General features: G+C 34.8%; 2 protein-coding genes and 1 pseudogene across 2 annotated transcripts; all 3 read right to left on the reverse strand.

Annotated features, from left to right (window-relative positions):
• Positions 1-17,312: 17,312 nt before the first annotated feature.
• Positions 17,313-23,374, reverse strand: LOC131599563 (uncharacterized; annotated as a pseudogene).
• Positions 23,375-25,647: 2,273 nt separating this feature from the next.
• On the reverse strand, positions 25,648-26,940 carry LOC131599564 (uncharacterized). Its single transcript, XM_058871873.1, has 4 exons — positions 26,766-26,940; positions 26,544-26,664; positions 26,262-26,432; positions 25,648-26,155 (listed from the first exon to the last, which is right to left on the reverse strand). The coding sequence occupies exons 1-4, from the start codon at positions 26,915-26,917 to the stop codon at positions 25,895-25,897; spliced, it is 705 nt and encodes a 234-aa protein (XP_058727856.1). The 5' UTR covers positions 26,918-26,940; the 3' UTR covers positions 25,648-25,894.
• A 129-nt stretch (positions 26,941-27,069) lies between these two features.
• On the reverse strand, positions 27,070-28,385 carry LOC131597751 (uncharacterized). The gene is made up of 5 exons (XM_058870427.1): positions 28,263-28,385; positions 28,028-28,122; positions 27,584-27,848; positions 27,378-27,474; positions 27,070-27,280 (listed from the first exon to the last, which is right to left on the reverse strand). The coding sequence occupies exons 2-5, from the start codon at positions 28,028-28,030 to the stop codon at positions 27,070-27,072; spliced, it is 576 nt and encodes a 191-aa protein (XP_058726410.1). The 5' UTR covers positions 28,031-28,122; positions 28,263-28,385.
• Positions 28,386-72,089: the final 43,704 nt, after the last annotated feature.

The following is a 72,089-nucleotide window of genomic DNA, read 5'->3' on the forward strand; positions in this document are numbered from 1 at the left end:
TTTGAATGTTCCTTTGCTTACTAGAGGGAGGGCATGGCATAGAACATACTGATGCTTCATTATGATCCTGAAAGTGTTCATAGCATCTAGAAAAATGGTTTGAAAATGGCGTACCACGTGCTCGATAAATTGCTTGCGCATGCCCAGGGATTTGGCCTCTGCCTTGGCCAAAATATGTCTTGGTGAGGTCACGACTTTGAGTCATTCCAACTCATTCATTACACATCCAATGGCTATGGTTTTGATGCCAATTGAAAGAAATCATGGAGGAGAGTATGTAGACACTGAGATTGAGTTGAATGAGTATCTTTAGCTCCTTATAATCAAGTTCCAATAAGGCACGCCACGTGTTTGTGAAAATGCTGCCCGTGACCTGGAAATTCTGCCCAGCAATATGACTTGCACAAATGAATTTCTTCAATCTTCAAACCTTTATAACTCTTGATCTAAACTTCAAATGAAAAAACTTCCAACTACAAATTTGTAGCGGGCCATGATTTGAACATTTTTTATGTTGGGCTTGTCTTGATTTGAAGCTTGAATCCACGTGTAAATTAGGCTCAAAGTCAGCTGCTTGACTATTTCCAAACTCTCAATTTTTCTAAGTGTTGAACATAGTTTCAGTGTGTTTCTCCCAACTTCCCATCTTTTTATCTCTTTAACCAGGCCTCAAATGAGAAAACTTACAACTAGAGAGTTGTAGAGAACCATGATTTGAGCAACTTTCATGTTGAGACTTTCTTGAAAAAATGTCTTGAGATGCGTGCAATATCTGCATGAAGTGAGCTAGTCAACCAAATCTTCAACCTTTCAAGAATTTTTCTAAGTTTAGAAACTTCCACTTTTGGAAATTTCATTTTTCAACTAATTTCCATATTTGGTAACCTTTTGCATTTTCTTGATTTTATTCTTTTCCATTGACTTTCTTTGACCGATTTTCCACCAAAAGTCAATATTTGACATTTGACCCTGATTTTTGACCAAAAAGTCAACTTTTCCGATTCTTTCCAATTTCAGGTGCATTTTCTGATTAATCCTCTTCTGATCCAATTCTCAATCAATTTTCAACCAAAGAACTCCAGTATATGATGTTTCTCTCAGACATCCGTATTTTTGCAACCGCAACCATTTTTCTGATTAAGCATTGCTCAGAAAGTCAACAGGGTTGACTTTGGGCGAAAACCCTAATTTGACGATCTTGATGAATCTGAAGCTCGTATCATTTAATCAGAGCCTTGCTTTGGCGAGAATGAAATCTCGATCTTTAGGAGAACTTCTATGGGAATGGTATTGTGCAGTCAGACTCTCAATCTCTCTCCTTTGATCCCAGATGTCTCATACATAGAAACTCTTTTTCATCAGTTTTCTTGGATAGTAACAATGGTATGAATAAATGTATTGGATGAATGGACTATATGAAGTATGCATATGAATGTGATGTGAAAGCCAATCAGGAATAAATAAATGGGCAAATTTTGGGGTGCAACAAGTGGCAAATGAAATTAATAGACGAATAGATTCTAACCTGGCCACTGGTGCAAAGGTTTCTGTATAGTCAATCCCTTCTTGCTGACTATAACCCTGAGCCACCAGTCTGACTTTGTTCCTTACCACTTCACCTTTCTCACTGAGCTTGTTTCTGAAGACCCATTTTGTACCGATTATATTGAATCCATCTGGTCTAGGAACAAGATCCCAAACATCATTCCTTGTAAACTGATTCAGTTCTTCTTGCATAGCAATTATCCAATCTGGATCTTCTAGAGCATGATCAACAGAAGTTGGCTCGATCAAAGATACAAGACCTAATTGATAGTCTGCATTGTTCTTAAGGAATGCTCTTGTTCTGATTGGATCATCCTTCTTTCCAAGAATGACATCTTCTGAATGACCAGAGATGAGTCTGGATGATCTTCTGACAGATGGTTCTTCAGAAATGCTTAGATTCTCCAGAGAAGCTGATACTTGATCTTCAGATTCTTTGCTTCTGAGAAGCTCTGCTTCTGATGCGTTGCTTCTTGGCTCAACAACTTCTGATACATCAATATCACAATCTGCAAAATTATCAAACTGCTTTGGTTTTTCAGAACCAAGCTTATCATCAAACCTGATATTGATTGATTCTTCTACAATCAATGTTTCAGTATTGTATACTCTGTAGCCTTTTGAGCGTTCAGAATATCCAAGAAGGAAACATTTTTGTGCGTTGGAATCAAACTTACCAAGATGATCTTTAGTGTTCAAAATAAAGCATACACATCCAAAAGGATGGAAATATGAAATGTTGGGCTTTATATTCTTCCATAATTCATAAGGAGTCTTATTTAGAATAGGTCTGATAGAGATTCTATTCTGAATATAGCATGCAGTGTTTATTGCTTCTGCCCAGAAATGCTTAGCCATATTGGTTTCATTGATCATGGTTCTGGCCATTTCTTGCAGAGTCCTATTCTTTCGTTCTACAACTCCATTTTGCTGTGGAGTTCTAGGACAAGAGAAATCATGGGCAATACCATTTTCTTTGAAGAACTCTTCAAAGAATCTGTTCTCAAATTCACCACCATGATCACTTCTAACCTTTATGATTTTACACTCTTTTTCAGATTGAATCTGAGTGCAGAAATCAAAGAACACTGAATGAGACTCATCCTTGTGTTTCAAGAATTTTACCCATGTCCAGCGGCTATAATCATCTACGATGACTAATCCATATTTCTTCCCTCTGACAGATGCTGTTTTGACTGGGCCAAACAGATCAATGTGCAAGAGTTCTAATGGCCTTGAGGTAGAAACAACATTCTTGGACTTGAATGCAGGTTTAGAGAACTTGCCCTTCTGACATGCTTCACAAAGAGCATCTGATTTGAATTTCAGATTAGGGAGTCCTCTGACAAGATCCAGTTTGTTAATCTGAGAAATCTTTCTCAAACTAGCATGACCTAATCTTCTGTGCCAGACCCACTGCTCTTCAGAAACAGACATAAGACAAGTCACCTTCTGACTCATAAGATCTTGCAGATCTGTCTTATAAATGTTGTTCTTCCTCTTGCCTGTAAATAGGATTGAGCCATCCTTCTGATTTACAGCCTTGCAAGACTTTTGATTAAAAATTATATCATAACCATTGTCACTCAATTGACTGATAGATAAGAGGTTATGTGTTAATCCTTCTACAAGAAGTACATTAGAAATGGAAGGAGAGTTACCAGACTTTATAGTTCCAGAGCCAATTATCTTGCCCTTCTGATCTCCTCCAAACTTGACTTCTCCTCCAGACTTAAGCACCAGGTCTTGGAACATAGACCTTCTTCCTGTCATGTGTCGTGAGCATCCAGAGTCCAGGTACCACGACATGTTGTGCTTTGTCCTTTTTGCAGCCAAGGATATCTCTTCAGAATCTGATTCTGATGTAGATTCTGATCCGTCATCTTCTGTCGCCATCAGCGCACAGTTAGCCTGCTCATCTTCAGAGTCTGAATCATCTTCTGACTCATCCCAGGTTGCCATAAGACCTTTCTTCTTATGAAACTTCTTCTTGGGATTTTCCTTCTGAAGTTTTGGACATTCATTCTTGAAGTGTCCAGGCTCATTGCATTCATAGCACATGACCTTCTTCTTGTCAAATCTTCTGTCATCAGAAGATTCTCCACGTTCAAATTTCTTTGAACTTCTGACGCCTCTGAACTTCCTTTGCTTGTTCTTCCAGAGTTGATTTAGCCTTCTGGAGATCAAGGACAGTTCATCTTCTTCTTCAGATTCTGATTCTTCAGGATCTTCTTCTCTAGCCTGAAAAGCGTTAGTGCATTTCTTGATATTGGATTTTAATGCAATAGACTTACCTTTCTTTTGAGGCTCGTTTGCATCCAGTTCAATTTCATGACTCCTCAGGGCACTGATCAGATCTTCCAAAGAGACTTCATTTAGATTCTTCGCAATCTTAAATGCAGTCACCATAGGACCCCATCTTCTGGGTAAGCTTCTGATGATCTTCTTTACGTGACCAGCCTTGGTGTATCCCTTGTCAAGAACTCTCAATCCAGCAGTAAGAGTTTGAAATCTTGAAAACATCTTTTCAATGTCTTCATCATCCTCCATCTTGAAGGCTTCATATTTCTGGATTAGAGCAAGAGCTTTAGTCTCCTTGACTTGAGCATTTCCTTCATGAGTCATTTTCAAGGACTCATATATGTCATAGGCCGTTTCCCTGTTAGATATCTTCTGATCATCGCTCATTTCTTGCCTTGTCAGCTTTACGCCACTGGCATTTACCGGATGTTTGTAACCATCCATCAGAAGATCCCATAGATCACCATCTAGACCAAGAAAGTAACTATCCAGTTTATCTTTCCAGTATTCAAAGTTTTCACCATCAAATACCGGCGGTCTAGTATAACCATTGTTATCGTTGTGTTGCTCAGCAGAGCCAGATGTAGATGTAGACTTTGCAGTTTCATCAGCCATCTTTTACTGAAGCGTTTTTCTCTTCCTGAATCTTTTCTAAACACGGTTAAGTGCTTGCACCTTAGAACCGGCGCTCTGATGCCAATTGAAGGATAGAAAAACACTTAGAAAGGGGGGGTTTGAATAAGTGTAGCTTTAAAAACTTGACTGATAAAAATAAATTGCACAGTTATTTTTGTCCTGGTTCGTTGTTAACTAAACTACTCCAGTCCACCCCCGCAGAGATGATTTACCTCAACTGAGGATTTAATCCACTAATCGCACGGATTACAATGGTTTTCCACTTAGTCAGCAACTAAGTCTTCCAGAGTCTTCTGATCACACACTGATCACTCCAGGAACAACTGCTTAGATACCCTCTAAGACTTTCTAGAGTATTCTGATCCACACGATCACTCTAGTTACAACCTGCTTAGATAACCTCTAAGACTTCCTAGAGTATTCTGATCCACACGATCACTCTAGTTCCTTACAACTTAATGTAATCAATTCTAAGAGTATTACAATTGCTTCTTAAAAGCTATAATCACAAACTGTGATATTTCTCTTAACGTTTAAGCTTATTCTCACTAATATATTACAACAGCAATGTAGTGAGCTTTGATGAAGATGAAGATTCTGAGCTTTGAATAGAACAGAGTTTCAGCAAGTTAATATGAGTTGTTTTGTTCAGAATCGTTAACCTTGCTTCTCATCAGAACTTCATATTTATAGGCGTTGGAGAAGATGACCGTTGAGTGCATTTAATGCTTTGCGTGTTCCGTACAGCATCGCATTTAATGTTATACGCTTTTGTCAACTACCTCGAGCCTTGTTCACGCTGTGTCTACTGACGTTGCCTTTAATAGCTTCTAACGTTCCTTTTGTCAGTCAGCGTAGCCTGCCACATGTACTTCCTTCTGATCTGATGTTTGTGAATACAACGTTTGAATATCATCAGAGTCAAACAGCTTGGTGCAAAGCATCTTCTGATCTTCTGACCTTGAAGTGCTTCTGAGCGTGATACCATCAGAACTTCAGTGCTTCTGATCTCATGTTCTTCTGATGCTTCCATAGACCCATGTTCTGATTCTGCTTCGACCATCTTCTGATGTCTTGCCAGACCATGTTCTGATGTTGCATGCTGAACCCTTTGAGACAAAGCTTCTGAGCGCTGAATTATGCATACTCTTTATATATTTCCTGAAAAGGAAATTGCATTGGATTAGAGTACCATATTATCTTAAGCAAAATTCATATTATTGTTATCATCAAAACTAAGATAATTGATCAGAACAAATCTTGTTCTAACAAGTTGTTCCTTGTTGCCCATATGCTCCAGAGTAAAAACTTTCCCTTCAACATAATTCTTGATTAGTTCACTATAACTATCAAGATTCTTGTTCCAGCCTTTTGAATGAGATATTTGATAACATTCAGACTAGCACAGTGTAATGTTAAGATATCATATTTTGACATTATAATCCTTTAACGTCTATTTTATCCTTATTAGCTTATAGAAACTTGCTCTTGTTTCCCTAAGTTCAACTTTAGTAGTACACTAAGAGGCACATACTTGCTTCTTATTGATCCAAAAAAGCAATTATCTGGATTGTTCTATCTGTTCTTTATAGAGAGACCTTTGTTGGATGAGAACTTGCTACTTCAGTTCTTGTGAATTCACGAATTTCCTCCTTTAATGTTTCATCAGTCTTCACATTAGATTTTCCAACATTGTCTTTGACATCCATCTTCTCTTCAGTAGCTGAATCATCAATTACTACACTTATGAATTCCATTATAACTCTCTTTCTAGAGTAAAATACTCTACAAGCTCTGTCGTGTGTAGATTAACCCAGAAATATAACTTCATCTTTTATGGAATATTTGTTAGTCAATATATAGCATCTACTTCTAAAGATATGAAAATATTTGACTGAGGGATTTATTCCTTTCCATAACTCATAGAGAGTGGCTGAAGTACCTTCTTTCAAAGTCACCCTGTTATGAATATAACATACACAGTTCATGGCTTTAGCCCAAAACTTTAGTGGAAATTTCTTAGCATGAAGTATGATTCAGTTGATTCTTGTATTGCTCTAGTCTTTTGCTCAATAATTCCCTCTTATTGAGAAGAGAATTCATAATTAATACTTTTAGAATCACAAAATTCAGAGAAATTTTCATCATTAAACTCTTTGTCATGGTAAATTTTAACTTTGATAATCACATCATTCTTCTCCTCTTGAATACTTTGACATAAATCTTCAAAGAATTCAAAGGTGTATGACTTTTCTTAAAGAAATCTCATCCATGTTGTTATACCCCAAAATTTGCCCGCATCTTTTTCAGAAAGAAGGCAACAGACTTCTGTCTAAAAATTGGGAGTTTCATATAATCTTGGATTTTATTTCATAAATATCCTGATTTTATGAATACTCGGTTTTTAGAATATTTCTTATACGGTATTTTGGTTCGCTGTTGAATTTATTCTTACACAAACGCCAAGTATTGTTTATCACTTCACACACGCTATTTATTTGAGATTTATTTGTAGATAAATAGTACTGACGCAATTGGTACCGAAGTAAATTTTTGCAGCCGCAGAGTCCGGGGATTTAGACTGTACTGGTATTAATTACTTTATTATTGGTTTTGTTTCCCACTAATTTTTGTACTATATTATTATTTTCAAAATCTCTTCCTTTATTTTCAAATCTTTTCCTTTCTTTTCAAATCTCTTTCTTTCAAATCAAATCCTAACTTTATTCCATACATCTCTCTTTTCAAACCCTACCATACACTTTCTTTCAAATCCTACTACCACTCAAATTTTCCTTTTTTGTACGGTATCACTTCATTCCCCAACGTCTCTATCCTTCTTTTCACTCTATAAATACCTCTCATTTTTTCCATAAATTCTCACATCAAATTTCATTCATTTCTCAAACTTCTATCTCATAATTATTTTCTCTTCTTCCCCGGCAAAAATGGCAAAGTGGATGGATACGTTTTTTCTTATGGTCATCACTGTTTTGGTGGTGATCATGTCCTTTTTCTGTCTGCATAATCCTGAAAAATGCGGACCTGGGTTGCTTACACTACCGTGCATCTATATGTTGTTATTTATAGCATGGGTTTTTAATCGTCATTTTTAAAGTTTGTCGTATCTTTCACTTTCAAATAATGTACCGTTCATTATATTTGTCGTACTGTTCATTATATTGTGTAATATTTGTACTGTCAGTATTAAATGTTGTACTATCTGTCGTACTGTCGTTTAATTATCAAGATAATATTATGTGTGTTTTCTGCTAGTTAAATATTGTTTTTTCTGTGCATTAAATATTTTTCAAGATTATTATCAGTAATTTCGTTCGCGTACGGTATATTTTATTTATTTATTATGTTTGTGTTTTTCTAACAACTCATGTAAATAAATTTTCACCATTAACACAACAAAAAAACAAAAAGAAAAAATTAACTTTAACTGTTAAGTTTTCACTTTAACTGTTACGTTAATGCCCGGACAGCCAGTTAACAGTCAAACCCGCTGACAGCAAAATTCTCCGTGTTTGTACCATCATTCAAATCAATCTTTTGCATTTCAAAATTTCAAGATTTTTGTTCTAGAAGTCTTCTGATAATCACATGATCAACAGAGACTCAACACTGCACAAAAATCAGGTACGCTTAACTATCTCCTACACAAACAGTCCCTAACTAGGGTTTTTGTTTTTTTTCAGGAGAAAAAGTTTTTTGAGACCTCAAATGGATTTCCTGGATCTCCATATGTCTCAAAGTACCCCCAGACAAATTTTCAAACTTCGATTCGCTCAGACGCACAGTCAGCAGCTCAAATAGTCAACAGACGACCAGTTTGACCGAAAAGTCAACAGACAGTCAAAAATGATTTTTTTTTGTTAACATCCATATTTTGTCAAAAGATTCATCATTTGATCAATGGTTGATCTTAATTCATCAAGAAAAGATCAGAAATCAACAAAACCCTAAGTTTCAAAATTAGGGTTTTCTCCTAAAAAGTCAACTGAACTTTGACCGGCCATAACTCTCTCCTCGTTCATTCAAAAAATTCCAACCAAAGCTTGTTTTGAAGGAAATTCAATTATCTTTCAAATTAAATTTATCCCATGGTCATTGGATTTACCATTTGAAAAATACGAGCTCAGACATTACAGGTCATTTTCAAAGTCAACAAAAAGTGGTTTTTTGTCAAAGTCCATAACATCAAGATAACTTCTCCAAATGCAAAAAAGTTTCCAAAGTAGCTTGTAGAGGACATCTTGAGGTTTCTAAAAAGTACAAGAACTCCTTCATATGATCAAAATTGAGGGAGATATGCCTTGTTGAAGTTGGCTATTTTTTGGGAAAATGCATGAAACCAACATTGATCAAAAATGTTTTTTTTTTCAAAAGAGGCCAAGTATTCATGATCCAAACATGTTTCTAATGATATTAAAGGGCACCCACAACCAACTTGAGGTCCATGGCATTTTTATTTCTTTTTTAATTTAATTTTATTCCATTTAAAGTTAAATTAAAAGAGAAATGGTGCAAGATAATGATTCAAGGCATTTGTCCTTAGCATGAGCAATCAAAATTGATCCAAACTCTGCAGCATAGAGGTGTGTAGCAGGCCTATAGCAATAGGGATGAAGAAAATGAAGCCATGGTCAAGAAATTCAAACTTTTTAATATTAAAAAAACCAAATGTTCAAAAGTAATCAAAGCTTCTTAGCTTAAGTTTGCAGCACTCTATTGCTTATATATTACTTAGGACACTTCAGTAGTAAGACACACACAAAGATCCATCAAAGGAATAGCCAAGAAATTCACAAAATTCTCAAAAAAATCTCAAAACTTTGTAATTTTTGTTTTCTAGTTTCCAACCATTATCAATACAAACTAATCATTCTAATCATCTCCTGGGACCTAATATAGTAAGTTGGGATCATTACTCATGGCTATATGCTCATAGAACTCATGTTTCAAAAGTAACATATTCATGCATATTATCAACTTTTAATATCTTCATTATAAGCGTGTTTAAATGAAAGCTAATGCCTTTGTTATCTTTTTGAGATCATATGGAGTAGATTTAACGTATCACATGTGAGCTTAAAGCCTTGAGTCATGGTGTGCCATGTTTGAAGCTCAAAGCTTCAACCTTTTCGTTTTCATACTTAACGTGGCCAAATGAAAAAACTAACATCACTATTGGATTCAGGAGGTCTTGTTTAGTAAATCCGGGCCCTTGTTGTTTTTGTTTCATGCATTTTTTGTAGGTTTCAAAAATCCAGAAATTCGAAGGTGGAAATCCGCAGGTAAAACTGCAGGAAAATGCGTAACAAAATCCGCAGGTACCATTAAAGAAGATGATGAATAGTAAAGAGGACTTGTTGACCGCTCGCGTGGTATTTCCTCTTCTTTTCATTCGCTGGTCAGCTCGCGTGGGTCCCACCTGGAACTTTTGAATGCTGACTCATCCATTGATGCACTCCTATCCATGCATACCATGTACCTCTCCAATCTGAGCCACAAGATCAATCTATATCATCATCTAACGCTCATAAACACCTGAACACCATACTCCCTCATAGATCAAACACACAGGATCAAAGATTTAATATATTTTCTAATTTATTTAGTTTTCTTTGCAAAATTATTTAAAAATAGTTTTAAAAATCAAAAAAATATAATAAAAATATTTTTAGGTTGATAAAATAATATATTATTTTTTGATACAAAAATATTTTATTTTTCTTCATAATTGAAATATTTTGTTTAATTAATTAGATAATATGGTTATATTTATCTTTTAATTATTTCTAACCTATCAAAAAATCAGAAAAAAAATATTTTCTTTTTATTAAATTAAGTTTATATATTATAAACTAATTTTTGCCCTAGGACTAGAATTCCATTGCCCTAAAGTTTTGCTTTCTATTCTATAGACACTGCCCCACGCATGTATAAACCTTCGTCGATGTCTGTGGAAATCATCCTCGTAATCAAACACAATGCCACAGATAATCATGTCGTGAGGACCGTTTCTTCGTGCATATTCGAATTGGCGTAAAGCTAAAGAGGGATTGTAAGTGATGCCTCCCTTGATGCCAAGGAGCGGCACATTAGGGTACTCTTCACAATGGTCGATGATAGTAATGTCTCTCTGAAAGAAGTTGTTCCACCGGATATCTGAATGAGACAAAGACATAATCCTGCGAGACCATTGCATCCTTTGTTCATTTCTCAACACTGATCGGGGAAGGTGTAATGTAAACCATCTACCCAGTAGTGGTACACAGCACATAAGAGTTCCTCGTTTCTTCATGGTACGAGTGTGTAGAGAATGCAAAATGTCTCCCAGCAATGTAGGTACCGGGTTACGGGTTAAGAAAATGTTGATAATGTGCACACTTATGAACTGGTCGGGATTAGGGAATAAAACCAACCCATAGATCAAAAGAGCCACAACCTCCTCAAAAGCTGGGTAACTTTTGTTTTTTAGTAGTAATCGAGCCTTTTCCATTAAGAACTTAGCAAGCAAACCCTTAACTCCACTCTTTGTTTCCCAATTGGACTCGATTTCTGACTTCCGTAAATGTAAGGCAGCAGCAATGATTTCAGGTTTTGGAATCCTTTCTAAACCAGTGAAAGGTAATTGATCTCGAACAGGTAATCCAATTAGTTCAGAGAACTCTTCCAAAGTGGGTACTAATTGGTAATCCGGAAAGGTAAAGCAATGATGTTCGGGATCAAAGAACTGGAACAGGACCCGTATCATGTCTTCTTCAAATTTTGAGGTAACCAAATGGAGTAGGTAACTGTGCTTTTCGGTGAATTGAGCATACCTGGGAAATTCTGATATTAAGTCCCTTAGTTTAGATGGTACTGTTGAGATGTTGATTCGGATGTAATCTCTGGTAGCGGGAGCCATTACCTGCAATAACAGAACAAAGGTAAACTCTTCGATCCTTGAAATGATTAGTGAGAAAATGATATGCTTATGATGCTTATGATGTCATGATGTCAAACATGTGGCAAACACAAACAAATCAAACAATAGCCTTAGGTTTAAAGGCTTGCATGAAGTTCATAGGTGATACCCTCCACACTGAAGTTGAGTTGGTTAAAACCTGTCCTAGAATAGTATTCGGGTTCTATGATCCTTGGAGACAACATCTCAATACGGCGCTCGGACGGCCGATCAAAATATTCCTCGAGGATAACTAACTTCGATCAATTTCAAAGCTAGCCACTTAATAGGCCACAAGTCAAGTTCAACTAAAGGTTCTAAGACAAATTAGTGTTTAATGACATTTCGGAAGCCTAACAATGACTACCAGATTAACCGTATCGGTACATGCCGTACAGTTTCCTTGGTCTATTGTCACATAATTAAGGTATCTCGAGATTCGGGTTAGAACCTTTCACACAAGCAAAATACCCAAACAACCCTTTGAAAAAAATAGAGCAATCAAGTCAAGCAATTGAAAACATCGAAGTGATCTAAACTCTAAAGGTAACCCCTTTTGAAAACATTTTGTTTTTAGAAAGTCATCTCCCCAGCAGAGTCGCCAGTTCTGTCGCCCTCGGTTTTTTACCGTACCTCTCGTGGAGAGATACACGAACTGACTCTTCTCTTTCTACTTTTTGTGTTTTTTTGAAAATCAGAGAGTCGCCACCGACTTTTATTTTATCCAATTAAGGAAAGGTTTATAAAAGAAACAGAAAAAAGACCTTTAAGAAATTCTGGGTAAGGGGGTAGGTTATACAAAGGGAAGGTGTTAGCACCCTTTGTATCCATGGTTATCCATGGGCTCTTAATTTGTTTAGCTCACTTGTTTTGAATCACTTTTCTCTTGCCTTGAAATGCTTGTATGTGGTTTCAAATACCTTTGTAAATTGACTTCGTAATGATCCTTGTGCGGATGTATACAAAGTGTTTTATCTTTCAAAAGATGTTTTAAAAAAAAAGAACGTTAACTTCGTAATGATCCTTGTTTGGATATATACCAAGTATTGTCTTTTTTGAAAGTTTTATTTTGAAAAACAATGATATATGAGAGATTTGTTTGTTTTGATTTGAGCAAGCAATTAGGAAGTCTACCTTAAGTTATAAGGTCTTTTCCTATTTCCTTTAGAAAATTCTCCTTTTACCGGATGTAAACGAAAGTTCGATTTTGCATTTGAAACAGTAGAATTTGATTTTTGATTTTGAAAAGAGTAAAAGAGGGATTACCCTAAGAGGTACAAGTGTGATTGTGTTTTGATTCAGATATTTTATCTTTGAAGTTAGTGATCTAACGCTTCAATTTTTATCTTTGACATACACGCAGTTTTATATATACAGAAATTAAAATGCGGAAAATAAATCTACGCTATTACATCGATTGTGCGGGAAATGTAAACTACGCTATTTACATGAATTTGACAACCTATACACTTGATCTAGGAATTTAAATTGCAAGAAAATAAAAGAAATATTTTTGGATTTTTTGATGATTGATTTTAATTAGAATTAATGCATGATTAATTTAATTAAAATGAGAAAAAAGGTAGAAATAAAATTTAAACCTAAAAATTAAGTTTAAAATATGTCCAAAATGCTTGTCAATTAATTTTAAAGCAAAACTATTTTTTTTGAATTTTTTGAAGTTGATTTTGAAATTATTAAGTTAAATAATCATATAATTATACAAATAATTACACAAATAATTAAAAATTAAAGAGAAAATTATCCTAAATATGTACAAAATTAGCTTATAATATATAAACTATATTTAATATAAAGAACAATTTTTTTTATGATTTTTTGATTAGTTAAAATAATTAAAAAGTAAATATATAAATATATACTAATTAATTATACAAAATATTTTAATATTTAAGAAAAAATAAAATATTTTATGTCAAAAAATAATAGATTATTTTAGAAGCCTAAAACTATTTTTATTAATTTTTTTGTGATTTTTGAAACTATTTTAAATTAATTTTATAAAGAAAATAAAATAAAATAGAAAATATATAAAATAATCCTGTGTGGTAATTAAATGAGGTCCATGATACAGTGGCGCGTTTTGATGCGTAGCTGGCATGATCTAATGGTGGTTGGAACGAGGGCATATGGCGTGTAACAGACCTGCAAAGCACTGGATTAGATGAATGATTAACCTCTGTATCTTAAGCTTCTTTCATTGTATCAGTGTTATTTTTCATTTTTCAAAGAGTTTGTCAAGTTGTCAAGCTTGGAATTTAATGAAAGTAACCTCACTTTGAAGATGAGAAACAATACATTAGAGCTTCTTCTTTTTATTCTCCAATTCAACTATGATCTTTCTCTGTTCTTATGTCTTAAGATTTTCTTCACACATGTCACAAGTATCCTTGTAGGACACCTTCAGATCTTTATAGAGATCATACTCATCACAATAATCTTCATAGTCCCATATGCCAAAAAGAGCCATCACCAGTTTGGCAGTCTCGATTTTTGACTCATCATCATCCGACCAAAATACAGTAAAGCCCTTTTGCTTTTTCTTGAGGAAGGTGGTACATTTTGCTATAATATGACCAAATCCTTCACATTCATAGCATTGAACACCTTTACTTTGGTTGGACTTCTCTTCAGATCTGGTATTTTTCTGAGGATCATTATCATTCTCGATGTCAGATGAGGTATTATTGACATCTGGTCTCCCTCTTCTATCCATTATTTTCAGAATTCTATTGAATTGCTTCCCAAGTAACAAAATGGTATTGAACAGTCCTTCCTCAGTATCCATACCAGCTTAATTTATTTCATCTACAACATTTAATATAAAACCAGCAGTATTGTCAAGATGTTTTGGTGTAACATGTCACAACATCTGGCAGAACATATATCAACACTCATGACAGCAGATCATGTCATGACAGTTGGTCAAGATGTTACAACATCTTGCTCAACATCAGATGATAACCATATTTTAGTAAAACTAATGCCAACCATAAAACCATGGATCTAACATTTATAATTTATTATAACATTACCCTTTTGAAATGTCTATCACTATGCTTCATTGAAGTATTGTTGAGGAGATTCTTATGGGAACATATGTTGCCTCGTTAAAAACCTTATTAGAAAAAACCTATTGGGATAAAAACCTTAATAAGGGGGAAAAAGTACAATATTGTACCCCCTACCAAACACATTTAGTTTTTTTCGAAGATTTCAAAGGTGACATATTCCAATGCTTTGTACACGCTTCTTGAAAACTGATGTAGGGAGTGCCTTTGTGAAGAGATTTACTACATTATCACTGGAACGAATAAATTGAACATAAATCTATTTGTTTCTTTAAAGTTCTTATGTGAATGAGACAAACTTTGGATGAATATGTTTGACTCTATCACTTTTTATGTAACATTATTTCATTTGGGAAACATATGCAACACTCTCTTCATACAAAATTGTTGGATTATTATTAGTTAATAAACCAAACGCTCATTGGATATGTCAAGTTACCGATTGTAACCATCTACACTCCTTGGTTGCTTCATGAAGGATAATTATATCAGCATGATTTGAAGAAGTTGCTACAAGTATTTATTTTTGAGATCACCGTGATATTGCAGTATCACCATATGTAAATACATATCCAGTATGTGATTTAGAGTTATGTGGATCTGACAAATATCATGCATCTGCATAACCAAGCAAAATTGATTTTGTATTGTTAGAATAAAACAAACCAATATCAGATATACCTCAGAGATATCAAAATATATGTGTTATTCCTTTCTGATGTCTTTTTTGCAGGACATAAATTGAATCTTGTTAGTAAATTCAACACAAAAGCTATATGAAGTCTTGTACAATTAGTAAGGTACGTGAGTGTCAAATGGCATTAAGGTATGGTACTTTAGAGCCAATATCTTATTCATTATTTTTCTTAGGTCTAAATGGATCATTTTCAATATTAAGTGTTCTACTCGTCATTGGAGTATTTAAAGAAGTTGCATTGTCCATGTTAAACCTTTTCAATGTCCTATATACATAATTTGATTGATGTACCAATATACCATTTTTAGTATACTCAATTTGTATACCAAGGCAAAATTTGATTTTTTCCAAATCTTTCATTTCAAATTATTTCCTTAAGTAATCTCTTGCTCCCATAATTTATTTATTATTAGTTCAAATGATATTTAAATCATCAACATAGACAACAGATATTACAAAACCAAAAATTGTTTTCTTATAAAAACACAAGGGTAAATAGGATTACTCTCATATCATTCTTTAAGCAAGAATTCACTTAATCTATTATACCACATGCGTCCAAATTATTTTAACTTATACAATGATCTTTGCTACTTATTTGCATACATTTCTTTAGGTTTTGATGTCTCATACATCTTAAGTCCTTTGGGGATTTTCATGTATATATCATTATCAAGTGATCCATACAAATAAGCGGTAACAACATTGTCGCCCTCGGTTTTTTACCGTACCTCTCGTGGAGAGATACACGGACTGACTCTTATCTTTCTGCTTTTTGTGTTTTTTTGAAAATCAGAGAGTCGCCACCGACTTTTATTTTATCCAATTAAGGAAAGGTTTATAAAAGAAACAGAAAAAAGACCTTTAAGAAATTCTGGGTAAGGGGGTAGGTTATACAAAGGGAAGGTGTTAGCACCCTTTATATCCATGGTTATCCATGGGCTCTTAATTTGCTTAGCTCACTTGTTTTGAATCACTTTTCTCTTGCCTTGAAATGCTTGTATGTGGTTTCAAATACCTTTGTAAATTGACTTCGTAATGATCCTTGTGCGGATGTATACAAAGTGTTTTATCTTTCAAAAGATGTTTTAAAAAAAAAGAACGTTAACTTCGTAATGATCCTTGTTTGGATATATACCAAGTATTGTCTTTTTTGAAAGTTTTATTTTGAAAAACAATGATATATGAGAGATTTGTTTGTTTTGATTTGAGCAAGCAATTAGGAGGTCTACCCTAAGTTATAAGGTCTTTTCCTATTTCCTTTAGAAAATTCTCCTTTTACCGGATGTAAACGAAAGTTCGATTTTGCATTTGAAACAGTAGAATTTGATTTTTGATTTTGAAAAGAGTAAAAGAGGGATTACCCTAAGAGGTGCAAGTGTGATTGTGTTTTGATTCAGATATTTTATCTTTGAAGTTAGTGACGTAACGCTTCAATTTTTATCTTTGACATACACACAGTTTTATATATACAGAAATTAAAATGCGGAAATGTAAAATGCGGAAAATAAATCTATGCTATTACATCGATTGTGCGGGAAATGTAAACTACGCTATTTACAAGAACTAGTGTCTATACCCGTGCGAGGCACGGGTAAAAATTTCGTATATTAAAAAAAATATTTTATTGCTGTTTCAATTTGATTGGAAAAAAATATTAGTTATAATCTTTGAATTAGAAATTATTTTGTTTTATGCTGTTTCAATTTGATTGGAAAAAATAATAGTGATTTTGATACATTAATTTTATACATAGTATGTAATCAATTAATTCTTTAACCATAATATTTGTATTTAATAAAAAGAGATTACTGTGTGAAAATTGGAAGTAATAAACAGCAACAAAATTGAACAGTTTGTGATAAAGAGAATTGAAAAGTGTCATCAAAAGAAAGACCATGAATAACATGAGAATTGAAAAGTGTCATCAAAAGAAAGATCATGAATAACATCCAAATTTCATTCAACAATAATAGGATATGCCATTAACTTTCACATCAGTAATAGCATACATCTTGAACTATCCTAAATGCAGGTTTTAACAATCAAGATAGAAAAGAAATTTAACATACTCGCCTTATCCTTACAAATTGTCGAAAATCTCGCCATAAACAACATTTGTAGTGTCCGCACACCGATTTCCTTCATCATTTAAAATAAGAATCTTCAATCCTTTTCTAGACTTCACCCTTGAAATAGCCACATAGAATTGACCATGAGTGAATACAGGGCGTTGTAAATACAAACTGACCTGAGAAAGAGACTGACCTTGGCTTTTATTTATGGTCATTGCAAAACACAACGCAATTGGAAATTGTCTCCTTTGAAACTTAAATGGAAAACTTGGATCAGAGGGAATCAAATTCATCCTCGGAATGTAAATCTTATCACCAATATTTTTTCCTGTAATGACAGTGGCACCAATAATATTTGGGCAAAGTTCATTTATGAGCAACCTTGTCCCATTGCAGAGGCCATTGGATTGGTCTATGTTTCTTAGAAGCATAACCGGGACACCAATCTTCAGCCTTAACCGGTGGTTTGGCATTCCTGAACATTTCATTTCATTCAAGAATTCGGGTGTGAACCATTCTGCACGAACTGCACAATTTTCATCTGAAAGAACCGTCGAGTCAGCACTCAAATATTCCTTTTCATCACCTGGAATTAAGGATAAAACAAATTCATTAACAATATCTACGGAATCATGAGTCGGAGATAGTAATGCCCTTTCTTCATAGTATTTCAAATTGTTCATGTTCTGCAAAAGAAGTGGATACGTTAATTCAACCAGACACAAAAGAGGATTATGAGAATCAGTGACCAATAAATCTTTAGGAATATGAAGTGTGCTCTCTCCGGACTCATTTGAGGACTGTCTACCATTTCCAATATCAAGCATCCAATCTGAAAATTCTTTAACTTCTTTAGAAACTTCATTGGAGCTGGGAGTTGACAGCCGCATGTTCTTTGACAGAGTCAATACCTTGCAGAAGTTCCATAAATCAGAAGAGTTTATCGAAGCTGACACGATGTCATGCCTACAACCCTTTCTAACAACAGGTAAGATTTGCCTGAAATCTCCACCAAAAACAACCACTTTACCACCAAATGGCTTATATTGGTTAGAGTCGTCTATAGTCCTCATTATGTCTCTCAAAGAACGATCGACAGCTTCAGCACAAAATCTATTTAACATTGGAGCTTCATCCCATATAATAAGCTTGGAATTCAAGATAAGATCACATCTATCAGTGCGCTTTTTGATGTTGCAAGCAGATGTTTCATTTGTAACTAACGAAATTCCAAACATAGAATGAGCTGTCTTTCCTCCCGGTAACAGTAAAGATGCAATCCCACTCGATGCAACATTTAAGACAATTAATCCTTGTGATCTAAGAGCAGCTGAGACAGATTTCCAAATAAATGTCTTACCGGTGCCTCCATACCCATGCAAGAAGTAAAAACCTCCCGAATTCGTCAGCACTGAATTAATTATTTGATCATAAACCGACCTCTGTTCAGCAGTTAGTGTTTTCATCAATGACACGTGGGTTGAAATCATCTCCTCTTTATCATAGTTTAATTCACCAGCCATTAAACTATTTCTAAACTGAGCCATGTCTGAATTTGAAGGTTGCGGCATCGACTCGATATTAGAAAGAGACTTTCCATTCATGGATAGCAATCTTTCAAACTCAATCAAACAAAGATTTTTCAACTCCTCATCGCTAATTTCAAGACCTACAACACTGAAAATGTATTTAAACATACAAATATAAAGAAACTATGTTTATAAGTGTAAGATTGATCACAGTAAGATTGATCATAATAAGTATGCAAATATAAGTGATCAATATATTTATATAATTTATGTTTAATTGTTACCTGGGTTATTTAGCCTCTTCCTTGCGTCATACAAAATTCCATCGGAGAGAAGTTTCCATGTTGCTTCCCAAACGACAAAGGGATTTGTCATTGAATCCATAAACAACAACATAACAAACAATCTCCTCATCTGATCACCAGAGGCTAAATGACTGGATTCAACAATGGCATCCACAAATTCCTTGTCGTTTTGCAACAATCCAAGTGCAACACATGCTTCCTTAAAGGTTTTGTGAGTTGTTCCAGCAACCGTCTTAATATTATCGTAACTTGTGCACCCTTTTTGGACAGTCAACAGGAGTCTCAAATAAAAAACATTACCACACCCGGGAGGAATATATGTAAGCCTTCCGATAGAGTTACCTCGTTGTCTCGGATGCCACACTCTAACACTTTTATCATAAACAAACCTTGAAGGATAATCACCATAAGTCAAGTCCCTTCCATCTGGAAATTTTTTATTTGCCTCAAACCAAGCCAAAAACATTGTATCAATTTCTTCATTACGATTCATGACAGACTCAACCGAACTACTTTCTGAAAACATTACAGACTGCTCGTTTTCTAGGTGAAACGAAAGCCTTATTACGGGAGGCCACCTCTGATGTATGTCATACTCAAAAATCCTCCAGACAGCCTCACAAGGAGCCAAATATCTACACTCATAGTATTGTTTTATTTCATCCAAAACTCGGCCATTTTCATCTTGATTTGAAATTCCAAGAGTGGCTCTGTCAGGGCCTTTATTAACATACTTAAACAAATACTTGATAGCATTTCCCTTGTTGCAATACTCAACATTGATATGTGCTTGGTATCTAACCAACAACTGTGGATTGTAAGGAACTACATACCTGTTGTCCAATTTTATTCCCTTTTTCTCAACAGACAAACCATTATCTCGTCGCCGGTATTTTGGATATCCTTCGTCACTAACTATAGTGGAATTCTGGTAGTCCTTTGGAAAATACTTCGAGCATTTACCATCTTTCATGCATGGGGAATTTACGTTGGCTTTTCCACAGGGACCGTGCAACATAAAACTTGAAACAACATTTGCAAGGTTTGGATAGAGACTACGATCGGGTAGTTCTGCAGAAATGTGAAGGATAGAAAAACACTTAGAAAGGGGGGGGATTGAATAAGTGTGACTTTAAATCTTGAGCGATAAAAATAAAATGCACAATTATTTTTATCCTGGTTCGCTGTTAACGAAGCTACTCCAGTCCACCCCCGCAGAGATGATTTACCTCAACTGAGGATTTAATCCACTAATCGCACGGATTACAATGGTTTTCCACTTAGCCGCAACTAAGTCTTCCAGAGTCTTCTGATCACAACCTGATCACTCCAGGAACAACTGCTTAGTTCACTCCTAAGACTTTTCTAGAGTCTACTGATCAACACGATCACTCTAGGCTTAGTTCACTCCTAAGACTTTTCTAGAGTCTACTGATCAACACGATCACTCTAGGCTTAGTTCACTCCTAAGACTTTCTGCTCAGCCAACTGCTAAGACTTCCTAGAGTATACTGATCAACCGATCACTCTAGTTCCTTACAACTTAATGTAATCAATTCAAGAGTTTACAAATGCTTCTTAAAAGCGATAATCACAACTGTGATATTTCTCTTACAGTTTAAGCTTAATCTCACTAAGATATTACAACAGCAATGTAGTGAGCTTTGATGAAGATGAAGATTCTGAGTTTTGATTTGAACAGAGTTTCAGCAAGTTAATTTGAATTGTATTGGTGCGAAATCGTTAACCTTGCTTCTCATCAGAACTTCATATTTATAGGCGTTGAGAAGATGACCGTTGGGTGCATTTAATGCTTTGCGTGTTCCGTACAGCTTCGCATTTAATGTTATACGCTTTTGTCAACTACCTCGAGCCTTGTTCACGCTGTGTCTACTGACGTTGCCTTTAGTAGCTTTAACGTTCCTTTTGTCAGTCAGCGTAGTCTGCCACGTGTACTTCCTTCTGATCTGATGTTTGTGAATACGACGTTTGAATATCATCAGAGTCAAACAGCTTGGTGCAAAGCATCTTCTGATCTTCTGATCTTGAAGTGCTTCTGTTGCGTGATACCATCTTCTGATCTTCAGTGCTTCTGATCTCTTGTTCATCTGATGCTTCATAGACCCATGTTCTGATTCTGCTTCGACCATCTTCTGATGTCTTGCCAGACCATGTTCTGATGTTGCATGCTGAACCATTTGAGACACATCTTCTGAGCGCTGAATTATGCGTACTCTTTATATATTTCCTGAAAGGGAAATTGCATTGGATTAGAGTACCATATTATCTTAAGCAAAATTCATATTATTGTTATCATCAAAACTAAGATAATTGATAAGAACAAATCTTGTTCTAACAAAATGAACTTGTCGATGTCAGTTCCGGTTTTCAGTGAATTTGATGCTTCAAGCCATAGCAAAATATGTGCGTGTGGCAGACCCCTCTTTTGGAACTCTATAGTATATGTCCCTAATTATGAAAGAGGTATAAATTAATTTTCAATAATATTGAACATTGATAACAGTACTGGAAACAAATATAAGTTAAAGTAAAACAATATGACATTAGTAAAAAAAACATGTTGTAGGTTACACTACTTGAAACAACATGTCCCTAACTATGAAACATGTGTAAATTAAACTTTGATAATTCAGTTACCCTATGGAATAATTTTTAATTATGTTAAACTTTGATAACAGCAACATCAAGCAAATAATCCATAAAGAAAAGAATGACAATTATTGTTAAACAATTGAACACAGCAACATGAATCAAGTATAAGTTATAGAAAAAGCATGGCAACAATTTGAAGAGAAGACAAACTTCTACTAACATTACCTGCAACAATTTCTCCGAAGATTTTATCGTATTTAAACGCATTCATCATGTGATCAAGTTTTCCTTTAAAGATTCTACATACTATGTCTGGACGGTCACTGGCTGTAAGGCCTCTTGCAGCAACAAAGTTCTTTATTTCTGGCCAGTTAGCATTGCATGTGATGGTGATGAACAAGTCAGGATACCCAAACCTTTTGCAAATTGCCATTGCATCCTGACAGTTATTAAACATGTCTCGTGGTCCTCCGGTAAAAGATGCAGGTAGGACGATACGTTTTCCGACTTCAGATGGTTGATTCTCTCTGTTGTGAACTGCTTCCTGCAAACCTCTTAATATATCACATCTAATTGTTGCTTGGTTCAAGCGATGCCAACATAACCTTTGTGACTCAATCATGGAGAAAGTGTCGACAACAAATTGTTGAAACAATCTACCAGCATTCACAATGCTTCCATGTTCAAATTTCCTTTCCTGTATGCGAAATGCAACAAAATCTCTAAACGTAACTCGTAGTCTCTTCCTTTTTCCTCCTTTGATAACAGACTCTCTGTAAGGTATTTTTTCATGATATTGGTCTTCACCAAATGGGAACAACAACGGATACTGAAGAGGTAGGAACGAACAATGAGTTTCTTTGATGTGTTCCAAATAACCAGAATTCTTCTTAACAATAATATCTCGACCAGCTTCAAGGTTGTGAAAATCCCCAACAATCAAGGCAGCTACCTCATCGCACGACGGCAAATTATGTGTTCTTGGATCCTTTGTTCGATTTCTAAATAGTCTTAAACAGAAATTGGACGTGTTATTTTGTTGTATGTGGTCGCGAACCATTCTAAAAGACTTGGCCAAGACATTATGGTCATCCACCATCTTAGTGATGTCCTTAATTAATGTTCTGTCTAGACCGGTCTTTTTATCGCTGGATCTGCATAATGTTTCCATATAAGAGTCTGTCACAAAAGAAAATGTACCAAAGCTAGTAGAACATAAAACACCAACATAGGAATATACCTGAAATGGCTATATCTATTAGATATTTCATTCTGTGTGTCATAAATATACAATTGGGCAAATTTGGGAGTTGCTCCTTCATCTGGAATCAGGCTACCCATTTTGTGATAATTCTGCCCACTAAGAATAAATTGGGGAGGACCACCACTCGAGTTTGGTTGTACTTTCCCACCCATGGAGGTAAAACAAAACATAATGTTATAGGCTCATATGTTTTCTTTGTAATGTTTGCTCCTTGGATCTTGACCATTCATCAAGTTAATTAGCAAATCCGGAGGCCTTACTTCGTAAGGAAGCTCAACAATTCCCTTAGAACAACAAAGTGAAAATCTAATAGTTATGGTGGTATTGTCACTTTTGTCAGATCTTTCCTCGTACCACATCTCAGCCCCACAATGCGAACACGTATATGATGGATCTCCAAAATCTATCATTTCTATTGATAATAACAAAAAATCATTAAGATCATAGGCAAAATTTATGGAATTATGCAGTCATTGAATCTAACTCAGTTTCTCAAGATCTGAATATGTATGCATACCTTCAGTTTCAGCCTGATCATATTTGTCGCAGCGAAGAAAACTTGTATCGTTATCAATGGTTGTACTTGCTGGGGTAATGGAACATGATATAACAAAATGAGTACTAAAAATTCTAAACTATATACAAATAAAGTATTGTTTCAAGAAACAACATACATTGAATGTTCACGGGTTCACCTGATGGATATTCATGAAAATCGAATGATAAGGAAGGTATCGATTCAAGAACACTGGCTGGTTGAGATACACGTTTTGTAACACATGTTGTAGATAGGTTTAATATTTCGGACGCAGGAGTGTATGTCGTCGATTCAGCGAGGGCTATACAACAAAAAAATAGAAAACATAAATGTACAATACTTGATATACAAATTGTATCGGGTTTGGCAGAATTCGATTGTAAAGGTGTTATACGAACCACAAACTTGTTTAGCTGGATGTGTCGTCTTGTTTCTAATTAACATCATTCTACGCCGCCTAGATGCCGCTGAAGTAGATAAATCAAACTGACATGGATCATTTAAAATAAACATATGTCCAAATTAATATACACAAAAGTATATATGATTTGCATCCCTGACCTGCATCATTTGTATGCTCAAGCGTGGATGAGGTCAAACCAGCAGGATGACTAAGTATTTTCCTCGAACCGTAAGAATATGTGTCATAAGATGATGTAACAATGGAATTTGTATGTGTTAATCCACTGGCAGCTGCATAAAAGTTTCAAGATAAAAATATCAAAGTATTTGTTTCAATTGAAAACAATGACATAATAGTATTGAAAATAAAGATTGTTTTGAATATTTACCAACAATTAAAGGAGATAATGGAGTTCTAGGGACATGATATTGTCTACTTGTTGAAGCTTCATGGCGAAATGTTTGCGTAACTGGTGTACAATTTTCATCTAACAGAAAATAACTAATGTTTAGATATAATTGAGAGGAAATAAAATACAAAGAGTTCATTTTGCACGTACAAACCTTGAATTCGTTTTTGCCGTTTAGATTGTCGGTCTTTCATCAACATCTTCCTCCTATATCTGGAATTTGTTGTGTTGATGAGATCCTTTTCCAGTAGTTTCAAAAGATGACAATAGTGCAAGGATGTTCTTGTCAGTTTTGAAAGTAGTAGAGGTAATGTAGAACTACAAATGAGCTTGATGTTTAGAAAGCATAAATGAGTAGGTGTGTATGGACATAGTATAATATAAACAATAGCATAGCATATTAATTAAATTTATGAAGATAATTTGTTATGCTTATTGGTACTGTGAAAAAATTAGAATGTAGAAAGACACCTTAGAAATAGTGCATACTTAATGCTACAATCATACAATACCTTGAGGAATGCAAAAAACATATAGTTATTATTAGTATTTGTTGATAACAGAGCCAGTGGCAGCCAAGAGTAATAAAAACGTATCCATTAGCAAGGCAAGTAGCATGGGTAATCTAAATTTTGTTCCAAAAAATTATATTTATATTAACTCAATATCAGTTCAATTCGTCAGCTAGTATACCAATATAATGCAGTTAATTATGTGTAAGCTGGAAATTCAAAGATTTGAATCTTAGAATGAAAAATCTGTTTCATTGATATTACTCAAAATGAGTTTGAAATTTCAATTACATTCATGATGGACATGATAATGATAATTAAAAATACAACATCCTAATCACTAATTCGAAAGAAGTGCTTTATCCAAATGAGTAGTCTTCAAGTATCTTCTCGCCATGTAACACTCTCTATTTCCAATTTATTGCTGCAGCATCTTCTAACCTGAACAAACATATAACATTGGTTAGAAAACTTCACAAATAAATAATAATAATGAATTGTTCTTAATTTGAATGTCCTTACCTTTAAGGGAAGCATCAACAACAATCACACAATTTTATAACTCACATGCCAATTTGAACAATTTCCACTACTCAAGAGCATGACAGTTGAAATGCCATGGCAGTAGCAACGTTACTAATAACAATAGTAATGACAGTATATCCATTGTAATGTAACATGAATAATAAACCAAGATCATGCATATACGGGTAAAGTGCTACGAAACTTAATGTTTACGCAACGAAACTTAAAATAAAACCAAAAACAAATGGCAGAATTAATGTAAACATGTCCTCGCAGAAAATTAAACATAAACCAGTCGAGCTAAACACATGCCCCTAAAACAAAGTAATAATAATCGGGCTAAACACATGCCCCCAAAACAAAGTAATAATAATCGGGCTAAACACATGCCCCCAATATCCAAAGTAGAATTAGTTTAGGCCATGAAAAGTGCCATAAGTTTTAATAAATAACTAAGGAAAAATTTAACGTAAATTAGACGAAGCATGTCAATCAGTCCTTCTCAATCTTTATATTTTTGGTAATTCTCGTACTGCTCCCATCATCCTCATTAGCAACTTCAACAAAATCCCTTTTAACAGGAGAGCATTCTGCAGCATCACATCCAATAGGCTTGGAAACTGAAGAAGTGTCTTCACACATATCATCAGCAATGGCGTTTTGAAACTTGGAATTCAAATCCTGAACAACCCCAACATCCATAGATCTTTGATCAACACCGACAGCCGAATCATCTTCAATACCAGTTGAATTCTAATCAACACGAAAAAAACAACACAGTTGTTACTTATATTACTTATATGAATACAATTGTCGTATCAGCCAAAAAGTGTCAAAATCATAAGATAGTAAAAAGTACCTTCATAACAGATTTGAATTTGTTGACAATTTCTTTATCAGCACAAACTTTTTTGACACGGAACGACTTTTCAAAACCAGAATTGTCATCATTCTTGACCTCAATCTTAAACAACATAGTTTGTTCAACAAAACCAGAAATAATTCTAGGCACAATAGTTGGCTCAAGTTCCTAATACAAAAAAATTTAAAAACAAATCACATTTACTAATGAATGTTATAATAATAAAGATCAGATAACAGCAAAAAAAATAAAAAAAGGTGCATATTTGAAAACACTAACATTATCCATCTCTTCGATCAAATCAAGACATGTTTTCCTTGTCAGCGAATAACAGTCACGGTCAAAAAGCACAAAAGTTGCAGAATCAGTTTCATCAATAACTCTCAGTCTGATACGATACCTATAAAATTAAAATGTGATGAAATTAAATAACGAATATACGAAATACACACAAACAATCTTAAAAACCAATTTAATATAGAAACACTTTATCATGATCACCTTGGCACAATAGTCCAAATATGCTTGTTACATTTAGGGCAAAAAAATCTTTTCGAATCTGCAATAACTCCCTTGTTGCAGACACATGCGGCATACCACCAGTCATTGCCACCAACAACATGGTTGATTGTGCCTAGAACTACACAAACCATGTCCTGCACACAACTCAGAAGCATCCTTCATATAACTGAATGGTTGAGTAGGAGATCCAATGTTATCACTGACAAGCAAGAAACAAAAGTAACCATAAATAAAGAATGATAAAAAACAATATAAATGGATTGAAACAATATTTGTTAACTACTTACCTGAGTTTTAAAGTATTTGCCTCAGGGATTTCTGGGTTGAACATTAGATTCGTACAGTTCATTGCATTCTGCAATTGGACTTTCCCATTATACATCTTGACCTTTAGATATTCAGCTAGCACAACAACTTTTCCAGTGTATCCAATTTGGAGGAACGCATCAAGGGCATCAACATAAGTTCCAAAAAGCGTGCAGTCAAGTTTCATTCTGCATAAAAATTAAAGAGCGAAGTCACCTAATGACATTCATATATGGCAACTCATTTGTAGTATTTTAAGTATAGTATAATATACCAATAACTTACCCATTGGCTTCTAACTCAATCACCTTAAACCTAGTAGTTACACGGTTCCTTTCATAAACCCTCTCACGTCCAACAGATGATACAATTGCCACAACATCTATTTGAATTTATTAAGAAGGAAAATATCAAAAAAATAAGATCATAAATTCGTATCATAGTATTAAGACCAGTACATAAACAAAATCGAGTTACAAAACTGATTTTACCGATCAAATAATCCATGTCAATTTTCCCAACAATTTCTGGAAAAGAAACCAATCTATAAGGAGAGGCCGTTATCAGATCAGTTTCAACTTTTGTAACAACCGTCCCACTCTGCAAATTCAACTTGAACTTGTGCTTTGTAGTCCTATAAGCTCCAGAATTAGCGGCGACACCAAAGGATTTCAAATTATACACAGCTCCATCGCACATCTTAGACTGAAATCGTGACAATAGGGCTTTCCTAACCGAAGCCTGAATCTTGTCGCCCTTTAAATTCACAAACAGAGATAATCAAAATCTAAAAGACATCATATATTATAATGAATAAGGAATAACATTATAAAGAATCACGATTAATAAACCCAAACAAAAAAACAACTTGTTCATCCATCAAAACCATTTCCATTGCATAGAAATTTTGTTTGGAATTCAAATCTGGTACAAACCATAAACGAACAACTCGAACAACGATGTCCCAGGATTCCTTGGCAGGAGTGATGTCGTTAACATAGTCGTATTTTCCGGCAGCCATGAAAAATTCCTGACACAGAATCGATAAACGTTAAGTGTAGAAGAACAGAAGAGGAACTGAAAGAAGGCGTGTTTTGGAAAAAATGAATCTGACCTATTTATACACCATAAATCATATGAATTGGAAGAGATGTTATTAAATGTACTCACATGGTTATCTGGATGGAAGTAACAATATTGATGACCAGAGTCATTGGAATTGGAAAGCTGCTTCGAGAAGAACAATTTACAATGATGCTTGAAGGTAGCCGCTGTAAGCATAAAAGCGTGGAATGCATAGGTCGATTGAAATTCTCAACAAAGAAAAGGTTCCAATTTATTTGTATTCTGCAAAGCCCAAAAAACGCATGGTATAATGTTATAATTAGGCTAAAGCATATCTATTTCCAAGGCCCAAAAATAGGTATCTCAATGGGTGTAAAATAAATTGAAAAACTAAAATTTAAATTAACAATCGGTGTAAAATAAATTGAAAAACTAAAATTTAAATTAACAGTATTTAAAATAAATTGGAAAATGTAAGATAATTATATTAGTTGATAATTATATTAGTCAATTAATATTATTAATAATATTCATAAAGCATCTATTTTCAAGGCCCAAAAATAGGTATCTCAATCCGTGTAAAATAGATTGAAAAACTAAAATTTAAATTAACAGTATTTAAAATAAATTGGAAAATGTAAGATAATTATATTAGTTGATAATTATATTAGTCAATTAATATTATTAATAATATTCATAAAGCATCTATTTTCAAGGCCCAAAAATAGGTATCTCAATCGGTGTAAAATAGATTGAAAAACTAAAATTTAAATTAACAGTATTTAAAATAAAATGGAAAATGTAAGATAATTATATTAGTTGATAATTATATTAGTCAATTAATATTATTAATAATATTCTTTATTGATAAATTAAATTTATAAATAATTTAAAATAAATTGGAAATATTTTTCCTGATTAATTGATTAATATTATTATCAACATCGATTATTAACTAAAAATAATAAACTGAAAATGTGTATACCCAATAATAATTTCAATATAATTATTATTTTGTCAAAATAAAATAAAATAAATAAATATGTGTATATGTGTATTACATCTATCGAGAAATCATATATTTAGTAAAATTAAATTTCATAATTTGATAATAAATAATTGAGAATTCAAATTCAAAATTTAAAATTAAGTATTAATAATAACAATCTATTAATAGTAATTTATCTAAATATAGAAACTTTTTAAATAGTAAGCATGCTAGTTTTGCGACAAATGGCAAAGTTGCCAAAGAACTCCTTTAGAAATATTATTATCTATTTGACAACCTATACACTTGATCTAGGAATTTAAATTGCAAGAAAATAAAAGAAATATTTTTGGATTTTTTGATGATTGATTTTAATTAGAATTAATGCATGATTAATTTAATTAAAATGAGAAAAAAGGTAGAAATAAAATTTAAACCTAAAAATTAAGTTTAAAATATGTTCAAAATGCTTGTCAATTAATTTTAAAGCAAAACTAATTTTTTTGAATTTTTTGAAGTTGATTTTGAAATTATTAAGTTAAATAATCATATAATTATACAAATAATTACACAAATAATTAAAACTAGAGAAAATTATCCTAAATATGTACAAAATTAGCTTATAATATATAAACTATATTTAATATAAAGAACAATTTTTTTTTATGATTTTTTTATTAGTTAAAATAATTAAAAAGTAAATATATAAATATATAAATATATACTAATTAATTATACAAAATATTTTAATATTTAAGAAAAAATAAAATATTTTATGTCAAAAAATAATAGATTATTTTAGAAGCCTAAAACTATTTTTATTAAATTTTTTGTGATTTTTGAAACTATTTTAAATTAATTTTGTAAAGAAAATAAAATAAAATAGAAAATATATAAAATAATCCTGTGTGGTAATTAAATGAGGTCCATGATACAGTGGCGCGTTTTGATGCGTAGCTGGCATGATCTGATGGTGGTTGGAACGAGGGCATATGGCGTGTAACAGACCTGCAAAGCACTGGATTAGAGATTTTAAAATTTTAAAACGCGCGCCTCTCAGCCACTCAGGTGAGGACACATCATCGTCTTCAACCCCTCGCCACCCCTTTAACAGCGTTTTTTGCCTAGAACCGCTGTAATAGATGAAGCTCATCCCTGCAAAATAGCGAATAGGGGTAAACAAGCATAGAAATTTTTCGCGACCTATCCATTTGATTCGTCATGATTCACTGAATTCAACCATGCCCTTAATTTTGTCTAATTTTGCCTTTTAAGAAAAACCCTAAAATTGAATTGAAGAACCCTAAAATGGTATCTTCATGGATACATGTTCAAACTTCAATTAAGTTTCCAGAAACGTTCAGAGCACCTATCTAAACATAAATATGCATTTACATCGTGCTAATCATGCATGTATGATTGAATTCGTGTCAATTTTGGTTTGAACAAACCGTGAGCTCTAGTGGATGATTCTGAGTGTTTCAAGGCTTGCAATCAGTCTGGATAGATTCAGTGATGTTCAAGGATTGTGTTTGAGTGTTTATTTTGTATTGAAAATGGCTTAAATTCAGAATTTGAATTTTGAATTTCTTTGAAAATTTCAAGTGATTACAAGCATGGTACAAGCATATGTCTGGTCCTAAATTCGTGTCCTCCTCATTGATGAAGTGTTATACTTCATTTACAGGCAAGGAAGCACTTAGAAATTAAGCTAAGAAGCAATAAGTGCTTTGTTGAATTTTTGAATATTATATCATATGTAGCTTTGAATTCAAGCAACCATGGCTTGATTTTTCCACTCTCTTCTGCTGTACTAGCTCCTTGTGGCAGAGTTTTGAATGCTTCTTGATGACTCATGCTTAAGATTTAAGCTACATATTATCCTTCCATTTCTTTTTTCAATTTAATCTTAAATGTGATAAAATTAAACCAAAAAAAGAACAAAAAATGCTATGGGCCTTGGCTTGGTCGTGGGAGGACCTTCACATTATGGGGAACATGTTTGGATCATGAAAACTTGGCCCCTTTTGAAAAAAAAACATTTTTGATCAATGTTGATTTCATGCATTTTCCCAAAAAATGGTCAACTTTAACAAGGCATAAATCCCTTAATTTTTATCATATGAAGGAGTTCTTGCACTTTTTGGAAACCTAAAAGAGTCCTCTAACCAATGTCTTTGGTCTCATATCAAAATGATTTTCCATGCTCCTTGTGTGTCCTTTTGAAAAAAGTGACTTTTTGTTGACTTTGAAAATGACCCGTAATGTCTTGGTTCATATTTTTCAAATGGTGAATCTAATGACCATGGTACCAATTGCATTTGAAAGATAATTGAATTTACTTCAAAATGAGCTTTGGTTTGAATTTTTTGGATGAAGGATGAGAGAGTTATGACCAGTCAAAGTTCAGTTGACTTTTTAGGAGAAAACCCTAATTTTGAAACTTAGGGTTTTGTTGATTTTTGATCTTTCCTTGATGAATTATGATCAACCAATGATCAAATGATGAATCTTTTGACAAAATATGGATGTTGACAAAAAATTTCATTTTTGACTGTCTGTTGACTTTTTGGTCAAACGGGTCGTCTGTTGACTGTTTGAGCGGCTGACTGTACGTCTGAGCGAATTGAAGTTTGAAAATTTGTATGGTGGTACTTTGAGATATATGGAGGTCCATGAAATCCATTTGAGGTCTGAAAAACTTGTTCTCCTGAAAAAAACAAGAAACCCTAGTTAGGGACTGTTTGTGTAGGAGACAGTTAAGCGTACCTGATTTTTGTGCAGTGCTGAGTCTCTGCTAATCATGTGATATTCAGAAGACTTCTAGAACAAAAATCTTGGAATTTTTAAATTCAAAAGATTGATTTGATTGATGGTACAAAACACGGGGAATTGCACTGTCAGCGGTTTTGACTGTCAACTGACTGTTCAGGTATTAATGTAGCAGTTAAAGTGAAAATTCAATAGTCAAAGTTAATTTTTTTTGTTGTTTTTGATTTGTGTTAATGATGAAAATTTATTTACATGACTTGTTAAAAAAACACAGACGTAATAAATAAATAATATATACTGTATGCGAGCAAAATTACCGATAATAACCCTGAAAAACATTTAATGCACAGAAAAATAAATATTTAACTGGCAGAAAACACACAAAATATTGTCTTAATATTTAAACAACAGTACGACAGATAGTACGACATTTAATACTGACAGTACAAATATTACATACTATAATGAACAGTACGACGAGTGAACGGTACGTTATTAAAAAAATAAAAGATACGACAACTTTAAGAGTGACGATTAATAACCCATGCTACAAATAATAACATATAGATGATTGGGAGTGTAAACAACCCAGGTCCACATTTTTCAGGACTATGCAGACAGAAGAAGGACATGATTACCACCACGACAGTGATGACCATAAGAAAACACGTTTCCATCCGCTTCGCCATTTTGCCGGGGAAGAAGAGAGAATGAATTGTGAAAACAAGATTACACTCAAAGATGTTTTTGATTCATGGCAAACTCAAATAAGCATTCAAACAACAAGGCGGAAGCAGAAAACTCAAAGAAAAGCAAGCATTGATCACTCATGATAGTACAGGATGATCTATTATGCTTATAGGTTGACTCAACACAAGCAAAACAAGAAGAATGCAGAAAAGCAGCAGTTAGGTCGACCTACTGTCAACCTAGGTCGACCTAAAATGAAGAAAAATCCATATACCTCTGCTAGGTCGACCTACACAACAACTAGGTCGACCTAATCTGAGAAAATATCCCTAGAATGCATTTGAAGAGGTTTCTGGTCGACCTACTCCTTAAACAGGTCGACCTAACTGGGAGCAAAATTCTGCAAGCTCTGCTAGGTCGACCTAAGCACTACAAGAGGTCGACCTAACTGATCAAGAATGCCAAAAATTATGTTTCTCTCATCTCCAACTGTTAAGCTATCATATATATTGTCAAAGGCTCAATTATTCAAAAACAGAACACCAACGACTGAAAGATACACAAACGCTTCTCATCTTCGTTCTTCATCATCTCCAACACAATTACACATAATCATTCTTGCGTTGCGGGTTAGTGATGAGTTCGATAACGTCCATGGAACGGAATTGAAGATTCCTAGTGGGTGAAGGTTTGTGGGGTTTGTTGGTGAATAAAATCTGCGGGTTTTGTCCTCCACGACGGGTGGTTCTTGGGGGTTTTTATCAAGAGGCGTTCATTGAGGATTCGGCTGAGTGTAACGATTGAGGAACGGGGAGTTCAAGGAATCAAGACACTGCAGAAGGGAATCAAAGTGAAGCTCTTGGATAACCTTGATCTTGCTCAAGATTAAGGGGGAAGAAGATTCAAAGGATCGACATAATTGGTTTATCGTTTATCGCTTTGTTATCTTCTTTGTATATACTACTTTCAACATTAATGAAAGATTACCCAATTTCAATTTGGAATTGGGGGCAGACGTAGTCATAGCGAGGACGATCGACGAACTGCCTAAACAAATATCGTGTTCTTGTCGCTTTTACTTTTTCATTTACATTCTGTTCATATTTGGTTATAATAGCAAATTGATCAACGATTCGAGTGTTAAGATTGTGAATTAAGAACTTACATAAACATCACAATCCACCACACATTGAATTACCTTCAATTTGATCATTATCACCAAGTGTTTGTATATTTGTTTCTATCACTCTTACTGCATTGCAAACATTGTCCATCATACAAAAAGTTAATCTGATTTTCAATAAGAGCAACGCTTTGATTCTGCAACATATACTCTTATCACTTACCTCAAGTCTTTGACTGGTTTTTAAACACATATATAATCGTTTCGATAGTGGTTCGGAATAGACGCGAGTCGATTCAGAATCACTTCCGCTGAAAAGTCGTTTAAATCCGTAAAACTGTGAACGATCTATTCACCCCCCCTCTAGATCCTAAGGCCAGCGTCTAACAAGTGGTATCAGAGCTCTGGTTTATTCCGTGCTACGTGAAACACTTATTGGAAAGATGGCTTCCGGACCTAAAGGGGCTCACAATAGAGCTCCAGTTTTCAACGGTGAAAACTATGGCTATTGGAAGGATTGTATGTGTGTCCACATCAATGCAATTGATAGGAACATCTGGACAGCTATTGTCAATGGTCCCTTTCAGATCACCATGACAAATGCAGCTGGTGCAGTTGTTCCAAAACCAGAAAATACTTGGGATGCTGAAGATGAAAAGAGATATGCATACGATTGGAAAGCGAGAAACATTCTAATCGCAGCTCTAGGAGTTGATGAATACTATCGCGTTTCCCATTGTAGATCAGCTAAAGCTATGTGGGACACATTGCAAGTTGCCCACGAGGGAACGGATGATGTCAAACTAGCTAGGATCAATACGTTAACTCAAGAGTTCGAACTCTTCCACATGGAAGATGGTGAATCCATCGAAAACATGCAGAAGAGATTCGTTCATCTGAAAAATCGGTTAAATTCTCTTGATAGACCTGTTTCCAATGCAGTTGCTACTAACAAAATCTTAAGATGTTTGAACAGGGAATGGCAACCCAAAGTTACAGCAATAAAGGAAGCAAATGATCTAAACACTTTAGACATCACAACTCTATTTGGTAAACTAGAGGAACATGAACAACACCTTAAATTCCTTGACATGCATGAGAAAAGGACAAAGAAAGAAAAGAACATGGAGAAAGAGGTAGAGAAGAAGTCAATAGCTCTAAAAGCTTCGAGCTCCAAGACCTCAAAACGAGAGCCAAAGGATAGTGACACAAGTGATGACGAAGACTCCGATGATGAGGAAATGGGACTGTTTGTGCGAAGATACAACAAATATCTAAAGAAAAATGGAGCAAAACATTCTGACAAAGGCTTGATCAACTATAGAAAGCAATCAAACATGTTCAAACAAGATGACGACAACAAGGGAAAAATCAAAGGTCTTTGCTTCAATTGTGGGAAAGCCGGTCACTACAAACCGGATTGTCCATACCTTAAGAAAGAAAAGGAGAAGAACCAAAGCAAAGGTCATAACAAATCTAAAAGAGCCTACATAGCATGGGAAAGTGATTCATCTAGTGAAAGCTCATCAAGCGATGAAGAAGAATCAGCAAACCTATGTTTCATGGCTCATCAAAACAAGAAAAAGAAAGCTGTAAGTCATCTTAAACCTGAACTCGTAGATAAGGTATCTCATTCTCAACTAAAACTTGCTTTTGAAGAATTACATAGAGATGCAATTAAAGCTTTCAAACTTTTGGCCTCAAATAAGAAAATATTTTCATATCTTGAATCAAAAGTTGAGAAAACCGAAAAGGATATGGAAGCTTTAAAACAATCTATGCTAGACATTCAAAAGGATAAAGTTGAAATAGATCCTACATCATGGTTTGGTTGTGAGACATGTCACATTTGGCAAAAAGAAGTAAGAGATCTAAAAGCCAAGTTAGACAAGGCTCTACAACCAAAATTGACTTTTGCGGTTGATCCAAATAAGTTCAAAAGATCGTATACTCCTTTATATAGCAAATACACTTTTGTACCAAAAGTATCAACTAGCAAAACTCCATATTCTCATCATATTACCTGTCATTATTGTTGCAAAAAGGGACATACCATTGAAAAATGCAAATTTAGGAGAATTTTAGTTCCTAAAGGAGTATTTCAATGGTTGCCTAAGTGCAACAAATTGTGTACTCACCATCCAGGACCCAATGAAGATTGGGGACCTTCCACTCTAATTTAATCTTGCAGGAAAAGTGTCTTGACATCGCCGAAAGGTGGTGGTTCCTTGACAGCTGGTGCTCAAGACACATAAAGGAAGACATACCACTCGTGGTATGTCATCTATAAAGACAGATTGAAGAACCATACTTGGCAGAGGAAATGTAGGTGACCTGGCCATCACAAATGTATAAGATACATCACAAATACAGTTAACCCGAAAAACACATAGGACGCATTACTTGATGTGCAAATTGGCAAGTTGCATTGCAAAGAGATTTTAAACCTATTCTTAGCAGAATATTGTTTGGGACTATGTCCCGCATCCGGGAGAACATCAAGTAATCGATACTAGATGAGTTTTTCGCAAAAATCAAGCAAATCAAGCTGTGAAACATTCCATCAAAACAATTCATCATCAAATCTAGGGGTATGGCACACTAACAAGAAGACTCCACACAATGATGACAAAACACCTACATATTGAGAAAGCGGTAACATGTTTATTGTTCACTTCCAAAAAATTTATTGATGCTATAATATGCTATCAATTAACATGCTTATAGTGACTTCATGTGTTCTTATCTACTCTTCTCAATTACATATGTATATGTGTTCATCATTTTCATTCATAACATACAATGTTTGGGCATTCAAGCAAATGACAAAACAAAAATACATCATATAGAAACATTTCTAAGGCATTTTCATCATTTAAGGAAACTTAGGTCGACCTACTCTGTATTTGAGTCGACCTACAGAAGAATTTTCTTTACAGAAACTAAAAAGGTCCAGTTGCGTCGACCTACTCATAATTTAGGTCGACCTAAATTGGTCATTTTTTATGTTACTTCTGTTAGGTCGACCCAGCCTCACTTTAGGTCGACCTACTGCTGTCATTTTTCCAGATTTGGGTCTGTTAGGTCGACCCGACCCATTCTCATTCATTCAAAACATTCCATTCTTTCATTCCCTCTCATTCTCATCACTTTTGGTACGGCTAACCCTAATTCCTCAAACTCAAAATTGTCCAAAAATCATCCCTCTCACACAAATCATCTCCAACCATGCCTCCAAAATCAAGAAAAGGAAAGGAAATTGCTTCTAGTTCATCATCTCAACCGGTAAGTGCTCTTGTTCATCCTGATTGTAGGGAAAATTTTGAGAAGTGGCAGATGAAAAGAAAAATTGTTAAGCAATATACCTATGATCCAAATCTTGTCGAAAACATGCATATCCCTGATGTCGCTGCTTTGATTGAACATCAAAATATTCATCCCTTAGTGCAGTGTGATACTCCGTACTGTGAAAATACCGTTAGGGCTTTCTATGCAGGATTTACAAAAGGGGACGGTTGTAATTTCCGTTTCAAAATGGGCTCTAGGTCGCATGTTGTTGACAAACGGGCTTGGATTAGCATCTTTGGTCTAAAAATTGTAGGTGATGAATTCTGTATGGTAGACGGGGATGTACCGGGAAACTATGACCATGAGGCCTACATGAAGACTATCCTCAAAGACCCTTCCGTATTTGACAGACCTAATGAAACAATAACAGCCGGTCATCTGAAGCGAGATCCTAGGCTCTTAAATTGGGTAATCTCAAGAATCATTCGACCAAGGGCAGGAGGGTATTCAAGAATTGAAAGGAATGAAGTGGTGCTCATGTATCTGCTGCAAAATAGAACGCGTTTACATTGGCCTCACTTCCTAGCTGCTAAGTTTCATGAGGTCCAATAGAAAACTACAGCACTGTGTTATGGATCAATCATTCAAACAATTGTCAATCACTTCGGTATGCGACTTGATCACTTACACTACACTCGCATACATCAATCTCAAGAATTCTCACAAACCACCTTGACTCTTATGGGATACCATTGGAATCCTGTTAGGAAAACCTATTATCTCATTCAAAAGGGAACAGGGAAGGTTATCTACAACTATGATGATCCCACGGAGTTTGGAAACAATGTAGGAAATGAGGAAGAGGGAAATGATCAAGAAATAGCAAATGATGAGGATCAAACCATGGAAGACATAGCTCATGACACGGATCCAAATTGGCAATATGTTCCGTCTCAAGAGGAAGAAATTCCTTGGGGATACACTGCTCCACCTCCTCCTGATCAATCCAACATAGTATCTATGCTTGAAGCTATGCAACTTCAACAACAGCAGAACTTTGAAACACATCAGCTTCAGTTCCAAACCATGCAGCAGCTTCAACAAGATAGGTATGATGAACAACAACGTCAATATCAATCGCTATATAGTTTGGTTCAAGACCACAAAAGCGATTTTGAGACTTTTGCCTCCAACTCTACTCTAAGACAGAATCAGTTTGAGGAAACGGCATTGCATCGTCATGCAAACATAAGTCAAAGCTTCAATACTCTTAACATGTCTGTGCTGGATCTGTTGGAACAAGTTGAAGAAGATCGGCCTCACACATTTCAAAGAGGAAGAGAAAGAAGGGGCAGGCGTTAGGATGGATTCTTCATCATATCATCATTTCATTGCATTTCATTTCATTAAGCATTATGTTAAAATTCTATATGATGTAGTACCTTTTTTTTGTGTTATTTTCTATAAATCTTTTGGACTACTATGTATGTTGTGGTGTTTCTTTAAAACATGATTGGCTCTTATTGGTTCAATATCTACATGTTATCTATTACTATGAATGCCGATATCTTCTTTATATTTCTCTTGTTACTCTCCTATTCTGTTTCTTTGTTTCTCTTTTTGATGTTGTCAAAGGGGGAGATAGATGCAATAGATGCTGAGTGTACGGGGGAGCTTTGTGAAGAGATTGCTTGGTTGAGAGATAGATGCTGAATGTACGGGGGAGCTTTGGTGAGTCCTTATCACTTATCACCAAAGCTTCGACGAATGGTTTTCCATCATCAAAAAGGGGGAGTATGTGAAAACAAGATTACACTCAAAGATGTTTTTGATTCATGGCAAACTCAAATAAGCATTCAAACAACAAGGCGGAAGCAGAAAACTCAAAGAAAAGCAAGATTTGATCACTCATGATAGTACAGGATGATCTATTATGCTTATAGGTTGACTCAACACAAGCAAAACAAGAAGAATGCAGAAAAGCAGCAGTAAGGTCGACCTACTGTCAACCTAGGTCGACCTAAAATGAAGAAAAATCCATATACCTCTGCTAGGTCGACCTACACAACAACTAGGTCGACCTAATCTGAGAAAATATCCCCAGAATGCATTTGAAGAGGTTTCTGGTCGACCTACTCCTTAAACAGGTCGACCTAACTGGGAGCAAAATTCTGCAAGCTCTGCTAGGTCGACCTAAGCACTACAAGAGGTCGACCTAACTGATCAAGAATGCCAAAAATTCTGTTTCTCTCATCTCCAACTGTTAAGCTATCATATATATTGTCAAAGGCTCAATTATTCAAAAACAGAACACCAACGACTGAAAGATACACAAACGCTTCTCATCTTCGTTCTTCATCATCTCCAACACAATTACACATAATCATTCTTGCGTTGCGGGTTAGTGATGAGTTCGATAACTTCCATGGAACGGAATTGAAGATTCCTAGTGGGTGAAGGTTTGTGGGGTTTGTTGGTGAATAAAATCTGCGGGTTTTGTCCTCCACGACGGGTGGTTCTTGGGGGTTTTTATCAAGAGGCGTTCATTGAGGATTCGGCTGAGTGTAACGATTGAGGAACGGGGAGTTCAAGGAATCAAGACACTGCAGAAGGGAATCAAAGTGAAGCTCTTGGATAACCTTGATCTTGCTCAAGATTAAGGGGGAAGAAGATTCAAAGGATCGACATAATTGGTTTATCGTTTATCGCTTTGTTATCTTCTTTGTATATACTACTTTCAACATTAATGAAAGATTACCCAATTTCAATTTGGAATTGGGAGCAGACGTAGTCGTAGCGAGGACGATCGACGAACTGCCTAAACAAATATCGTGTTCTTGTCGCTTTTACTTTTTCATTTACATTCTGTTCATATTTGGTTATAATAGCAAATTGATCAACGATTCGAGTGTTAAGATTGTGAATTAAGAACTTACCTAAACATCACAATCCACCACACATTGAATTACCTTCAATTTGATCATTATCACCAAGTGTTTGTATATTTGTTTCTATCACTCTTACTGCATTGCAAACATTGTCCATCATACAAAAAGTTAATCTGATTTTCAATAAGAGCAACGCTTTGATTCTGCAACATATACTCTTATCACTTACCTCAAGTCTTTGACTGGTTTTTAAACACATATATAATCGTTTCGATAGTGGTTCGGAAAAGACGCGAGTCGATTCAGAATCACTTCCGCTGAAAAGTCGTTTAAATCCGTAAAACTGTGAACGATCTATTCACCCCCCTCTAGATCCTAAGGCCAGCGTCTAACATGAATATGAAGTAGAAATTTGAGAGATGAATTAGAATTTGATGTGAGATTTTATGCAAAAAATGAGAGGTATTTATAGAATGAAAAGAAAGATAGAGACGTTGGGGAATGAAGTGATTCCGTACAAAAGGAAAATTTGAGTGGAAGTAGGAGTTGAAAGAAAGTGTATGATAGTGCTGGAAAAAAAAGAGATGTATAGAATAAAGTTAGGATTTGATTTTTGAAAGAAAGAGATTTGAAAAGAAAGGAAAAGATTTTGAAAATAATGGAATATAGTACAAAAATTAGTGGGAAACAAAAATTAATAATAATTTACTTGTTACCAGTACAGTCTGAGTCCCCGGACTCTGCGCCTGGAAAAGATTTAATTCTGTACCAATTGCGTCAGTACTATTTATCTGTAAATAAATCTCAAATAAATAGCGTGTGTGAAGTAATAAACAGTACTTGGCGTTTGAGTAAGAATAAATTCGACAGCGAGCCCAAAATACCGTATAAGAAAAATTCTAAAAACCAAGTGTTCATAAATCAGGATATTTATGGGATAAAAATCCAAGATTATATGAAACTCTTAATTTTTAGATAGAAGTCTTCTTGAAAAAAGATGCAGGCAAATTTTGGGGTATAACAAACATCCATAATATACATATCAAGATTATTAAATACTCACAAACCAATAAAATAACGTAAAATTATAGCATCCATAACATGAAAATATGTCACCTTATAATCAATTTCTGGTCTTTGGTAAAAATCCTCTGCAACAAGACGAGCTTTGTATTTGACAATCTTGTTTTTCTCATTTGATTTTCTTACAAAGACCCACTTATATCCAACCGGCTTCACACCTTTAGGTATAGCCACAATAGGAGCAAATACTTTTTAATTTTTAAGAGAATTTAACTCAGTATCTATTGCATCATTCCAATTTTTCTAATCATGTCTATTTTGAAATTTACTCATATATCTAGGTTCAGGATCATCATTTTCATTCATAATTTCATTCACATACAACAGAGAATGAAAATATTTTATCTATATTCATACCTTTTCGGTTCCACAAATTTCCTGTATTGATATAATTGATTGAAATCTCAAGATCATTCTTGTTTTAAATTTTATTATCAATGATCTCATTATCATTATCTCGTGCTTCTTCGAGTGTATATTTTTCATTCATTGATTTATTATTATCTAATGTCTTTTCAAGATCACTTTCAATCATATTTACCTTTTTCCATTCTTTTTTGTAGATTTTTGTCTTTGGATTCCATTGGTCAGCCACACTTTAAGTGTGCCTTAGATGTTCATGCTACATCATTTAGTTTCAAAATCTCAATTCGAGTTGGGACATTTACAACTGGTATATGTGACTTTATCGCTTTTTCAAATCAGTAAATGAATCTGGTAGTTGATTTGTTAAATCTTATAAATGCACTATTTTCTTTACATTTTCTTCCCATGATTTGTTTTATATGAGTCCAAATATAATAAATATGGTACATATCATGTTATCTTGTTTTCAGAGTATTTATTTTCTCCCCATAGTGTTGGAAATTTGGTTTCGTCTAAATGACAATCAATAAATATTGTCAGGAAAACATCACATGCTAAAGGTTCAAGATATCTAATAATAGATGGTGATTCATACCCACATATATTTTCGACCTCCTTTGAGGTCTCATCTTTGTTCTTTGTGATGGAGATATTCGGACATATATTGCACAATTAAATATCTTTAAATTAGAAATATTTGGTTCCTTAATAACTTCAAGTTAATAAGGGGTGTGTTTCTGATAAACACTAGACTTTAGATTGATGACTACTACAACATGTAAAATTGCATGACCCCAAACGATATCTGGTATTTAATTTCTCATTATTAATGGTCTTGTAATATATTGAAGACATTTGATTAATGACTAGGCAAAAACTTTTTGTGTATGCACAAGAAGAACTAGATGTTCAACAATAATTGCAATTGACATGCAATAATTATTATATGATTCAGATGTAAATTCATCGACATTGTCAAGTCTAATTTTCTTAATGATATAATCAGGAATTAAGCCATTAGTTTAATGATTCATGCAATAAATTTTGTAAATGTCATATCATAACTTGATAGTTTGCATACATATAACCATCTACTAGATGCATCAAATAATACTATAAAATACATGAATGATCTTGACGGTGGATAAATAAGTCCACATATTGCCTCAAGTTCTTTCAAGAAATGCAGGTGATTCTGTCTAAATCTTGCCTGGTGAATATTTTGTTATTAGTCTACAAAGAGAACAAGTTTCACCTGGTCTATCTTTTCTATGTTTTAACCTTTTAATGGATGACCATAGATACTTTCAACTATTTTATGCATCATTATTGAACCAAGGTAACCTAAACGGTCATGCCATAAAGTCACAATTTTATGACTCTCTTTTATTACTAAATTACGTTCAATTTCATGTATATGTTTAATGTAACTCAAAAGGCTATTTTGGTAGTTTTTCTAAAGTTTTCTTCTTTCCCCAAAATATTGGAAGTAATATTAATGTATTTCATATTGCCTTCGGTTGTAGTTTAAATATTGTATCCTTGATATGTCATTAAAACTCGACAAATTTCACTTTGACTTTGGAGAGTATAAAACATTATTAATGATAAACTTTGTCCCATTTGTAATATGAATGAATATAACATTATCAGTTCCTTCAATCAAATCAACATGACTTGAGATTTTATTTATTATACCTTTAGTAGGATCTATTTCAGTAAAATATTTCTTACTTTTGAGGATCGTGTGTATAGTTCCACTGTCTGAAATGCAAATGTCTTTGATATTTCCATGTCTAACCTTCTTAAAATAGAAATTAGATTAAAGAAAGAGTAAACCAACATAACATTTTCAACAATGTAATTTCATGCAAACACACCACACAACATACTGTAGGGGTAAAATTGTGACTCGAGCGTAATCATGCGCTCGAAGTACAACAAAGTCGCCACCGAACTTTATTTATTCCAAAAGGAAAGGGAAAATATCGATAAAACCCACGAATAAAAGAAATAAGGATAAGATGGTCATCACAACCAAATTAGGGTTCGGGAGTCGGTTAAGTAAGGGGAAAGTATTAGCACCCCTCACCTCCATCGTACTCGATGGGACCCATTTAGTTAATCATGTGATCGATTGTTAGCTTATTATCTATTTGCGTTATTTATTAGTTTGGATTGGAGAAATGAACAAAAAAAATATTTTTTATTATTGTGCTCGCCAAGACATTTGTATCTTATGCCTACGTATTCCCTAGTGCAATGGGAAAGTCAGAGCAATCGTAATTCGGGGTATGGAACCAGGAAAGGTTGTTGATTGATTTTAGCGAGAGGTACTCGATCGCATTCAAACAATACTATGCGCACATGAATAAGAGATTGTTTGCATCACTACAAGAATGGATGACTAAATCAAGAATAAGACGGGATTTTGGCCATCATCGCATTTGAGTGGAAAACATTCGATCTTCACATGTGGAAGTATAATTGCATTTTGAATTTGACTAAGCATCTCAATTATAAAAAGGATTTTGAAGTGAAAAGTCAAGATGACAAAAGGTGTGAATGAATTTGAAGTTATTTGATAAGAGAAATCAAACATTTAAACAAAGGCTTAACGACCATCGCCTAAATGCTTGAAAGAGAAAATTGCACAAGTACGTACAACCCCCTCTTAGGTGATGAAAAGGATTCGTGCTAGGGCGAGAGAAAGATATTTAATTGGGTCCAAGTATTTAAACAAAAGCTTAACGCCCATCGCTTAAAATACTTGAAAGAGAACTCGCTAAATCAAGTTTTATGAAGTCTTTAACGGAGTCTACGCACTTAAACAATGGCTTAACGGCCATCGCCTAATTGCTTGAAGAACAACTTGGACAAGTACGTACAAACCCTTCTTCATTATCCGTTATTGACTAAAATGATTTGATTAAAAGAAAGCATTTTGTAAAAAGAGGGTGAGTTAAATCGAGTTTTATGGAGCCTTTAATGGAATCCGAGTATTCGAATAAAAGCTTAACGGCCATCACCCAAATACTTTTAGGACAACTTGTAAAAGTACGTACGAACCCACCTTGATTCATCCATTAGGTCTCAAAATTCGATTCGATTAAAAAGTTATTTTTGTATCATTTTAGTGATATTATCTTAGATAGAAATAAGTTATTACTACTAATATATATTATTAAAATTATATTTTTTTAAAAAGGAGGAAATTGTTATTTTTTGAGATTTTTGGTTAGTAAAAATAAAAGAACAAAAAAGTATATAAAAAAAGGTTCAGTTTACTGAAAAAGCACTTGGGCTAGGGAGGATGCATCCATTTGATGCTGAATTGAAACAAGCTCACTCGGGCCAGGGTGTTAGGCCCATTTGGATAAAAAAAACATAGCTATGGGTCGGACTGATTCAGACCCGGATCCACTGCCCATTGATATCACAAAAACAGGTCCACGATGGAGGACCTAAATCTCTCTCGTCTGCCTATCTTAGCACGTGAACAAACAGCAAACGACAAAAAAACTGCTCTCGCCGCTCATCTCTCTGTAATCGGTCAAGTGATCAACATATCTAAATCAAAGCAAACAAAAACCTAGCCCCCAACAATCCCTAATACCCCAATCTCATTATTATCAATGATTACAATTACATAATGAGCAGAAATTGGAAGGACATACAAACCAAAAGTGAATCGGGCATGTTTTTCTTTGACTTCTTCTGTTAATCTCCGCAATCTCTTTCTTCTTTCTTCACTGTGCTTCTGAGCTTTTATTTGTTATTGTTGTTCAACGTGATGTTATTTGTTGCGGGTATGCGGTGAGATTGAGGGTGTGTTTGGTTCAAATGAGGGGGAGGGGAGGGGAGGGATTTTAATGGAGGGGAGAGAAGGGGAGGGGAGGTGAGGGAATTTTTTTAATCAAATGGGTGTTTGGTTCAAACGAGGGGAGGGGAGGGGAGGGGAAGGGAGGGATTTTAATTAAAAATATGTTTGGTTTAGGAGGGGAGGAGTTTCATTAATAATTTACATTTTTATCCTTATTATCTTATATAAGTGATACAATATGATATTCAAATGTGAAAAATCTATAGATATTTTTTTGTTAGTAAAATTTCTAATATTGAGTGACTAAAAAGTTATAATTTACTATATAACGTTAAAAAATTGAGTTCACTTAATTCGAATAAAATGTTTAAAAACAAATTAAACTATATGTTGATAAAAACTTTAAAATAGGAATGAATTATTTAACACATAAAATAATTTATTATTAAATATAAATGGTTTAAATTTTTTAATAAAATAAATAAATTAATTAAAATAAAAAATTTAAAATTTGATATAAAAGAAAATATGATAGGATACATAACAAAATTATAAAAAAAAATATAAATAAACATAAAAGAGTTATAAAAAAAATCAAAAAAGTGAAATGATTATGATTTATATTAAGGACAAAAATTTCAAAATAATTTGAAGGTGGAGAATAATTATAATAAATTGATAGAAGCAATCGAGAAAAATCACACAGAAGAGAGCAATAATACAAAAGAAAATAAATAATTTTAAAATATTAAAATTAAACTGAGGATATTATAGTAATTATAATAATTTTTAAAATATTAAAGTTGAGATCCCCTCCCCTCCCCTCCAAATCCCTCCGATTTGGAGGAACGCAAAAAGTGTGTTTTGGAGGGGTTTTGCTCCCCTCCCCTTCCCTCCCCTCCCCTCATAAAATTTGATCCAAACACATTTAATTAAAAATATTCCCTCCCCTTCCCTCCCCTTCCCTTCATCTACCCCGAACCAAACACACCCTGAGTGATTGAGAGAGTTTTTTGTGTTGTCGTTAGTGTTGCTACGTGTATGGTGAAGGTCGATTTGTGTATGTGAATGGTAAAGTCGAGTATGTTGGATTTGAGATTTATGTTATGAGGTTAAGGATGCAAGGTTGAAGGGAGTATGGAGCGTATTGAGCAGAGGTGAGTGAATGGTTTGCGATTTTGTGAGTTAGGGATTGAATTGGATTTGGCAGAGGTTTAATATAGTGTTCTTCGTGGCCTCTTGTTTCTGATTTTCTTGACTCAGTGTTGTTGTTGCTGAGTCGAGAGTGTGAGTATTTGTGAGTTGAGGGGTTTGCGAGTTTTGGTTGAAGGATTGAATGAGGTTTTTGGGGAGTATTTGTTGGTGTGGTATCTCAGCAGAGTTTTGAAGGTTTTTTTTTGTGATTTTTGTGTCTCCCTTTTGTGCTTGAAGCTAAGTCCCTTTTATAGCCTGAAATTAGGGTTTGAATCTCCCCCTTGAGATGTAAATTGGGGGGGGGGGAATATGGAGAGATTTTGAACAAATTGCTTGTTGAGTTTTGTGCTTTTTGACCACCGGTTTTGTTACTCTATTTTGATGCAAGGTTTGTAGTATTGTGTGCAGCAAAGAGCAGGATTTTGGACAATAGTGTTTGACATGGAGAGTGGAGCAGCATTTTTGTTTGTATTGGAACAGGGTAGCAGAGAGATTGCAGAGCGTGAAGAGTAGTGGGAGATGAAGAGTTATTTTTTGTTTGACTTTTTCATGCAATGGGCTCTAGTAAGAAAAAAGAATGGGCCTAAGTTAAAATAGAAATAATAAAAAAAACTCTCTTTTTTTTGTTCTACATTTTTTGGACTAAGAGAGAAAAGAAGATTAATCTAAATTAATATAATAATCTAAATTAATATAACAAATATAAAAACTAAAAGTTAATCTAAACTAAAATAAAATAAAATAAAAACTAAAATTAATTTAATTATCTAAAACTTTTTTTATATTATATATATTTTTTTATAAATTAAATTAAACTAAAGATTAAAACATGCAAAAAATGCAAATGAACGCTATTTTTTTGTTAACTTTAATAAAAGTCAATTTTTTTTAAAACATGCAAAAAAAATGCGAATTTTAAATGATGAGTGCACATGAAATAAGATGAGACAAGCTAACGATGAATGAAATATGCGGGTCAAAAATTGGGTGCGACAGATGCCCCTATTTAAGTTTCTTCTATCGAAGATGTGAAGAGACTTAAATACAAAGTACCTAATTTTTGTCCTAGGATCGCCGCAACAATGCTCATGACATGAATGCAATGGACACTTTTTAATGCAATATGATATGAGACACTCTGAATTCTGTGGGGGGTCATGGCACCACAAAAGACAAACTATTGATGAAGAAACTTGGAAATGAAGGATAAAAACGCTGGGTAAAAAGATAATAGGAACGTCTAAGGGTGGCATTAGACGTAGGGATGGCAAAATGGGCCGCCCGCCCCGCCTTATGCCCGCCAAAAAAGTAGTGGGGCGGGCATGCCCGACAAGTAAAATGGCATAAAAGTCATGCCCGCCCCGTCAAGATGGCGGGTTGGCGGGCGGAGGGCTTACCCGCCTATTTTTATTTATATATCTTTTAATATATTAATAGGCTATTTTTCCTTTTAATTAAACTTTTCACTTATTTTTTAATTTTTTTTTTTATAAAAGCAACTTTTTAACAAATGTACTTAGAAAAATATTACATATATTTATAAACAAATGTATAAAATAAACCATCAAGAATTATAATTACTAAAATTAACTAAAAAAAGAGTGAGTTTTGGAGGAGGGGCGGGCTTTGGCGGGCGGCGGGCCTATGCGGGGCGGGTATGGCGGGCGGCGGGTTTTGGCGGGGCGGGCTTTAGCGAGCGGCGAGCCTAAAATCCCAACCCAACCCGCCATTTTTTGGCGGGTGCGCAGGCGGACCAGCGGGCCACGACCCGTTTTGCCACCCCTAATTAGACGATATCAATAATCAGATAAATTCGAGAGTGGCATTGAATGAGGTGAAAACACTTTACTGGAGATTGTGACATCCAATTACTCGCTTTTGGATGACAACAAAATGACATGACATCCGATGACTGGCTTTGGATGGCAATAAAAGATTAAGACATCCGATGACTGGCTTTGGATGGTGATGAAAGATTATGACATCCGATAACTGGCTTTGGACGACAATGAAAGGTTATGACATCCGATGACTGGCTTTGGATGAAAGAAAGATTATGACATCCGATAACTGGCTTTGGATGGCAATGAAAGATTATGACATCCGATAATTGGCTTTGGATGACAATGAAGGATTATGACATCCGATGACTGACTTTGGACGACAATGCAAGATTATGACATCCGATGACTTGATTTGGATGGCAATGAAAGATTATAACATCCGATGACTGGCTTTGGATGGCAATAAAATATTATGACATCCGATAACTGGCTTTGGATGGCAATGAAATATTATGACATCCGATAACTGGCTTTGGATGGCAATGAAAGATTATGACATCTGATAACTGGCTTTGGATGACAATGAAAGATTATAAACCCAATGACTGGCTTTGTATGAAAGAAAGAAGCAAAACGTCCATAGAATAGCATTGGACAGAAAGGTGGTTAGACGGATATACATCTGCTTTGGTAGGTGCCAAGTGAGTTGGACTTAGATCTCAAGGTAAGATGTAAATGAGTATGAATTTTGTTTAGATGCATGATTTTGAATCTTCTATGCATGATATGTGAATGATCAATGTAATGCAATTGTATACGACAACTGAGTAGACTCTTTTGTGAGGTGTCATACCCCAAAATTTGCCCATCATATTTTGACTACACAAGAATTGGGCATGCTCATCCTTCTCCCAAGCAAAAGGTCCCCATCTAGGGTTTTGTTTCTTCTCAAGGGAAATAGATTTTTGACACCTCAGGTGGACTTCATGGTTTCCTAAAGGTTTCAAGGAATCCTCATACCAAGTGTCAAGCCTTGATTCACAAGATTACTCGTTCAATTGCTCAAATGATCAACAATCGACTAGTTTGACCTAAAAGTCAATTATGGTCAAAACACAGTCAAAACTCCTGATTTTTGGTCAACATCTAGATTTTTATGTTATATTAATCATTTGATCAAGGGTTGAACATGATTCGTCAAGGAAAACTCAGAGATCAACAAAAGTACAAGTCACTAAATTAGGGTTTTGAACTGAAAGTCAATCCATCTTTGACTAGCAATAACTTTCTCATACTTTATCAGAAATTCCTTAACCAAAGCTCATTTTCAAGGAAATTCAATTCTCTACAACTTTGATGTTGGGCTCAAGACCAAGAAATGCTTCATTTTAGAGATATGACCCAAAACATTATAGGTCCTTTTGAGAGTCAACCAAAAGCCATCTTTTTCAAAAGAGCATACAAGGAGCATGGAAAATTATTTTGACATGAGACCAAAGACATTGGTTAGAGGACTCTTCAAGGTTTCCAAAATGTCCTAGAACATTTTGATATGATAAATAATGAATGAGTTATGACTTGCACAAGTTGGGCGATTTTGGGAAAATGCATGAAAGCCAAAGTGGTGAATATTGAGTTTTTGACTAATGGGCCAAAGTTCCTTGATTTTAAACATGTCCATGATATATTTAGAAGCCCACCACGCCATCCTTTCATCCATATCATTATTACTTATTTTATTTTGAATTATATTCATTATAATTCAAAATTTGATAAAAGAAATCATGATAATTATGAAAGATATGATTTTTGTTAATATTTCAATCAAATATTGGACAAATATTGGGTTATAAATCATATGAGATTGACGGGGAAAGAATAAATCAAATTGGAGCTAAATTAGCAAGTTTGCATATTATTTCAAATAATTTTTTTTTCATTTAATTATGGGCTTTCTCTTGGACCTTTTCTTGACCTAAATTCTCCTACATTATATATTCAACACTTGCTGATCAAGAGGGGACGAAAAAATTGGTGAAGGAGATAGGGTTTCAAAGCATCCAAAACGTTCAAAAACTAGGGCACAAGGTTTCTAATTCTACGGCCAATATCAACGAGTTCCAGACGATTCATCATACTCCTGAAGTCATTAGGAGTCGTTCCCAGTCATCATCGAAGCTCGCAGCGTACCAGAAGCGTCACCACGAAATTGCACCACTTGGTAAAACTTCTTGAATCTCAAACATCCGTTTTACGCCATCTAAATGAGTTTGATGCCCATGTTCATATACATACTAATGCTTGCGAATGCTTTGAGCCATCGTGCGTGAGTTTTGACACGGATATGGTGATCTACCATTGTTAGGGTTCGAGAGAACCAAGCTCTCGTTCTTGTATTTGTAGGTCCTTTTAGTTCTAAACAACCATGCCATTGGACTCAGGGAAAGCTTATTAGCATATCTGGGCAGGTTTTGTGTGTGTGGCGTTTGATTTTTTCAGGTTCTGATTCGAAGCCATGGAAGAGGAGAAACCTACGGAAAATCCGCAGGTAATTCCATAGCTATATCCGCATGGGATTCCGCAGGACAAAAGGAAGAAGATGATGAGGTGTCCTCTGGCCCCACTTACGGTGCATGCGTGTGAATGCTATTGGCCGGTCAAACTTTCTCTTTCTCTCAACACGCATGTTTGTCCCTCGTTCGCTGGTCAAAGTCCACCATCTCCTCTCCCTTCATCTAATTGGTGGCAGCGAACAGCCCTGGGCCCAACGTTTGACTAAGTACATTCATTGCATTTTGGTTTATTTATATTTTGTTGACTAATTATTTAACGGCTTAAACACAAAGCTGGATTGGTAAAGATAATGGCCTATGGCTTTGATGACTGGGGTTCGATCCCCAGTGTTACCATATTATTTTTACCTATTATTTGATCGCAGATTCCATGTCTCTCCCTAATCTACGCACGCGATGCATATCCATTCTCCACCGCTGGATCTTCCTATAGACCAATCTGAAGGTGATGAGCAGCGCGTCCCATCGTGCACCTTTAGGACATCATCACACTAGATCCCAGCTAAGTCTTCTAAATATTTTATTTTATTTTTATTTAATTACATAAATACTTTTGCTTGTTTCTTTTCCTTCTAGTATAATTCTTTTTATTCCTTTATTTATCTTTACTTATTTAATAAATTATTTTTTTATATAATAATTTTATATTTATTTATTAATTGAAAATTCGATTCTTTCATAATTTTATCTATAATTGTTTTTAAACGATAAAAATTATGGGGTTTGCCTTATACGGTCGACTAGCCTTTGTTTATTTGTTAATTTTTGCCCCTTTCAGGGTTTACCTTTTGCCTTGCCTTTTATTTGTTTGCCTAAAAACATTATCATTTTAATTTTTGATCTGTTACATTTTAATTGTTGAGATCTTTAATGCACTAACACTTCTCTTCTTTGCACCTACTTTTCAGGGTTACCTCAAGATCTTCCGACTACGCGCCCTACGCAATGAAAAGCTAAGTTTCTAATCCTTTTCTTTTTTAATAATATTTTTATTTTTATTTCTGCCTTATAAAAATTAGGGTTTGCCTCATTAATTAATGAATCTGTTCTACACTCACCACTATCATTTTCCGTCTAAATTCTCAGATAATCAGAGTCAATCAAGGGTTCAAGGAAGATCAAGGCAAGGCATTCAAAGATGTGGAAATTAATTTTTGCCTTTATTTTTCTGTTACCCTATAAGGGTTTTCGCTTTTTAATTTCCCCCATCCCCGCAGGTGTTTATTGTAATAGCGTAGGTTTTAATTTCTGCCTTTTATTTCTGTCATTTTAAAACTGCGTGGTTAGTAAAATAGGGAGTGCAAGATAATTAATCAAACATAGCTAGCATTATTTACAAGATAAATATCCGAATTTAACCACGTGATTGTGCCACACACACACCTCTAGGGTAACCCTCTCTTGTTGCCTTGTTGCCTTATTTGTGGAAAATAGTCAAGTCCCTCGATTCCGAGGATACCTAAAGCAATGTTGCCTTCAAAGTTATTGAAACTCCCCCGAGGTTGCCTTATAAAGATGACCGTCCCAATTGCTAAGGTATCCTCGCATGATGCCTAAAAAGATAAAATGACTATTATATCCTTCCCTTAGACTACCCGCCCTCTTTATGGTAAGGGACAGTCTTATGGCGAACGATAACTCGATGACCCTTAAACATCCGATTGAAATACTTCCTTCCCTCTTATGGTATGGATAGACCCTTTCGCCCGAAAAGCTAAAAGAACGATTTTTCAAACTTAGGGTAGTTGCTATTAATTGCTTGCTCTTTTTTCAAATTCAAATTCAAAATCTTTTCCCACTTCTTTTCAAAGAAACTTTTCAAAAAGACTACGCTTATTTACAAGCTAAAGTTCTTATTCGAAATCTTTTCTTATTCAAAACCTTTTCAAACAATTAAAACAAAGTGAGCTAAGCAGTTAAGAGCCCATGGATAACCATGGATGCAAAGGGTGCCTTACACCTTCCCTTTGTATAACTTACCCCCCGAACTCAAAATCTTTAAAAGGTCTTTTTCTGTTCTTTTAGCCTTTCTCATTGGATAAAATAAAAGTCGGTGGCGACTCATGCTATCCGCACATTTCTTCAAAAGTCAGTTCACCGTATTACATGAGGGAAGATTGGAACTCTGATTTCCCAACACAAGAACATTGCCAACATGGTTTTGTCACACTGACAATCTTTTTGGGAAGGACTGATAAACTGCTTGGGGATCGCTGAAGAAAACTGCCCCTGATTGACTGATTGTTAACTGATCCTTGCTTCAGTTCTTGAAATAAATGTTGGAAACACGTGCCCCAGTATGAGTCTTCAATAACAAGATCTTGAAGTAACGTGCCCCTGATAGGATCACTTATCAAGTTTCTCGACTATTTGAACTTCCTTGAAAGATGAGTACTGACTTGCAAATAAAATGTTCATTCAAGAATAGTAATTTTAATTCAACACTCAAAGCATATTTTGAAATCAAAGCCGTTATTGGAAAGATGTAAAGCAAATGAATCAAAGGTCTAAACATAAAGGTCTAGACATTCAAAGTGAAATATGAAGAAAAGGTATGGCAAAACAAATTATTTGCAAAAATCTTTAGGAGTCAGGTTAACGCAACCTTGTTATAGTATGCTTTCGAAACAAACCTTGCTTCAATTAGGTCTTTTGAAGGTTGTAACGTGGTTTGGTTCACGGTTTCAGAAACAAAGGATATAGGCTCAAAGTATATTTGTACCCACCCCATTCTTCGCGATGATCTCCAGTCCTACGCTCAGTTAATTCAAACTATGCATTAAGGTTCCAAAAGACTTTTGGGATTGCACCTATTCATTTGATGATGACTTATAAGTCAAGGGAATCTTTGAGATGGCAGTCACTTCTTTCTTTTTGATAGTCACAACATTTTATGGTTGTTCAAGGAATTTATTGACTTCTCTTTTTTTGATTTCCATTATCTTTAACTTTTGCCTGAATTGTCTTTATTTGAGATTACAGCCAGCGGGATGCCCCAATTTTGCTTAAGTCTCCTTCGTAGGTTTTGACTTAGCGGGCCTTTTTCTTTGAATCCTTCTTTTTGATATTGGAAAAAGAGTGACTGCCTTGATAATGATTAACGATAACCATCTTGGTCACTATTGATTGAAACTCTTATTGAAAGGTGTACTTAATGATTCTCTTGAAATTGAATGCATAACCAAATTAACTGAGAACTACCCTGCCCCAGGTTAAAATTAGGGTTTTTTTTTGTATAGAAAGAAGCACCAACTTCCAGGCTCAAAGGGGTTGACGAGGGATTAACTTCCTTATTTCTCCAGTGTTTGGGGATTGAAACAATGCCTGTACATCATCAGCAAAGTTTTATTTGAAAGCATACAATTCAACAACTTAGGTATTTGTTTTCATCATCCTCCCTCCAATCTTTACATAAAACACAAGCTTGATAGAATAAAGTGAATAAGATATAGATATATATATATATATATATATATATATATATATATATATATATATAGAGAGAGAGAGAGAGAGAGAGAGAGAGATTTTTGAAAAAGAAAGCATAAAGGTAAACACAACAAATTGAATCAGAATACACAATGCTCATTTCATTAAAATTAAACATTCAAGAACAAACAAAGTTCAAATGCAGTACACAAAACAAAATAAGGAAATTGCAAACAGAAAGAAACAAGGCCTAGTGACTAATCAGCGACGGGGATGAGCTATCCTGTCTGAAACACTAGTAACTTGTCATTCTTGACCCAGTTGATTGATCTTCTTCTCGTTTAAGCACTTCCATAGTTTACTGAAACATAATTCCAGTCCCAAGTGTTGAGGAACCAGCTTGACAGTGGATAAACAAGTATGAATATGAAGACAGACGATATGAATTGACAACTTGAATGTATGAATATGGATGCATGGAATTTTTGTTTATTATTATTATTTTTATGCAAAAATGGATGCCATGCCATGTCATGAATGGTTTACATGTAATGGATTTCAAATCATATGGAACATAAATATTCTGATTTCTCGGCACAAAGTGGCACACAATAGGATAGTTCTAAGGTTTTATCGACAAGGTTCTAGACACGGTTCTCAGAGTTACGAGCTACTTTTGAAAACTTGATCATCTAGAAAATAACTTCCCATCCAACCACGTTTTCAAATGAAGTCTATTCTGAGTGTGGTTTTTGCACCTACCCACAGTAATAGTTACGTTACGCAAGTTGAGCGCGAAACCACCATTTCCTAAAAAGTCATGGTTTAAGGGTTTTTCTAAAGGTCCCTAGAGTTAACGATCCAACTTGAAAACATCATCGCTCAAGTAAATAAATTACTTAACCAAAGACATCTTCTCAAAGGACCTACTCTAGGCGGGGTATTAGTATCTCCCACTTGACACTACGTCAAGCAAGTTTAATACTATACCACCATCTTATCTTATGTTTTTCTCAAGCTCGGGTGTAGAGCTTTGTCCATAAAGTGCCAATAATCAAATTATTTCAACCATACAATAAGAAATCAAACAATAAAGGAAATAAATAAGCAAATAAATAAAGCTAACAATAATACAAGAAAAAAACTAAACTAGGGTTGACTCTCTTAGGTAGTCCCCAGCAGAGTCGCCACTTTTGTAGCGGTAAACATACATATTCTCAAAATTGGTACATAGTGAAAACATAAGATTAATACAAGCATACCACATATTATTCAAATAAATGTTCTTTAGTATTACTTAACCCATGTTCATTTTGTTTGTTCCTTCGGCGAAATCAGCAACCTCAAAGTAGGTAGTATCATTTTCGAGTTCAATTTCATTAAAATTTACTTCTTTTTCCCTTCCCTCTACATATGCCATGTGTCTTTTACACAAATGTTCTAGTGTCCTACACACTTTAGACCAATTGCCTTTCTTTTTGCATCTATAGCATAAACCATCATGATTCCTCGAGGGGCCTTCTCGAAAATATTTTTACATCTACCTTGATGATTATTACTAGTTTGGTAATATTTGGGAGACCTATAATTATTCATATAACCTTGTCCACGACCTCAACCACGAAAGTGTTTTTGACTGTGATGTGCGTCTCCAACTAGGATCATCAAATTCAGCATAACCACTACATCTTTTAATACGATTATAGCCACCACATCCTTGATTAAATGTTGTGACATTTATCTTAGGATATGCTATTGTTCCTATAGGACATGACTAATGGTTTTTTTATATGGAGCTTATTATTTTGTTCTGTCACTGGAAGGGCAACAACTAAATCATAAACTTAGTAAATTCGCATATTCTATATTGTTGTTGCAACAACACCTGCGATGCATGGAAGGTTGAAAATATTTTTTTTCAACTTTTCTTCTTCGATTATAACTATGCCATAAAATTCCAACAGTTATAATTTGGTGCATATCAGAATTATATTCAACGAGGCTTTTATAATTTTGGAACCTTAATTTATTCCATTAATCCATCAATGAGGGCAACAAGACTTTCCTTTGATGATCTTACCTTAAGTTTATCCCGCAATATCTTGGGATCTTTTGCATTTGACTATTTTGTTCATAATCCATCATCAATGTGTTGCTTGATTATCCGATTTACTCTCGACCTTTTCATTATCATCTCCTCTAAGTCAACTTTCAGCTTTCTTAAATTGCCTCCTTCAAAGATTTTGTTGAGTCCCTCGTATGCATGATACTTAATTAAGTTGTTGTTCCAAGTTATGTAGTTGTCCCCAATTATATTTAAATTTTCGAATTGATGCTTAACGGTAGACATGATTAGGGTTGTTTCTGGTACGGACCGGTTCGGGTATCTAGGGTCTTGAGAGTTGGACCGAAACCATAACTGGGTAAACTGGGACCGAACCAGAATAATGTTGGTTAATTTTTTGGACCGAAATCGATCTGGTACGTTTGGGTAAACTGAGACCGAACCAAATAATCGATTATTTGTTAATGGAGAACCGAGACCGGACCAATAATTTACGGTCCGGGTATCCAGACTACCCGAATTAGAGAGGAAAAATATATATTTTTTAATTTCAAAATTCGCAATAAATTGCCATTATATTGAATTTCCAGATTCTCGTTGGCATTTGACATTACATTTTAAATACCATCCACATTATCACATCACATGTCCAAAGAGAAGTTACTGTAAAAAATTAAACCTTGTTCAAACGTAAGTTATGAAACTTATGTTTTCAAAAAAACACAAAATACCATTACATTTGTTAATGATGCGTCAGAACAATATCATCATTGGCATTACAAATATATATCTTCAAGTTGTTGTTGTCGAAGAAGCGACAACCGGATCCTCACCAAAATGATATGTTAAAGGTTCATCTTGTGGTTCTTCAAGCTATAAAAAGTAAAAGGATAACTTCATAAGCACTACAAATGTAAAATCATAAGCCATACAAATATTCAATTAAAATATACCATAAGCAAAAGTTACTTACAATACTAGAAGTGTTGCCCTTTTTAATTCCATACTTCTTCTTCACCCAATAATAAATGATCGTTTTAGATCAATAACCCTTTTACCAGCACTAAAAGTTTCTTCTGAAGCAACAATTGTAATTGGAACAATTAGAATACCCTTTGCCAATTTCCTAAGAACGAGATACTTGGCTTCATTCCCCATCCACCATATTAAAACATCAAACTTAGCTTTATGGGTAACTTTCAAGGGAGGCTCCTCAAGATATAATTCAAGATCAGATTTTGAATTAGTATTACCAACAACTGTTTCTAAAAACATCTCAAAACTCCTCATTCCTAACCCATAACTAGATCATACTTCTGAAGTTTCAAAAACATGGACATTCTCATCATTGGTTCCATAGGTATCTTGATACAATTGGAAGAGAGATTTTAAGTTGGTTACAAACTTTTGTTCATAGGCAACGACTTAAGTAGGATTTGGATACAAGAAGGGATATACCTATTTGATGAAAATCATTTTATACATATTTGAACAAGTGGAGTTGTCAACCTACTTAAATTCATCTATACCTATTTGCATAATTTATTTTTAACATGTTTGGCCCCAAGATTTGATTTCATCGTAGGCAAATAAAGTCACAAGGAGGTAACAAAATTCTAAACATTTTTTATCAAAAATCAAGCAATAATATAAACAAAAAATCAAATACTCAAACAATTTAGGTCAAAATTTTCTTCAAAATTGAAACAGAGTCAAGAACGATTCCAAAATCACAACATTTTATGTCAAAATTTAGGTAAAAAATGATACTAAGTAGAGAACTATTCAACAACTCAAACATGCAAACATTGTAAACATTATTATAACAGAAATAAAAAAGAATAGGGTGAAGGGTATGAAAACACTTAGAAGGGAGGTTGAATAATAGGTTTTCTTTCACAAATAAAAATTCACATGATATTTTTATCCTGGTTCGTTTGAACTCAAACTACTCCAGTCCACCCGTCAAGGTGATTTCGCCTCTCTTCGTCGAGGACTTAATCCACTAATCAAAACTTGATTACAATTGGTTCACGAAGGCAGTTGCCAACGTCTTCTTGAGAATCTTAACCACAACTTGGTTACTCAAGGAATAATATACAACGTCTTCCTGAGAATCTTAACCACAACTTGGTTACTCAAGAAACGATACAACAATAACTTCTAACTAGTGAACTTAATGCTTCTTAATCTAAGCTATATCACAATTGTGATTTTTCACTATGTTTAAGTACAATGGATTTGACTTTAGTATGATAATATGAGCGAAGTATTTTCTTTCAGCATAAGAGTTCACGCTTTTCTTTCATGTGTTATATTGTAAGTGAGCAGTTGTAGCTTTTTCAAATTGATCTTCTATTTATAGCCTTTGGAAAATGTTGTCCGTTGCTTCCTCGTAAGCTGTTCTACAATAAACGTTGCGTGTCATCTTGGTTATTTGTGCTTTGCATGCTTCTTAATATTTGTTCCTCATAAATGCTTCACCCGTCTTTTAATCATTATGTCTCTAATAGTATTTTATATTGTATCAAAACTTTGCATTTTGATTTTCCTTTTCTTCACAACTTTTGTCTTGACTTTGTGATAATAACTTCTATCAGAATTTGTCTACAACGGTTGGTGCATTCATAAGTCTTCATGCATTAGAACTTCTTGAACTTCAGCGTGACTTTTCTTTCTTTGTTTGTTCAACTTTACATAAAGTCCATGTTATGATGGTACTTGAGTTAGAAATTCTTCTGAAATAAGAAACATATAATTAGAGTAGCACATTTACTTATACAAAATTTATTTAATTGTTATCATCAAAACTCTAAGATATGATTAGAACCAAACTATGTTCTAACAATCTCCCCCTTTTTGATGATGACAAAATATTTAAGTTCTGATCAGAAATTTCGTATATAAGAAAGACAATCTCCCCCTGAAATAAATACTTAGAGAAAAATTTAAGAGATAACTTCCCTGAGTATATTTTTCTCTCCAGCGTACTTCTTCAGAAGATTAACTTGTTTTTCTTTTCAGAGTGTTTCTTTAGAAGATCTATCTGATTTTCTTTCAGAATATGATTTTCCTGCATACTTTTAGAAAGAAAACTTTTTGTACACTTGTTAAAAATGTTTGAGACTTAGTCGCATAACTGTTATATTTTAATCAGGTCAAAATTTTCACTTTCTCTCCCCCTTTTTGTCATAAATCAAAAAGCGTAAATAAAATAAAACTTTCAGATAAAACAAAAAAATATTCATTGATGAAAACAAATGCAATATAACAGCAAGAAATCAGAAATAGTAAAACACAAAAAAAGCCAGGAGGTCTTAAACAATAACTAAGGTTTACGAGAGACAAAAGAAAGCAGAAGATTCTTGATCTCTGTTGTGGAGTCCTCTTGTTTAACCATCCAGGAATTGATCTCATTGTTTGTTTCATCCTGCTTGTCCAGACATTCGTTAACAGTTGCATTATCCTTCTTTAATTCGTTCAACGTTTCAAGCACAAGAGAAGATGAAGCAGAAGTTGAAGCAGTAACAAAAGTTGCAACCATAGAAGGAGTAGATATAAACTTAGAAAACAAGGTGTCAACATCTACCATCAAGGTGGGTACTTTTCTAGCAGAAGTAGCCTTGGGCATACAGACAAAAGGTTGTTTCAGTAAAACAAGAGACAAAGGATTTTCTTCACCAACATCTTCTGTATCCATAGGTTCAGAAGATGGATGCCAAGGAGCATTGTCGATATGTAAAAGAGGCTTCTTAGCCCAGAGATTCATAACTACAGTCATGAAGGCATTCAGACACTCAGAAAAATTCTCATGAACATAATAGCGGCACATTCCTTTGAGTTTGAGAGATTCAGAATTGAAAATCCTTCTGAATGCATCCCAAAGAGCTTTTGAAGCAGTTGAGTTCATATTGCTTGCACAATCAACCTTCAGCTTTTCAATCCAAACCTGCATCTCTGTTTCAAAATTCTGAAGTAATATTTGAACATCTGATGGGGTAGGGTTTGGAGTAGGTGTTGGAACATCAGATACAATCCTCATAAATTCATTTAATTCAGGATAGTGGACTGGTTGAGGTTCTGGTGTGGAGATAGGTGAGTTGTGTGGTGAAGGTGAGGGTGAGATAACGTGAACTTCTGGTGAGGATGGGATGGATATAGGTTCTAGGGAGTGAGGTGGAGGTCATGGGATAGAGAAGAGTTTAGAGAAAAACTAACAAGGAGTAAATTTAAGGAAGTGATAAGAGTTGACAATGGATGCGAATATATATAGGAATGAAGAAAAGAGGAATGAGAACATATAGCCGGATGCAATAAATGCAGAGATTTGAACGCTTTATAAAATGGTGAGAAACTATTGAAATAAGCAAAGGATAGTAGCATCATCATTAATGATATTAGGGGAAACGTAAAATATTTAATACAACAGTTACCAATGACTCGTGCCTTAATAGCCTGCACGCGTGACCTTTTAGAAATTTGAACACGTGTTCAACTCCTAGGGTTAGCGTGATGCAACTGTTTTATGTAATGAACTTCTGAACCAAATTAGAAAATGAACTTTTGAACCAAGTAGGTCAGATGTTTCTAAATGGGTTCACTTCTAACTTCTGAAGAGTTGTGAATTAGATAGTTCATTTTAGGCAAAAGAATGTTCTAAAGGCATTTCTGATATTTAACATAACTTCATTCTGGACAAAATTCCATACTGATATATTTCAGAATGAATTTTAATCTATCTTCAGAAAGAGGTTTGGTGAAGATATCAACCCATTGATGGTCTGTATCAACGAAATTTAAATTGAGTATTCCTTTCTGAATATAGTCCCTAATGAAGTGATGCTTAATTTCTATATGCTTAGCTTTAGAATGTAAAATAGGATTTTTTGAAAGACAAATAGCTAAAGTATTATCACAGAAAATAGGAATCTTACGCTCATAGATGTGATAATCTTCTAATTGACTTTTCATCCATAGCATCTGAGTGCTACAGCCTGCAACAACTACATATTTTGCTTCTGTAGTTGATAGTGCAATTGTAGCTTGCTTCTTGCTGTACCAGGAGATCAGATTCTTTCCCAGGAATAGACAACTTCCAGAAGTGTTTTTACGTTTCACTCTGTCTCCAGCAAAATCAGCATCATAATATCCTACTAAGTTTAAATTTTTGGATCTTCTATAAAGCAATCCAACATTAGTAGTACCTTTCAGATACCTCATAATTCGTTTGACAGCCGTCAAGTGAGATTCTCTAAGATTTGGTTGGAATCTTGCATATAAACATACACTAAACAGAATATCTGGTCTAGATGCAGTTAGATAAAGTAGAGATCTAATCATACCTCTGTAGAGTTTTTGATCTACTTTCTTACTTACCTCATCTTTTCCCAGAATGCATGTAGGGTGCATTAGAGTTTTAGCTTCTTTACTTTCTGATAGATGGAATTTCTTCAGAAGTTCTTTGACATACTTTGTTTGATGTATGTAAGTTCCTTCGGAAGTTTGATTAATTTGAATTCCCAGAAAAATTTAAGTTCTCCCATCATACTCATTTAATTTTGCTTGCATGGACTTAGCAAATTCTTTTCCAAGAGAAACATTAGAAGTTCCAAATATAATATCATCTACATATATTTAACAAATTAAAATATCATTTTTAAATGTCTTACGAAATAAAGTTGTGTCCACTTTTCCTCTGGTAAAATCTTTTTCTAGAAGAGATGAACTTAATCGTTTGTACCAAGCTCTGGGAGCTTGTTTCAGACCATATAAAGATTTTTTAAGTTTAAAAACATATTGTGGATATTTTGAATCTTCAAAACCAAGAGGTTGATGGACATAAACTTCTTCTTCTATGTAACCATTTAAAAATGCACTCTTAACTTCCATTTGATACAAAGTAATGTCATACTGAGCAGTAAAGGAAATTAATAATCTAATAGATTCTAACCTGGCGACTGGGGCAAAGGTTTCACTATAGTCAATACCTTCTTGATGACTATATCCTTGTGCAACCATTCGTGAATTGTTTCTGACAACTTCTCATTGCTCATTCAATTTGTTTATGAATACCCATTTTGTTCCAATGATATTGAATCCATCAGGTCTTAGAACTAGATCTCATACATCATTTATGGTAAATGGATTCAATTCTTCTTGCATAGCAATAATCCAGTCAGTGTCTTGAAGAGCTTCATCAATAGAAGTTGGCTCAACCATAGAAACTAATCCACATAGAAATTCTTGATTATTTCTGAGAAATGATCTGGTTCTATTGGGGTCATCTTTCTTTCTGAGTATAACATCTTCTGGATATGCTGAGGTGAGTCGAGAAGATCTTTTCTGTGAGGTTTCCTCAGAAATTCTTGAAAATTCTGGCATGACAGACTCGGATGTCAATCCCGATGTCAAGACAACTGATCTATTATTAATGTAGCATAAGCAGAATAGAAAGATCCCCCATTAATTAATTACTCCTGAATAGGAGTCAATGAGACCTGGGATCACACACGTTCAATAGACATAACCAGATTATAATATTTATATGGTTCTGTTTAGGAACAACTAACACTTCTGAACCCGATGTTATAAACAAATTCATAACACTCATAACTGAACAAACAATGCAGAATATAAATAACACAGTTAATTGTTAACCCAGTTCGGTCTAACTACCTACTCTGGAGGCTACCAAGCCAGGAAGAAGATTTCACTATCAGTAGTACTATTTTATGTAAACAACCTTTGGTTTAACTAGTCACTACCCAATGCAACCTTTATCTCAGAACTCCATCCAAGACAAGAGAACCTCTGCTTACTCCCTAGTGATACCTAACTGTTACAACCCTGCAACAGCTATTTACACAATTAACAATGAACAAATACTCGATCTTGCTTCACAGCTTCAATCAAGATTACAATACTCAACTCTTACCTACAGGTTTCGAGTGAGGACAATCACTTCTCTAACCTACAGGTTTCGAGAAGGACATGGCAGCCATCCCACAACCTGGGTGGTCTACCTATAGAAACCCTAATGACTGCGTCGTTTAAAACAAGGTTTTCTATATCAAACTAGGTTACAAAGTTTCCTATTTATAACCTGATCCCAATTGGATTTGGGCTTACAAATCGCAGCACTCCTTGCTGTTACAAATATGCAGAAATATTCTGCTACAAATAAAGTCTTTTAATCATGAGTTTCTTAATTTATCTCCTAAATTAGAAACTGCTGAATCTTCAATATTCTGATCTGATTCTTCCTGAATCTTCAATCTTCTAATCTGATTCTTCAATTATTTTTTTGACCTTTAAATATGCGCCACATAGGATTACAAAATATTCCGCGAATATCCTGTATCTATTAAGTACAAACTGAATCTTCCTTCCAGTTCTGCAGGCGTGATGTCATGAGTTGATGTCATGACATTCCATATAATATACTGCTTATACCTGTTTTATTCTTTTTGAAAGATTCACATTTTGACCATTTGCTGCTATTATATGTTTTAGCCAAACATTAGACAATAATATAGAACAGACAGAGCATCAACAATCTCCCCCTTTGGCTTATTTTGGCTAAAACTATTCTTGTAACAGTCAGCAACAACTTCAACTTTCTAGACAACAAGGACTTGGTCATGTTTGCTTCCAGTAGCAAAATCAGCATCAATATCTCTCCCCCTTTTTAGCCATAATATGACAAACATCTACACTATGTCATACATTGCAATTGAACATTAACGGTTAATCTTGGGAGATACCTGTTGTCTGTGTCAAGAAATCCACTCCTAGCTCGAGTTCTCAAGGGAACCAAGAATGGATTCTTGCTGTTATTCCTTGTAAATCAGAACACAAATCACAATTGTGTTCATAACTCAGATCACAAATCACAACGAAAATGATTCCTATACTGAAGGTTGTATATAATGGAACATCTTTGTTGTTACTGCAGAAAAACCCATGGTAGAGACCATCAACATCCCCAGCCCGTGTTTTTCTTTTTCTGAAGAGGTTTTGGTATAGCAACCCATCACAATACCAAACCCATACTCGACTCACAAGAATGCACACGAATGACATTTTGAGAGAGTTTGATTTCTGCAATTCATGGAGATGCTATTATATAGCCAATGGAGATTATAGGAAATAACGATGGTCTTTGGTCTTGTTCAATGGTCAAATGGTTAATTAGGAAATAGTTCCAAAAGCAATTACTCTTTCCAAAGCAGTTTTTGACTATTTTTCTAATAGGAGTTATCTTGAACTACCAGTGCATGCATAGTCATTGATTGTACTTTACACCAACCACTGATGTGTAGATAAACTTCAAGTCAAATTTCCTTGTTTGACTTTGAAGATTCAATGTCTTTAAACATGTCATGACACCATGTCAGACATTGTCACTTTTCTTTCCTTCAAGCACATAGCCTAAGATTCCGTAAAAGATTAAGACAGAGCATCATTTGGACCAATTAACAGACTCCCTACTTACTCACTAGTCATAGACAAAGACTTCTGTTGTTCTGGACACCTTGAGACTGTTAGACACACAACTACCTCATTAGTGTATAGAAGGAATAGTGGTTACCAGTTGCACATGGTTAGCTTGAACCATTCACAAATAACTGACAAAAGTATCACATTTTTTCATGATGTAAAAGTATTTTTAACCAAGAAACTTTTCATGACAAAAGAAGTTACTCCCCCTATCTGAGATATTCTGAGCTTCCCCAACGAAATAAGCTTGAAATGATGAATGGAAAATATAAGACTCATCTTCATATCTTCAAGAGTCGTACCCTGTGTTCAACAATCCTGCTGAACACACTCACTATAGCAAATTTGTTCCTTACAATAAATACTTACACCAGAAGTAGAATGTCATAACATTGTGTCTGACATTTGTACTACCAGTATTCTCCACAAGTTTCATCCCTTTTTTTCAACAGACCCTTGCATAAGAACTTATCTCCTTCAGAAATGATCAACAGATGACCTCTTGATACTAGAAACACACACAAAGAGGTTGCCACAATCTCAACAAACAGAACTACCACTCCTTGAATTTTGTTGAGCATAACCTTACCATGTTTGAATTAGATCATGGTCTGCTTAAGACACTTCGAAATCCTTCTTGATAAGGTGTTTTTCAATCTCACACATTGATTAACATACTCCTTGAACAGAAGAGATTCTCCTTTATCCTTAGCTGTGTCTATCCGATCATAGAACTTTTGTCTTCATAGTCATCTTCACTAAGTGAAGTCTTCATCACGAAAGTAATTATGTATTGCCAGAACACATTACTAACACCCAGATCAGAACCCGCCCATTCTAATCCATATTATGCCTGAACTGCCACTTTAGACAATAATGTTGCTTTTTCAAACTTCTAATGTATATTCCCAGTCCTTCTTCCAGGAAATACGTACCTTATGATGTTAGTACCTCTTAAGACACAAGTTCATCTGAACTCAAACAAACTCTGACTATCCATAGAGATAACACTTTTTCTATAAAGGACTTGGAACACAAGAAATGATTTGTGTTCACGACTCGAAACAAGACTCTTTATTCTTTACCAAACAGTTGTAAAGAATGACCTCAGACTTATCAATGCCTTAAAACTACCCTTAAACCCTATGATTGACTTAAATAGACAATCATAACCTAGACTCTAGACACTTCTCATATCCGAAAGAAGAACATGAGGGACTCAAAGAAGACTCAACAAAAAACAAAAATACTCTATAAACCTGAGCAATTTAAACAACATACCTGGACTTTAACCAAAGTCTTCGTCAAGAAATGTTATTTGAGAATGAACTGCACCAGGCGGACTTGTGCATAGGTTGGATCATGCACTTAGATCAGAACAAGTGATACACACTATCAATTCATGTCGTTAGATGATAATGCAAAGAATATTCTTTGCTGGTCTTTGAGAATAAACATGATTTGAGTTATGTTCTGAGGTTTTTGTGTGACTTTGTTCTTCTTTCTTCAAGATTAGTCTTTTAAAAGACTTTGCAAATGGATAGAAGCGGAAAAACATTGTCTTTTCTGATCTTCATACTCTTTTACTCACCCTGAGATATACAACTTTAGGTCATCTTTGATGTTCGTCCTTGAAGTTCCCTTCATTTGGAATTTTTCCACAGTTTCCAAGTTTGGAAACCTCAGTTTGCTTGCTACACAAGATCCAGATTGCCACATTCTGTAACATGAAATAGAAGAAACTATGATTGTATAACCATAAATTGATCTTCAATATACACGTCTGAGTTGTTTTATACAGACCTCGTAAATATCCATCTCCCATCAAGATATTTAACAGAATCAGTATGCCACATCAGAGACTCTTGCCCTCTTCTTTGATGTGTGAAGATAATTGAGAACTCATGGCTAGAAGAACTTCTTCTCAGTCCAGCATCCAGGTTCTAAACCTAATAAGTACTAAGTCTCCCGTCAAAGTACTTACCAGCATTTCAGTTAGAATTTGCTACTCTAACTAGGTCATTCTGACTGATTACCTCTTCACTTTTATACTTTCTGTTCTTGGCAAATAAACAAAATAACTGAAGATCTTAAGATGTTGTAACATCAGATATGACATCATCCTTCATGGTTCTTGGTTAACATCTTTAATGTCAAATTGACAACACTCGGGTTAGTAATAGAATAATCCAATTATCAGCAATATCCAGACATATCAAGGGATAAAGTATCCAGCATCTCAATAACCCTTTCTTCAAACTTTCATTCTGATTTTGAGATGAAGGATGCCATAGTCTGTACATATAGAGGAGATTCCCTCAGCTAGGTTTCTGGAACATACTTAGTTATAGCATGACACTGAATTAGTCAGGTCCATCTGACTTCCTTGATTTCAAACAACACTACCCTTTCTGGATAACAACTAGGACAGTACACATTCTTAACCATATTTCACTGTGATTGAGACACAGTATTCATCTCCAACAATTGCTCTATGGTTATGAATACTTATCTGGTTTCGTTGATCAGAGGAAACTCACAGATATAGGCTCTTCATAAGTACAACACAAAGGATTAGAAAGGAATACCTTCATGAGTTTTCTTAGTGGAACTGAGCACATGTTAATCGAGTCCTGATTAACTTAGCCAAATGTCTCCTCTTCCAGACCAGGAGTAGGTTCCAAACCAATGTTTTCACACTACATTAGTTTAGCACCAAAACATCTGTTCTTCAGCTGGTAGCTGCATATCAGTTCTTAATGTCCTAACGTCTAGTAGAACATTTGTTCCTCCTTCTAGGAACACTTCAACCTTGAAAATTTCAAGGTACACACTTGCAGATAATAATGAATATCATTGATCAGTTGACATTCATCAGCTCTAATAAACCATGTCATTATGAATGGACTTGAGAGGATACTCAAGTATCTTTGACACTTTAATTATAGCTGATAATACCGGCCATACATTCTGTTAACTATACATAACCCTAGGGTTTCTCAGAGACTATGCAGCGAAAAATAGTCATACCTCAACAGAATTCACACAAGGCTTACTTTAAGTGTTAGTAGTAAGCATGACAACTACAGATTGATTGCTGCTCAACCTTGAAAAATGCTTGCTTTTGCACCAAGCAACTGACTAGACCTAACCAAAATCCCGACCTGACAAACTCACAAAAATACAGAGATTACCTTATAAATATCTTCACTCCCATATGAAGGTTTTGAAGCGGTTCTTCTCTGTCCATAGATACCGGTCGAATTAGTTCTGAAATTCAAGTTCTTCACTCCCGCATGAAGTCTTTGGATTTAGCACTCCTTGTTCCAGCATCGCATCTCTTAGGTCAGGTAGGTCTAATCATATAGATCCATCCCCCACTTCAAGGGACCATACAATATGAACATTCTTTGCTCAAACAATCTTCTACTTTTACCACAACCAGAATTTATCCCTCATGGATGTCATCCAGAAACAGACAGGATGCTTGCTCTGATACCAATTGAAAATTCTGGCATGACAGACTCAGATGTCAATCCCGATGTCAATACATCTGATTTGTTATTAATGTAGCATAAGCAGAATAGAAAGATCACCCATTAATTAATTACTCCTGAATAGGAGTCAATGAGACATGGGATCACACACATTCAGTAGACATAACCAGATTATAATCTTTATATGGTTCTATTTAGGAACAGCTAACACTTCTGAACCTGATGTTATAAACAAATTCATAATAGAACAAACAATGCAGAAGATAAATAACACAGTTAATTGTTAACCCAGTTCGGTCTAACTACCTACTCTGGGGGCTACCAAGACAGGAATAAGATTTCACTATTAGTAGTACTATTTTATGTAAACAACCTCTGGTTTACAGATAAACAACCTCTGGTTTACCTAGTCACTACCCAATGCAACCTTTATCTTAGAACTCCATCCAAGACAAGAGAACCTCTGCTCACTCCCTAGTAATACCTAACTGTTACAACCTTGCAACAACTATTTACATAATTAACAATGTGTGGTGTCGTTTTCTTTACCTCCTCGTTTCACTTGGGAGGACGGCACGCTAAACCCTTTCACGCGAAATTTGGAAGGAGAATGTGCCCGTGGCGGGATGAATTTTATTTCAGTTCTTCCTACGATATCACACGAACTTTTTACTTGTCCTAACGAGTAGGAGAGGGGAAAAAGATCTCAAATTAACCCTAAGAGTTTGCTAAGTGTGGGGATTCACCTAGACTAGAAATTTTGGAGTTCGGGGGGTCGGTTATACATAGGGAAGAGTTTAAGCACCCTACATATCCGTAGTACTCTATGGGAACCTTCTCTGTTTCATTGTGATTGTGTTTACTGCTAATGATTGGGAAAGTTTCTCCTTTGTGTTAGGAGAAGGAATTGAATTGATTTGAAAAAGACAGACAGACAAACTGACTATTTTTGGTATTTTATTAGCTCACTGAGATTCCTTGTGAACCTCATGCCTACATATCCCTAATGGAAGTCAGAGCTTAATGTAGTTCGGGGAACTAATTAGGGAATTGAATTATTTTTGGTGCCTTGCTTGAAGCTCAAGGTTGAAGCTTGGATTAAATCTCTGTTTACAGTAAAGAGACATGAAGTCATCTTTATAGAGAGGTATTTCTACTATTCCACCACAAACATTTTAAAGTGACAGAAAAGCTGAATTCATTTCATTAAGATAGGGACCTTACTTGTATGTTTGCAAGTATGCCAGTCGCGTTCTCTTAAATGAAAGAAGGATTCTCATCCAAATTAGGGAAAGTGTACAAGTCTGGGTTTGTTTGCCTCAGAGCATGCCTTTTAGAGTCCTAAATGGGAGAATGTTTGAAATTGAAATTGAAATGTTGAAATGTTTGTTTGAATGTGGTGAGATAGGAGAAAGATCTCTTTATAGAGATAAGCTATGTCTATATATTGTTTGAAAGATTTGATTTTTTAGCTGGCTTGTATGAGGCCCAAGCTTGAGGCTTTTTGATTGTTTTTATTGACTTTGGGAGATAACTCTACTGGGGATTAACTACAGGGAATTTGTGTTCTGTACAAAGCCCAGAATTGAGGCTGACTCTAGTTGGATAGTATTTATTTAATGGATTTTATTTGGTGTTTTGTACAAAGCCCAGAATTGTGGATGACTCTACTTAGGGAGACTCTATTTTGTGCCTTGTACAAAGCCCAAGGTTGTGGCTGGCTGCTAAGGAAACTGAATTTTTGAAAACTATGGATGACTCTATTTTGTGCCTTGTACAAAGCCCAAGGTTGTGGCTGACTCTCAACTGGGGAAGTTATTAATTTATGCCTTGTATAAAGCCCAAGGTTGTGGCTATTTTGGCTAGGGAAAACATTATTTTCTGCCTTGTACAAAGCCCAAGGTTGTGGCGGACTCTTAAAGTAACTGAGTATGGAAGACTCTATGGGGAAAAGATCCTAGAGATTAGGAATCTTTGACACTGGAAATATGGTTTATCTGCCTTGTACAAAGCCCAAGGTCGTGGCTGCTTAAAAAAATGAAGGACTCACTGGGGAGTTTTACTCTGCTAGAGGATTTGTCTATTAACAAAATGATTTATTTTTATGTTTATGGAGGCTAACCCTTTCTAGGGGTTTTGACTCAGCTGGGAAAATTATCTTTTGAAAGAATGAATTTTTGGAGGCTGACCCTTTCCAGGGATTTTGGATTTAAAGGAGTGATTTTGGAGGCTGACCCTTTCCAGGGTTTTTTGTTAAAATGAAGGAATGTGTCGAGGCTAACCCTTTCCAGGGTTTTTTGATGATGGCAGAAAGATTAACTAATTGAGACTTCTTGTTTAAAGCCCAAGATTAAGGCTGACTCTTGCTGAGGATAAGCAAATATGGATTCTAGACTCTGTTAAGGAAGATTGATGAAGATAAGGGTGACAGAGACTGTCCATGTCTCTCATTCCAAAAGGTGTACTCAATATGAGATTGAGACAATCTTAGCTTGTTTAAAGTCTGGTTTAAAGAATGGAAGAAACTCACCAGGATAGGCTAAGAGGTGACTAAAGACCTATTCCTATGTTTATAAGAAACCTGATGGGTCCTTATATACAAGTTCAAGAGGAAGCTGGGAATGCTTTTAAGAAGCCTGTGGGTCCTTGTACAAAGCCCAAGAGGAGGCTAGTCGAGGGTCCTTGTTGCAGCACAAGAGGAAACTATGTGGTTTTGAACTTATTTTGGCTTTAAGCAAATGGGTAAGAGGTTTCACCGGGAATAATTCCTCTTTGGGTGGATGTGTCCTATTTTTTGTTCTAAGGTTTTTTCAAGATGTTTCACCGGGAATAATTCATCTTGAGGGTTTGAACTAAAGATCTCTAATTAGGAAAGAGCCTTCACCGGGAAGACATTCTTGAAGGATAGAAAAACACTTAGAAAGGGGGGGGTTGAATAAGTGTAGCTTTAAAACTTGTAAGATAAAAACTATTTGCACAATGATTTTTATCCTGGTTCGTTGTTAACTAAACTACTCCAGTCCACCCCCTTGGAGTGATTTACTTCACTTGAGGATTTAATCCACTAATCACACGAGATTACAATGGTTTTCCACTTAGACAACTGCTAAGTCTTCTAGAGTATACTGATAACAACTTGATCACTCTAGGAACAATCTGCTTAGACACCTTCTAAGACTTTCTAGAGTATACTGATCAACAACCTGATCGCTCTAGTTCTTACAACTTAATGTAAACAAATTCTTTTAAGAGTTACAATGCTTCTTATAAAGCTATTATCACAACTGTGATTTTCTCTTAAGTTTAAGCTCAAATCTCACTAAGATATTACAACAGTAATGTAGTGAGTTTGATGAAGTTTGAGAGCTTTTGAATTTGACAGCGTATGTGCAAGTTGGTTCAAAGTTCGTTAACATAGCTTCTCATCAGAACTTCATATTTATAGGCGCTTGAGAAGATGACCGTTGGGAGCATTTAATGCTTTGCGTAATCCGTACATCATTGCATTTAATGTTTCACTCTTTTGTCAACTACCTCGAGCCTTGTTTTCGCTGTGTCTACTGACGTTGCCGTTAATAGCTTCTAACGTTCCTTTTGTCAGTCAGCGTAGCTTGCCAGTCTAGTACTTGCTTCTAATCTGATGTTTGTGTAAACAACGTTTGAATGTCATCAGAGTCAAACATCTTGGTGCAAAGCATCTTCTTGTCTTCTGACCTTGAAGTGCTTCTGAGCGTGATACCATGAGAACTTCAGTGCTTCTGCTTCTGATCTCAAGTTCTTCTGATGCTTCCATAGACCCATGTTCTGATTCTGCTTGACCATCTTCTGATGTCTTGCCAGACCATGTTCTGATGTTGCATGCTGAACCTT

This window comes from Vicia villosa, linkage group LG4 (assembly GCF_029867415.1).
Source record: "Vicia villosa cultivar HV-30 ecotype Madison, WI linkage group LG4, Vvil1.0, whole genome shotgun sequence".
Lineage (NCBI taxonomy): Eukaryota > Viridiplantae > Streptophyta > Magnoliopsida > Fabales > Fabaceae > Vicia > Vicia villosa.

Coding starts and splice junctions, on each gene's coding strand:
- LOC131599564 (XM_058871873.1), bottom strand. CDS start 26,917: ATGGTTTGTGTAGTTCTAGGCACAATCAACCATGTTGTTGGTGGCAAT. Junction 26,665..26,765: donor ATTTGGACTATTGTGCCAAG/GTGATCATGATA, acceptor TTAATTTTATAG/GTATCGTATCAGACTGAGAG. Junction 26,156..26,261: donor AATTCAAATCTGTTATGAAG/GTACTTTTTACT, acceptor CGTGTTGATTAG/AATTCAACTGGTATTGAAGA.
- LOC131597751 (XM_058870427.1), bottom strand. Junction 27,475..27,583: donor TGACATGGATTATTTGATCG/GTAAAATCAGTT, acceptor AAATTCAAATAG/ATGTTGTGGCAATTGTATCA. Junction 27,281..27,377: donor ATTGAGTTAGAAGCCAATGG/GTAAGTTATTGG, acceptor ATTTTTATGCAG/AATGAAACTTGACTGCACGC.